This window comes from Lathyrus oleraceus, chromosome 1 (genome assembly GCF_024323335.1).
Source record: "Lathyrus oleraceus cultivar Zhongwan6 chromosome 1, CAAS_Psat_ZW6_1.0, whole genome shotgun sequence".
NCBI lineage: Eukaryota > Viridiplantae > Streptophyta > Magnoliopsida > Fabales > Fabaceae > Lathyrus > Lathyrus oleraceus.
The window spans coordinates 261,623,815-261,695,903 of NC_066579.1; the positions used below are offsets into that span (position 1 = coordinate 261,623,815).

The 72,089-nt window shown below is 39.3% G+C and overlaps 2 pseudogenes; both read right to left on the reverse strand.

The window, feature by feature from the left end:
• Positions 1–32,722: 32,722 nt before the first annotated feature.
• On the reverse strand, positions 32,723–34,895 carry LOC127102441 (brefeldin A-inhibited guanine nucleotide-exchange protein 1-like; annotated as a pseudogene).
• A 44-nt stretch (positions 34,896–34,939) lies between these two features.
• LOC127102447 (uncharacterized) lies at positions 34,940–58,922 on the reverse strand (annotated as a pseudogene).
• Between the last annotated feature and the right edge of the window lie 13,167 nt (positions 58,923–72,089).

The window sequence follows — 72,089 nt, forward strand, 5'->3', positions numbered from 1 at the left end:
ACTGAATTAACAATCGTGGTGTGTTTGACGGTATGAAATTGGTGCATTAGGGTTCATGACGGTACAAGGGTTGTGTTGTCAAAGAGTTATACGATTAGGGTTGTGACTGCGCAAGAGTTGTGCTTTAAAGTATCAAGTGTTGATGCAAAAATCAACGTCGATCTCAAATGAATTGTTCATTAAAATTTTGCGTCGGTAGTGGAACCCCTAGCTAACTCTGCGTAGTGTGATCGGTCACCAAAATTTAATTTGGTTTATTTAATTAATAGAATTTAAATTATTAATAATAATAATTTATTTATTATTGTCTTGTGGTGATCGGCTAGGGCCTTAGTTTTCCTTTATTTTGTTTTGGGATTTTAAAATACGACTTGCGTGTCGTGCCTCTTTTTTTTCAATATCTTAATATAACTTCTTTTCTCATCTCACTCCCTCGTATGTAAAACGAGTTTCTTTTACGTAATGTAATGTTATGAAGAAAGAGAAGAGTAAAATATCAAAGGAGGAAAACCTTGAAGATTTTGCTTCGAGAAGCTTAGATCGTTATTAGGTTAGCTTAGGTTCTCTCATTGGCTTGGGAGAACAATTGCGCTAGGGGCCATAACTGTTTCATTTTGTATGTTGATGCATATGAATGTATGTTGATACATGTGAGAAACAATTTGTATGATAAATAAGCCGGTGAGATCATAATAATTGCAAATTCCCTCAAATTAAATATTAAGTTTATGCTTTCCAAGTTTTAGCACTCATCAAGACTAGTATCGAATAATGTAGGTTTCGCCTACGCGAGGTGCATATTCTATATTAGTAAGGTGCGATGGGAGAATTGTAATATCCAATTGCTAAAACAACGAGTCAAACTTAACTAAACAAATTATAATAAGATTATATATGTTTAGAAGCAAGAGTTGGAAATGATCTATGTGATGGATTGGAATAAGGAGTTATTCACCTAACTAAAATATTCGAGAGTTGTATTAGATACAATTGGAAGGAGTTCCTACCTAAATAACCTAGTCTTGTGTAATCCGTATACGCGAACTTAAAACAAAGTTAAATGTGGATCTTGACCCACTAGAAAATCTTCCAACTGGATTTTTCGAATCAAATGGTGAGAGTCATTTGTTTTGAGTAAAATAGTGGGAGCATATTTAATTAAAGGCCTAATTAAATATGTTATTGATACTTATATTTTTATTATTTTCATGTAGATTACCATGACAACAAACACCTCTAACAACATTTTACGATCAATCCTTGATAAGGAAAAATTGTGTGGGACAAATTTTCTGGATTGGCACCGAAATCTGAGGATTGTCCTCAAACATGACAGAAAGTTGTATGTCTTGGAGAAACCTATTCCTGAAGAGGAACCTCCTAGTTCTGCACCTAAGGAAGAAAGAGATGCTTATAAGAAGCATGTCGATGATGCCAATGAAACTGCTTGCCTCATGCTAGCTATCATGAACTCAGAGTTGCAAAAGCAACATGAGAACATGACAGCGTTCGATATGATCGAACACCTGAAGATGCTCTATCAAGAGCAGGCAAGGCATGGAAGGTTTGAAGTTTCAAAAGCCCTTTTTCAAGGCAAGTTAGCAGAGGGAGCCCATGTAGTTCCCATGTGCTCAAGATGATTGGGTATGTGGAGAACCTTGAGAGGTTGGGTTTTACCCTCAGAAAGGAACTTGTGACTGATTTGATCTTGCAATCGTTGCTAGACAGATTCAGTCAATTTGTCCTTAATTTCAATATGAATGATATAGATAAATCTCTTCCTGGACTGCTAGCCATGTTATGAACTGCTGAGCAGAATCTGAAGTCAAAAGGGAAGTCCATTCTGATGATCAGAAATGGAAAGAGACAGAACAAAAGACCCACCAAGCAGGCTGATAAAGGCAAAGGCAAGGAAGTTGCCAAACCCACTGCTCCTGCTTTGAAGCCTAGTGGAGGCATAGCAAAGGAAGGCACCTTCTTCTATTGTGATAAGACTGGACACTAGAAGAGAAACTGCCCAAAGTACCTGGAAGATAAGAAGAATGGAGTAGAGACTTCAACTTCAGGTATTTTTGTTATTGAAATTAATTTATCTACTTCTGCATCATGGGTATTAGATACTGGATGCGGTTCTCACATTTGTACCAATGTGCATGGGCTAAAAAGGAGTAGAGATTTGGCAAAAGGTGAAGTTAACCTACGAGTTGGCAATGGAGCAAAGGTTAATGCTTTAGCCGTAGGAACTTATGTATTGACTTTACCTAGTGGTTTAATAATTCAGTTAGAGAACTGTTATTATGTACCTGCAATTAGCAGGAATATTATTTCTGTTTCTTGTTTGGACAACTTTGGTTTTTCATTTATAATAAAGAACAATTGTTGCTCAATTTATTTGAATGATATATTCTATGCTACTGCACAAATGAACAATGGGCTATATGTCTTTGATCTTGAAATGCTTATTTATAACATTAATACTAAAAGGATGAAACCTAATGAGTTAAATCCAACTTACCTTTGGCATTGTCAATTAGGCCACATAAATGAGAAACACATTTCCAAACTCCATAAAGATGGACTCTTGGACTCTTTTGATTATGAATCATATGAGACATGCATATCTTGTTTAATTGGAAAGATGACAAAGTCTCCATTCACAGGAAAATATGAAAGAGCTAATGATCTTTTGGCCCTCATACATACTGATGTATGTGGACCACTGAACATACCAGCCAGAGGAAGTTTTCAGCACTTTATCACATTTATTGATGATTTCAGTAGATATATTATGTGTATTTAATGAAACACAAATCAGTGTCCTTTAAAAAGTTCAAGGAATTCAAGAATGAAGTACAAGACCAACTAGGTAAGAATATTAAAACTCTTCGATCAGATCGAGGTGGTGAGTATTTAAGCCTAGAGTTTGATAACCATCTGAAAGAGTGTGGGATCCTATCCCAACTTACTCCTCCTAGAACACCCCGATGGAACGGTGTATCTGAGAGAAGAAATTGAACCTTGTTAGACATGGTCCGATCCATGATGAGTCACGTCGATCTTCCAAACTCCTTTTGGGGACATGCATTATTGACAACAACTTACACACTTAACTATGTTCCATCCAAAAAGGTTGAGAAGACACCATATGAGATATGGAGTGGTAAGAAACCACATATGTCTTACATGAAGATTTGGGGTTGTGAAGTTTATGTGAAACAACAAATTTCAACTAAGCTTGAGCCCAAATCTGAAAAATGCTTATTTGTGGGGTATCCTAAAGAAACAAGAGGGTATTACTTCTACAATCCTTCTGAGGGAAAAATGTTTGTCGCTCGAACTAGAGTTTTCCTAGAAAAGGATTTAATTTTCAAAGGAATCCGTGGGAGGAAAGTAGAGCTTGAAGAAATTCAAGAATCACAAAGCATTGATACACCCATGGAGGAATTAGAGCAGGAAACTCAAGTAGTTGTGGAAGAGTAACTTGCTCAAGTAGAACAAGACCAGCGTAGGTCAAGCAGGATACGTCACCTACCTGAGAGATATGGATATCTTATAACTGATCAAGGTGATGTATTACTCATGGATCAAGATGATCATGTGACCTACCAAGAGGCCATAACTAGTCCTGAGTCTGAGAAGTGGCTAGAAACCATGAAATCTGAAATGGATTCCATGTGCACAAACCAGGTTTGGACCTTGGTAGAGCCTCCTATAGGAGTTAATCCTATAGGATGCAAGTTGGTCTTCAAAAAGAAGACTGACATGGATGATAAGGTACATACCTATAAGGCAAGACTGGTTGCAAAAGGAAATAAACAAATTCATAGGGTTGACTATGATGAAACCTTTTCACCAGTTGCAATGCTTAAATCTGTTCGTATTTTACTTGCTATTGCTGCATATCATGATTATGAAATATGGCAGATGGATGTCAAAACTTCTTTCCTTAATGGGAATCTTCTTTAGGATGTGTACATGACACAACTTGAAGGATTTGACATACCAGAAGAAACCCAAAAGATATGTAAGTTACAAAGATCAATCTATGGATTGAAGCAAGCTTCCAGAAGCTGGGATCTTCATTTTGATGAAACAGTAAAACAATATGGATTCATCAAGAATGAAGATGAGCCTTGTGTCTACAAGAAGGTTAGTGGGAGCATGATCGTCTTCTTGGTATTATATGTAGATGACATATTACTCATTGGAAACGGTGTCCCTACCCTACAATAAGTAAAGTCTTGGTTGGGGAAATGCTTTTCTATGAAGGACCTGGGTGAAGCAGCCTATATATTAGGAATAAGGATCTACAGAGATAGATCATAAAAACTGCTTGGCCTAAGTCAGAATACATACATAGACAAAGTGATGAGACGCTTTAATATGCATGATTCCAAGAAAGTTTTCATACCTATGCAACATGGCTTGTGTCTATCAAAAACACAATCCCCTTCAACTAAGAAAGAAAGGGATCGCATGAATAATATTCCATTTGCATCTGCAATATGATCTATCATGTATGCCATGTTATGTACTTGACCAGATGTCTCGTATGCTTTAAGTGCAACGAGTAGGTACCAATCCGATCCTGGTGATGCTCATTGGATAACTGTCAAGAATATCCTTAAGTATTTGAGAAGGATTAAGGACTCATTCTTGATATATGGAGTTTAGGAAGAGCTTGCTGTAATTGGATACACTGATGCTAGCTTCCAGACAGATAAGGATGACTTTAGATCGCAATCTGGTTATGTGTTTTACTTAAACGGTGGCGTTGTGAGCTGGAAAAGTTCAAAGCAAGACACAATTGCTGATTCTACAACTGAGGCCGAGTATATTGCTGCCTCAAATGCAGAAAAGGGAGTTGTTTGGATCAAAAAGTTCATTAGTGAACTTGGCATAGTTCCTATCATTGTGGATCCCATTGATCTCTATTGTGATAACAATGGTGCTATCGCACAAGCTAAGGAGCCTAGATCTCACTAACGATCCAAACACATACTTAGGCGTTATCACCTCATTCAAGAGATAATAGATAAAGGAGATGTGAAAATATGTAGAGTACCTACACTTGACAATATTGTTGACCCACTGACAAAGCCTCTTGCACAACAGAAGAATGATGGCCATACTAGATCTATGGGCATTAGGGGTATGCCTGATTGGCTCTAGTGCTAGTGGGAGATCGTTGGTGTAATCCCTAGAGGCCAATACTTTTGGTACTTGTATCGAATTATTTATTAATAATAAAAGGCTTTTCCTTTATTATATTTGTTTAATAAAGTCCCTAGAATAACTAGTTCGTTTAATGTATCAAGTGTGACTTAATCATGAGATCACATTAAACATAAGGACATTATTCTTAAAGTATCCATAGTCGAGCTTTATTGTGAAGTGGGATAACATTAAAGCATTAAGACTATTATGTGTATAGACTGATGATCACATCTCATGGATCATGGATAAGGAGTTATCAAGTCTTAAACATAGATATGAATATTAAGAGTAATATTTATACTAGATTGACCCGCTATGAGAATACTATATAGAATTTTATGCAAAGTATCATAAGTTATTCTCATGGTGATAATGGTGTATACCACCCTTCAACCTGAAACCACTATGGACCCTAGATGTAGAGTTAAGTGCCTTATTGCTGATCAAACATTGTCCGTAACTAGATGACCATAAACACAGTTGATGGGTACTCCATGAAGCATGCTGAGGGACATGAGTGACCTAGATGGAATTTGCCCATCATGCGTAACAGGATAAATATCTACGGGCCCAATATTGAACTGGACAAGGATGACACGGTCTATGCCTTGTGTTTAATATAGACATAAGGGCAAAAAGGTAATTGTACACATAAGTATTATCACAAAAGGATTTGTCAAATCACATGACATTTTCGTGTCTTGGGTAGCAGTGATGTGTTGCTAGATACCGCTTACTATTTATAATGTTAAATACGTGATTTAATATAATTGTCAATACCGCAAAAACCTACAGGGTCACACACAAAAGGACATATTGATGAGAGATAGAGTAACTAAGGAACACCATAAGGTACGGTGCACTTAAGTGAATTGTAGAACATCATAAGGTACAATGTACTTAAGTAGAATACGAAATATGGTAAGGTACCACACGCTTAAGTGATTTTGGCATATTATAAGATATGGGCCACATACACTTAAGTGGACTTTTTAGCTTGCAGCCCACACAAGTGATTCTATAATTAGAACCCTTGTGCAGAAGCATGTGTGCAGTTGTAATTTCATTTCTCTCTCTCTCTCTCTCTCTCTCTCTCTCTCTCTCTCTATCTCTCTCTCTCTCTATCATTCACTCAAAGCCTTCATTCGTAGCAGTTAACACTGAGATTGAAGGAATTCATTCGTGTGGACTAAGTAGAGGCGTTGTCACCATTAAACATTCGTGATCGCTCCGTAGATATGCATCAAAGGTTTCAATCTCCACAAGAGGTAACGATTCTATCACTGATCATGCCCATTCATAAGGATCACTAAAGGAGAATTTTTTTTAATTCCGTTGTGTTTTTGGATCGCTATTCTCCTTCACAAACGACATTTTTCGTCGATGTGTCCCTGAAGAAGAGGTAGAAAACATCTTAAAACATTATCACTCCGCACCCTATGGTGGACATGCATGCACATCTAAGACATGTGCTAAAATTCTCCAAGTCGGCCTTTATTAGCCAACATTATGGCGTGATGTTCATGCTTACATTGTCAGATGTGATCGGTGCCAACGTACTGGGAACATCTCAAGGCGTGACTAAATGCCATTAAGAAATATCCAAGAAGTAGAAATCTTCTATGTTTGGTAGATTGATTTTATGGGACCTTTTCCATCATCAATGGGAAATAAATATATCTTAGTAGTTGTTGACTACATGTCTAAGTGGATCAAGGCTATAGCCTCACCTATAAATGACACACAAGTAGTGATTAAGTTATTCAAAAATAACATATTCCCTAGATTTGGAGTACCACACCTTGTTATAAGTGACGGTGGGTCACATTTCATATCCAAAAAATTTGATAAACTTTTAGATAAATATGGAGTTAAGCATAGAGTAGTAACACCATATCACCCGCAGACTAGTGGACAAGTGGAAGTATCAAATAGCGAGATTAAACAATTCTTAGAGAAAACGGTTTCAATATCTAGAAAAGATTGGTCTCAGAAGCTTAAAGAAGCATTATGGGCCCATAGAACCGCTTATAAAACCCCTACAGGAACCACCCCGTACCAATTAGTTTACGGAAAATCTTGTCACTTACCTTTTGAGCTAGAACACAAAGCCTATTGGGCCATTAAAACCCTGAATTTGGATTACCTAGCAGCTGGCCAAAAGCGCATTCTAGACATTCATAAATTAGAAGAGTTATGTCATAATGCTTATGAAAATGCCATAATATATAAAGAAAGAACCAAAGTGTGGCATGACAAGAGAATTATAAAAAAAGACTTCAACATAGGCGATCTTGTTCTCCTTTTTAACTCCAGGTTGCGACTTTTTCCTGGTAAGCTGCGCTCAAGATGAACTGGCACTTACGAAGTCTCAAAGATCCTAAAGTCTGGAGCAGTTGAAATTAAGAACCACTCTTGTAATCCCTTCATAGTAAATAGGCAAAGGATAAAGCACTACCAAGGAGGTGACATCCCTACAAATTACTCTTGCCACACTCTAATCGATCCGCCTATCCCTACTTCTCAAATATGAGTCTCTAGTCGTCAAGCTAAAGACGTTAAACAAGTGTTGCATGGGAGGCAACCCATAATTTTTCTCTATTTTCTCACTTTATTATTTTCTTGCATTGTTTTTATTCGATGTTTTATGTATTGAACTGGACTAACCTTCATAATATTTATGTTTCAGGTTTCAGGTCCCATTACTCTCCGTAGCATTCTCTACTAACCATATTTTTCAGGATGCAGAGTTTCGATAATATGCATGTTGTGTTCAGATACGAAATTTGGAGAAAGCGATATGTGATCCTATATGAGCTTCCCATGTTACCCACTAGGTACCCTGACCCTGATTTCATGGAAATCTTAGGTCTTGAGGCAAGTGTGAGGTACCTATGCAATCAACTTCAATGGGAAGATTATGCTGGTACCATGCATGTAACCTACAGGAACCTAACCCTGGAATTCTTAAGCTCCCTCAGCTATGAACCTGTAGCGGGGTTTTCGTTACCTTTAGGTTTATTGACTAAACCAAAAGTCAACATACAATTTGAGTCGCCACCGCACTTTTATTTGTCCAAAGGAAAGGCTAAAAAGCGAACAAAAGCCAAGGTAAGAAGTTTTTTCAAATCAAAAACTAATAAAAATGTCAGAGATCTAGGTAAGGGGGTTGGTTATGAAATGGGAAGGTTTTACGCACCCAAAACATCCTTAGTATTCTAAGGGAACCCTTTTTGCAAATATGTGTTGTAGGTTGGTATTTGTGAAAAGATTTGTGCAAAAGATTGGGGGTTGAGAAGAGAATATATTATATTTACAAATTTGTTGTTTGAATGGAAGAACCCATTGCATACGTACCATCACAAAGGAGGATCAAAACCTCGTAGTTCGGGGTAAAAATCACAAAGATTGGTGAATTGATTTGATCAAAAGCCTTAAGGTCTTTTGTTATCAAAGGGAGAAAACTCAACCTAAACCAATAATCCACCATGTGAGGAAGGCTTCAACATACTAGTGAGGGGTTAACCCTATAATAAGCATGGAAGACTTATAATCCAACCACTACGGATGAGGTGAGATTTACATCAACCACTATGATAACTCAAACCTATGACTAATGTTTATGAAAAGGTTTTGAACAAAGGTGGCCATTGGAACGACAAAAACAACTTGAAGTGAGTTATATTTACGAGTTATATTTATTTGTAAAATAAAGTCAAAGTTGGATTAGAATTTATTCACAATGAGTATTGATGAAAATGGTTTTCAAAAGTCAAAGGCATAAGGCCTAGGTTTCTAGTTTGAAACAAAGTCAAAGTTTGAAGAAAAGATTTTTGGCTTGGGTTAGAGTGGGGAGAAGAAGAGAAGGGCTAGTCCTAAAGCATACAAAGATAAGAGAGAAAAGATAAACCCTTGGAGTTCCTTTTCTTAAAGTCATATAGATGACTCAAGATGCTCCTTTCCTTTGGACTTAGCACACAATCAAGCAATCAAACAATTTGGATTCAAGCTCCTAGGATCTCCATTTGGCTTGTCTCTCTTAACTTGGCTACTCATGACAATGGTCCTCTTTTCACAATCTCAAAGTAAGATCCCTATCACACAAAACAAACATCAAAAAGTTTACAAACACAATAAGAGGAATGGACAAAGAATAAGTTTAGATGAGAAGTCCTTTAAAGTCAACTTTGGAATTTAGCATTCTAAAGGCATGAGTCCTAGTTGCTCTTTAACAAGTTTAGCATTCTAAAGGCATGAGGCCTAGTTGCTCTTGAACTCCTTTAAGCATAGGTATGTCCTAATTCTAAGTCCTTTTTCCTTTTTGCATTTGGTTCACACTGTAGCGGGGTATTCGTTACCTTTAGATTTATGGACTAAATCAAAAGTAAATCATACAAGTCAAGCCGCCACCGCACTTCTATTTATCCAAAGGAAAGGTTAGAAAGCGAACAAAAATCGAGAAGTTTTATCGAAATCAAAAACTAATAAAAATGTCAGAGATCTGGGTAAGGGGGTTGGTTATACAATGGGAAGGTTTTAAGCACCCAAAACATCCTAAGTACTCCTAGGGAACCCTTTTCACAATTTGTTGTAAGGTAGGTTGGTATTTGTGAAAAATATTTGTGCAAACATGATTGGGGAGATGAGAGAAGAATGTACAAATTATTTACAATTTTTGTGTTTGAATGGATAAACCCATTGCCTACGTACCATCTTTAAAAAGATTAGGATCAAAACCTCGTAGTTCGGGGTAGAAACCTCAAAACAAGTTGGTGAATTGATTGGTCCAAAAGCCTTAAGGTCTTTTGTTATCCAAGGGAGAAAACTCAACCTAAAACCACAAATCCACCATGTGAGGATAGCTTCAACATGCTAGTGAGGGGTTAACCCTATAATAAGCATGGAAGACTCATTGTCCATCACTAAGGATATAGGTGAGTATTATATCTACCTCAAGGATAACTCAAACCTAATAGCTAATGGTTATGAAAAAAAAGTTTAAGGTAAGAAGTGGCCATTGAAACCACAAAAGCATTTGAATGAGTTATATTTACCAATGAAAAGTATTTACAAAATATGGTCAAAGTTGACTTAGAATTCAATTCAAAATAAGTGTTATGAAAAGAAAGTTTGAAAATCAAAAAGCATAATGCTTAGGTTTCTAATGTTTGAAAACAAATGTTAATGTTTGCACAAAAGCTTTGGCTTGGGTTAGAGTGGAGGGAAGAAGAAGAATGGCTAAGTCCTAAACATATAAAGATGAAGGGGAAGAGACAAGACCACAAATGGAGTTCCCTTCTTGAGATCATATTGATGATCCAAGTAGCTCCCATCCTTTGGAATAAGCAAGCAAATAAGTGTATACTCAAGCAACCAATCAATCAAATAAGCTCTTAGGCATCTTCCAATGGCTCTTGTATCTCTCACTTTAGGTGCACATGACAATGGTTCTTCAATGTGGCTCAAATGGGAATTCCTAGCACAAAAGCACACACATCAAAAAGTTCCATAATGCAAACCAAGAATGGACAAGAGTGAGTTTAGAAGTTGGGTCCTTCCAATTCATCTTCAATATTAAGGCCTTTTTACTCCATTTTAGCATAGGGAATATCCTAGAATCTAAGTCCTTTTGTCCATTTGCATTTAGTTCATATCAATCAACATAAAATACAAACAAAATAGTATATACAAAATTATATGCTCAAGTGAGCAAAAGGCAAATTGCATTAACATAAACATGTGCTCAAGTGAGCAAAAGGCAAAAGCAAATGAATAATATGTACAAGAATATTAAATTGCATTAATGTAAAGTGCAAGAATTAAATGTTAATGGTTAATGGTTAGTATTAGTGTGCCATAAGGCAATTTAGCGTTATGTTAAGCAACCGTAAGTGGACTAATGTAGTAGTCACACCTATCTGAGGCCGGTCAATAAAAATGTAAGCAACAACACAAGTTAGAGATCTTGATTAGTGAATCAAGCTCCTACAACTTGCCATGCCAAAAGAAGATGAGAAATGATCTTGTATTGATCTAGGTTCTTTGCTTGATTAGGAAGCAACATATCCTTAATGCAAAGTCATTCACTTGATCTATGATCAAGATGAATTAAATTTGAATCAAGGAAGGTTAAACCTCCCATACATCAAGGCTAACCACCAATCTTTAACTCATTGATAAAAAAAAAGAAAAAGATGAAGAAGGAGATAAAGAAGAATGAACATTAATGGAAATTCAAGTGAAGTAATCAACATACATTGACCAAAGATAGATGGAATCAAAGTCAAACAATAGTAAACAGAAGCAAAATGAAACTTAGAAGTCAAGAAACAAATAAAATATTTTTGGTATTTTTCAAAATTAAAATAATACTTGAATTAAAATAAACAAATAAAGGTCAAACTTCAAATCCATTTCAAATCAACTTTGAAAAGTCCAAATGAATCATCCTAAGTTCAACAAGGTCAAACAAAGTTTGACAAAAAATTTCAGCATTTTTAGAAACCAGAAACTATTTTTAATCAATTAAAAATGCATAAAAATAACATAATTGAATTAAAATCTCAAATAAATCTCAAATCAATTAATAAATTGATGAGAATATTTTTCATGGATCCATCATCATTCAAAGAGGTTGAGAAAATATTTTTGTATTTTTTGAATATCAAAAACTATTTAAAATGAATTAAAAATAACCAGAAAAGAGAAAATTCATAAAAAATATCAAATGATAAAATAAAAAATATTAAAAATCATTTTTAGAAACTAGAAATTAGAAGAGAAATAATGCAATTGGTCTCACATTTTTTGGACCAATAATGAATGAGATATGATTTTTTGAAATGAAATGGAATAAAAGAAATAAATGGAAATTAAAATCAGAAATAAAAAATAAGGAAAAACGTGAGGCGTTGGATATAAGCTCATTAATTGAGCTGGCGCATCAGACGATTCCCAGACGCGCATCCACCAAACACACTAGTCAACTGAGCAACAGGTAGCCATTAAAAAGGTCAAAAAAAAGAAGGATCCAGATTAGATCTGGAAATGAGATCGCACAGTCATGATTTGATCTGGAGTTGGGACGGTGGTGTACACCACCGTCTTCTCCGGCGAGTTCTCCAGTTTCGGTGAGAGTTGCAGACATGGCAACCTCAGCCAAATGCCACGATCTATACTGCAATGGAAAGTTGGGGTGATGTACATTACCCCTATGCCATCTATTTTCACTCTAGATCTCCATGGTAAAAGAAATCAGAGGTTGAAAATTATGGTGTTCATCTTGAACTTAGTGGATTTTTAAAATTCAAAGCATAAATCAATTGCCTCTGATGAGAGGATTGCAGCCAACCCAATAAATGCAAGAAAATAACAATAATCAAGGTGTTTCGAAGAAGAAAAGTTTGGATATCCACCTCTGAAATGTGGATCTAGAAGGCACGAATTCTCTTAGCTATTGCTTGTAGTATGGTCTAGGGATGAAGATGAAGCAAGGTCAAGGAATTAAGAGTCTGAAAATCAACCAATGTAGTTGAAATTCAGATCTGAAAATTTGAGAAGAAAGTGAAAATTCCTTTAAGTGAGGCTATGGAGGGAGTTGTGCAGCATAACAGGCGCCTTCAGGTTGCTGAATTATGAAGCCTAGCACTCCTATTTATAGCAATTGGCAAGGCAATGCATGAACAAAGTGTGTGCATGAATGAAGAGGGCCTCCATGCATGGGCCTGTACAGGCGCATGGAGGGCCCAATTCTGATTGGAAATGGATGCTGGTATCACATTTAGGTGAAATGGACGTGCAAAAATAATGTCATGAGCTTGTGCAATGAGTTTGAATTAAGTTTCAAAAATGTACCAAAACTTTCTCCTCTTCGAAAATGCTACTTCCAAAAATAAAACATAGCCTTATGGGTAATAGTTGGAAAGCACTTGACATGAGGATCAATTGTTATATTGGTCAAAACTTCATTTAGAATTGAGAAATTGGTGAAAATTGTTCATAAAGTGCAAGGTGCAAAACATGTGTATGTGAAAATTTCCAAAATGGGCTAACTTCAATCCCTTCTGTTTCAATGATGCAAGCTTCAAATGACAAAACCTTCAACATCAAAGTTGTAGATCTTTTCAAGACAGTCAATTTGGACTTAAATTTTGCATCATTTGTGTAAGTTTAAGGAGTGCCTTAGAGGGGGGTGAATGATGCACTTGGACGATTTTCCGGATTTTCTACGGTTTATTGAATTTTACTTTCTTGAGAAGCTTATGTGATGAAATGCGGTAAAGTGCGGAAAGTAAAGAACACCACGATGTATAGTGGTTCCCTTCACAGATCGAGAGTACTCCACTCCCCTTTCAACACGAAAGAGAATTTCACTATAATGTTAGATACTTAGAACAAGCCTCTGACTAAGTAATCAAGAACAATCCTCTTGAAAACTTAACCAACAAGAAAAGAAAACAATCCTTCCTTTTCTTAACACTTATATCCAACAATCCTGGATTATAAGCAATACACCTAAAACCAAACAATCCTTGGTACTTAGGATTTTACAAAGTATTTGAATGAATATCTGAGAAATGGTATTGGATAAGACTTTAATCAATTGATTAGAGTCTTCTTCTCTTTCAATATGAAATTTCAAAGGCAAAATAATCTCTAAGTGCTCAAGAGTACTTTTTAAAGAAAATGATATGAAAATTCTTTTTCCAAAAGTATCTTAATATGAGAAATAGATGAAGATTGAATGTAGAGAGATTTTGCAAATTGTTTTGAAAAGAGGTGGAATTTTGTAATGAAAATATGAAAATTATTTATAGTATGAATGCACCCCTTCAATCATAACAAGACAATGTTTAGAAAGGAAATCAGATAATTGATCATGAAAAGATGCAAGCTTTAATCATAGAAAGTTATGATGAAATGGTGCAATGAATGATGAAATAATTTTTTAGATTTTTCAAAATATTTCCAGCATCAATTGATTGACATACTCAACCAATCGATTAACATAACTTAAAAAATGAAAAAATATGCTAATATCAATCGATTGTCATGGAGCATCAATCGATTGGTTCTGTTTGAAAAACGAAAAAATTTAAAACAGAAAGATTAAACAATCGATTGTCATCTAGCATCAATCGATTGGTTCAGTTTAAAAAATGAAAAAATTTAAAACAGAAGGTTTGATCAATCGATTGTCATGTAGCACCAATCGATTGACATGTACAAAATTTTGAAAAAATTTATAAGTTAAAAACTTTTGCACATGCAATTTTTAAACACTATTTTAAAAATAATTAACCATGATAAAAATAATTTTAGAATGATAATTTTTAATGCAGGATAAAAACTTATGAGCACTAGGAGTTTTTTGTCAAGAGTTTCATATACCTATATTAGATTCATGAAGGCTTGAGCAAAGATGAAGTAATCTTCTTTTTCCATTCTTTTGATTGTGGAGAGCTTGATATGTTGTCATGTTGTCTTCATCAAAACCTTCTAGGAGGCTTGTCTTCACATTCTCCCCCTTTTTGATGATGACAACCACATAGAGTTTGAACTCATACTCCCCCTAACGTCTTAGAGATGATTACATACAAAACTCCCCCTGCATTAAACAATCCAAGCACAACACATACAAATACATCTTCTCCCCCTTTGTCATAATCAAAAAGAAGGGAAAAGTAGACATAATAATATAGTAGTGAAAAATTAAGCATTTAAACCACACACACAAACGATGTTCAAATATTACACCACAAGTTGCTAAGATAAGTCATGCAAGTTAGAAACTAAAAGAACAGCAGAATAACAAACAGAACAAAGTGATAAGCATCATAAAATAGTAACCAACTACGGATTGTTTCCATCACTTGATCCACCACCGGGATAGCCACCACCTTGAAAACCGCCACCTTGATAGCTACTACCCTGAAAGCCAGTTTGAGATAACTCCCACCGATCCATTCTTGATGATAAATGACCAATCTCGATCATAACATCTGTGCAGAACCCTTGTAGATAATCCATAATCATTTGATTGGAGGGTTGAGCTGGTGGAGCGTCTGTAGGAGGGTTGAACTCATCATCACTGTTGGCTTCTTGCGGTTCTTCATCTTCAATATCCAGATACTTTATCTCATTAGTCCGAGGGTTAAAAATGACTCCCATCTTCCGATTGATCTGTTTGATGCTAATCATAAAGGAAGGTTTTTCCATCGAAAAGCACAACTCATTTTCCAGATTAACGTTGAAGTGTCAGAAACTTTTGGTCAAAAGGTGAGCATATGGAAGACCTTCAACATGCTCATCATAAGACATCATATGAGATAGGATGGAATGACCCCAATCGACATGGAAGTTAGTCTTGATGGAGTAGAGAAGCAAAAATTCTGGAACAGTGATGGTGCAGTGGTTTGAAAATCTTGGCACAACAACATATACCAAAAAATAATGTAACATCCTGTCATTAATAGAAAATTTTGTCGGGGACCAATAGACTCGTTTCGGGTTATCTCCTCCACTACTCTTCTTTCTCTTGTTATAAAGTTGATGTTCAGACAATCGACTTAAGCTATAGTAAAAGGCATGTTTACTATAGTTTTCCCATGGAGCAAGTGTCCCTACAAATTAATGGCCACCAGGAGGGATCTCAAAAATAACACATATATCAGATGCAGTTAAGGATATTGGGACTCTTTTCACTACAGATGTTAATTTCCCTTTCTTCCTAACCATATTTGAGTAGAACACCTTAACCAGTTCAGGGTAAAAGTCTAAATGGCAGCCAATAAGGTTACATAAGCCTAACTCCTCAAAGACACTAGGAAAGGTAAAGACTTCTTCAGAGAAAGTAACAAAGGTGCTATATTTAGGCTTCATGATTTTCTTTTGAAAGAAGAAGGTCTCATACCTTTCTTGTTGTTGTCGTGTAGTGAAGAGCCTTGATAGGTCTAGAGAGCCTCTTGAGGAAGAAGCTTTTCCTTTCCCTTTACCTTTGTGTGATAGTTGAGGTGCCATGAAAGAGTTTGAGGAAAGACAACAAAGATGAAGCAAAATCCTTTGAAGAAATGTGAAGAGGCATGAGAATGAAAATGCTGATACCAAAGTTGTTGGATAGAGGTGGATTTATGGTGGTGATGGATTAGTAATGAGAAACAAGGTAGTTGGAACAAGAAAATTAAAAATAATGAATGCACATATGAAGTAACATAAAGATAGAGAATATATTGGTAAATGATATTTACTAGGGAATAGGAAAAGGAGAAAAGGTAGGAGAAAAAGAGGGAAAGGATAAAAGACTAGTAAAAATAATAAGGCAAATGTATTAGTAAATCACATGGCCATTAAATAAATATGGAAAGAGAATATTCGCATGTTTGACCAAATAAAACAAAAAAATCAAAGGATCAATCGATTTACATCCATGACCAATCGATTGGTTGTGTAAAAAAAGTGAAAAATAACAAAGACCAATCAGTTGATGAGGGAGATACAATCGATTGGTTAAAAGCCAAAAAAATTAAAAATAAAAAAAATAGGGAACCAATCGATTGACTCAGCCATGTAATCGATTGTAAAAACTTTCTGTAAAATGAAATTTGAGAAAATAAGATGGACCAATCGATTGACACCATACCATCAATCGATTGACACCAAATTTTTTGAAAGAAATACTTAAATTAACACATAAAAAGGCATACTTATCATAACAAAACATTTTAATAGCTATAAATAATTGATTATAAGATATTAAAAGAAGGAGCGCACCTTTTAAATTTTGATGTTAATTTGATGAGTTAAATATCACACGCATCTAGAATCCTAAGTTCCCTTCGAATTTTGTAGAATGATCCTCGCGCCAGAGGTTTTGTGAAGATGTCGGTCAGTTGATTATGAGTATCTACAAAAGTGACTTCGACATCTCCTTGAAGCACATGATCACGAAGAAAGTGATGTCGAATATCAATGTGTTTAGTTCTTGAGTGAATGACAGGATTTTTTGTAATGTTTATCTCACTAGTGTTGTCACACAGGAGAGGAATGCATCCAAGATCGAGTCCGTAGTCACGAAGTTGTTGCTTAAGCCAAAGTATTTGAGAACAACAGCTACCTGCCGCGATGTATTCTGCTTCGGCCGTGCTTAGTGTCGTGCCTCGGGAAAATGAGAACATGACTTATGCGAAGCGCAATCGCACGCTCGCAATGATGGACTGAACAGAGTCGCCACCGAACTTTATTTATTCCTAAAAAGGAAAGGGGAAATATCGATAAAACCCAAGAAAGAACGACAATGATTATGGTCGTCGCAACCAAATCAGGGTTCGGGAGTCGATTACGCAAGGGGAAGGTATTAGCACCCCTCACGTCCGTTGTACTCAATGGGAACCATTAGGTCAGTTGTGCGCGTTAGTGTTAGTTGAAATCTTAGGCTTTTCAAGTTATTAAGTGGGAAAGAAAGAAAGGATGAGAGGAGAATATTTTTGGATTTTTTTAACGAAGGACTAAACCTAAGTTTTTTTATTAGTGGGCCTGACAAGATTTACAAATCCTGCTCCTACGTATCTCAACAGAGAAATCAAGGCTTACGTAGTTCTGGGTAGTGTAATACCCCAAAATTTACCCTTCATTTTTCCTGGAAGCATACGCTTTACACCTCATGCATGCATTCATTTTTAGGTCATTTAGCATTTACATTTCATCATGGCAATCGGAATCGGATCCAAGAAGCTTGAACATCATCCAGGATACTTTGTGGGCTCTATTTAGATGATCAGTCAACACAAGGGAAAGACTTGAGTTACTTCCAACAGGGGTCTATTCGTCAGTCAAAACGTTAATCTTGAAGGAGCAAAGGTTTGTTCGTGAGCTGTCATGCTCGCTAGGCGAAGCCCGCGTGTTTTGAAAAAAAAAACGAAAACAAAAAAAAACAAAAAAAATAAAATAAAATAAAATAAATAAAATAAAATAAATAAATAAAATAAATAAATAAATAAAATAAATAAATAAAAGAAAAAATCTTGGACTTGGACCTCTCTCATTTGAGCCCACAGGTCCACAAAAATCAGGTAATAAATTCAGAGTTTCAGTGAAACAAAATTTCATTCTATTCCTATTACCCTGTCTGGGAAAAAGGTAGTGAGAGAAGAACCCTGGGGAAAAAGATAGTGAGAGAAGAGCTAACAGAGTTCAGAGCAGCCTCCAAACCCTGAAGGGAACTCAACTGCACATAATCACCTCTGCCTCACATAAACCCTAAAGATTATTTTGTAAACCTCACGGATGCAACTCAATTTCAATCAAGTTCTCCAATCAGGTTTGCCCTTATTCCCATTACCTTTGAGCTTTGAATTTGAATACTCTGAATGTTTGAGGTATTATGGGTGAATTTGATACCCTTTTGATGCATGTCTTTTTTGTGAATTTTAATGGCATGATTCATGTGGTTACATTTTGATTTGGGGGCAACCCTTGATTACCCTATTTTTTTGTCTCTAACCTGTTTGTTGAGTTTTTGTGAGGACTCATATGACTCTTGCAGAGATGGTTTGCCTGGTGTTCCACTTTATTTGTGGGATACCGCCTGGAGGTTTCATTCCGATTACCTGTACTGACTCACTTTCTTTGATGGTGTTAGCTGGGAAGGATCCCTGGGTTTCCCATTCCTCTAATTGTTGTTACTTCGGATCTTTATCCGCGTGGTACTTTTATATTTTTCCTGCATTTTACCGCTTTCCTAGCTGGAAGACCTCGATAGGAGGCAATTTACCACTTTTTGTCATGAGCTCACCCTGCCCCGGGTTAAGAGCTATGAGGTCTTATCCTCATTACCCTTTTTGCATGAGCATCCCAAACCCTAACCCTTCATTGATTTTTCTTCTTCTAAACACACGTTTACTCCTTCTACTACATGTGAGTAAGTCTCCAAAGGTCGAGCATCCGGTAGATTGCGTAGTAACGTCGTTCGTCCAAAACCCAATCCATAACCCCGTTGTTAGCCGAACTACGGCTTGCTGTGATTCTCATTTCAGATGAGATACGTAGGCATAAGATGCGATGTCTTAGCGAGCACACATCCCCCAAACCCATAGGTCAGCCGAGCTACGAAGACTCTGATTCTCATATTCAGAATAGATACGTATGCAGTGGATGCGACATCCGCGCGAGTCATTTTCATTTAACCCCTTTTTAGTAAACAACACAAGATAAACTCACACTCTTTAGATAAGAACTACAAAAGTGGATCCTGTAGAGTACTACGGATGCGTAGGGGTGCTAATACCTTCCCTTCGCATAACCGACTCCCGAACCCAAGATTTGGTTGCGAGACCTTGTCTTTTCCTTTCCTCTTTTCAGGTTTACTTCGAGCGTTTCCTTTCCCTCCTTTGGGATAAATAACGCACGGTGGCGACTCTTCTGTCATTTTCTTTCGCCGGTTGTTTTTTCGCACACTGTATTTTTTTTAGGTTGCGATAGCTGGCGACTCTGCTGGGGACCCGGTTTCCCTAAGCGAGTCCCTCCTAGCTTTTGTAGTTTGTTTGTTTATTGGGTGTTCATGCTTTTGTACAGTTATTTACCTGCTTTACCTTATTGCATTGTGTACATATCATTCCCGTATCTGTTGGCTGGCTATGGCTGCTTGGTGATCTTTGTGAGATGAGTTCTATACCCGAACTCGAGTGCATTTAGGATAGGAGAATGGCATAGTCTTGTCGACTTGTGTGGAGTTATTCCTTAGCAAGTTGACTTGCAAGCCCATTCACTTGGTGGAGGTCATGTTGAGATCAATAATGTCACACAAGTAAGTTGTGGTTAGACATTACTTTTTCCAATATAGACCTTAGAAGCCGAGGATCTTAGTTTACCAAACCCATCTTGGCCTATTCGTAGGACGTAGTGCGAAAGTCGTTCAAGTGTAAGATTTGATACGATTGTTACGCGATACAACACTCATAAGAGTCTCTCTTGAGAATATTTTTGGAATATGAGTAGTCGTTCCTCCGATAATATCCGAAAGATGGGATTATGACTATGGGAACCTTTTGTAGAACATGTTTGGCAGGTTTAAACCTTAGTACACTCCTTTTGGGTGGTTCTTAACCTAAACTCCATGCTCGTGACTTGCAACAAACCCTTGATTCATGGTTGATTCGATCAGGTATCCTTAATATCAATGAAACTTGGGTGTTGGTAAGGTGTAAACCATAATCCACCAAAATGGGTGGTTGATATTAAGGATAACATGATCCATCCCATGACCTTTGTTTGGTGTGCTCTTAATTTCTCTCCAGACAGTGCAACCTGACAGATGTTCAAGCGAATACAGCGATCCTGATTCCCATGCCACTGCACTGCATTCACATCACTTTGCATCACATCATTTTGCATTCGTAATCATTCACACATGTTTATCCATTTCTGTGGGGTTTATATCTTCTACTTGATTCTAGTCGGAATTTTCTTGGTTCTCATCAACGACTTAGTTTTTTTTACATCGTTTATCTATTGAGAGACTGGAATCAAGGGGGTAGAATACCTTTGGAATTGATAAACGTGTCATTGCATTTACATATTCATTAGCATGTCTTGCATAACAGGTACCGCCACAGTGTTCTCAGTTTGTTTGGTGTTCCATCAGCAGGATAGCTGACCCAGGCATTCACCGGTACGGTACCCGCAGAAACCAACAGAGAGTAATGGAAAGCCTACAGGCAGAGTTCGCCGAGATGAAAATCCGCATGAATCAATTCATGGATGTGGTTCAAGGGGTGGCTCAGGGACAGCAAGAGCTCAGGCAGATGATACAGAGGAATCCCCCTGCTCAACCAGAGAAGGTGACTGATCCTCCAGCTGGAGAGGCTAATGGACCCAATGGACCGGGGCCTATCCCAATCCTACATGTCACCTCCGGTCAATAGCCCGTTCATGATGATCAGGACGATCAGTTCCCCCTGCTGCAGGAAGACTTTGGTATGGGTCATGGTGTGGACCCCATGTTTAGAAGATTGGAAGAGAGGTTGAAGGCAGTGGAAGGACAGAATCCTCTAGGAGTAGATGTTGCTGACTTGGGGCTGGTCCCAGGTGTGAGAGTGCCACCAAAATTCAAGGTCCCGATATTTGACAAATACAATGGCAACTCTTGCCCGAAGACCCATGTGCAAGCCTATTTCCGTAAAATGGTTGCATACTCCGATGATGAAAAGTTGCTTATGTACTTTTTCCAGGACAGCCTAGTTGGGGCATCCCTGGAATGGTATATGAGGTTGGACAGAGCCCACATCCGTTGCTGGAGGGATTTGGCTGAGGCTTTCGTGAAGCTGTATCAGTATAACGCAGACATGGCTCCGGACAGAACTCAACTTCAGAATCTGTCTCTTAAAAGCAATGAGTGCTTCAGAGAATACGCTCAACGCTAAAGAGAAATAGCTTCCCGTGTTCAACCTCCTATGTTGGAGAAGGAAATTGCTAACATGTTCATGAACACTCTGCCAGGACCTTATTTGGAGCGCCTGGTGGGTTGCAATGCCTCCAATTTTGCTAATGCAGTCTCTACCGGAGAGAGGGTGGAGAATTACCTGAGGACATACGAGACCCAGAGTGGAGGTGGATCCTCATCAGGGGTGAAGAAGTCGTTCATTCAGGGACAGAAGAGGAGAGAAGGGGATGCAAGTGCCATATCTTCTTATCAGAACATGGATAACCGGAGGAATAACTTTCAGAACTATCATCAGCAACCGTATGTTGCGACTGTGACCATTCCAGCTGCAGCACCACTACAACAACAACAACAACAACCACATCGTCAACCAGCTCAGTACCAACCACAACAACCGGGTAACAGACCCGCCTATCAACCGAGGCCAAGGACGATGGACCGGCGTTTTGACACTCTTCCAATGTCGTACGCTCAGTTGCTTTCTAGTCTTCAACAACTACAACTTGTGCAGTTGCGCACTCGGGCTCCTCCCGTTGGTAGGCTTCCGGTGGGTTATGATGCCAATGCTAGGTGTAGCTTCCACTCTGGGGCACCTGGCCACAATATTGAGAACTGCAAAGCTTTTAAGCACGTAATTCAGAACCTCATTGATTCAAAGGCCGTTAACTTTGCACCAGCTCCTAATGTCGTCAACAATCCCATGCCCCAGCATGGTGGAGCCAACGTTAACATGGTTGAAGGAGAAGTCAAATTAGTCTCTGCGATCAACAATGAAGATGGGGATAGTGATTGCGACATCGATAACTGGGTACGTCCGAGGATCCCGGGTGAAGTTCTCAACAATTGGTCTTCTGAGGAGATTGTCCAAGCCACTTGTCTGGAGGAGTAATTTTCTTTGTTTATTCATGCATATCCAAGTCTTACGTTCCGCCAGGGCGTAATGACTCATTGTAGGGCTCATCTATGTGACACTTGCACTTTTTATCATAAATAAAGGACGTCTTTTTGCATTCAAATATTTTGTTCCTTGTCTTTCTATTTTTGCAGTTTTTCAAAAAAAAATGGCAATGTTTTGTTTAGTTTCCACTTCTTTTTTCACACTCATAAGCACATACCATCACTCATGCAGATGCACATCACCGGATCCTATTGATAACGGTTCTGCTATGGCTCGCTTCGACTTTGAAAATCCAATCTTTCAAGCTGAAGAAGAGGGTGATGAAGACTGTGAACTCCCTGAAGAACTTACCAGGTTATTAAAACAAGAGGAAAGGGTCATTCAACCGCATCAAGAGTCTGTTGAAGTGATTAATCTCGGCACCGAGGACGCCAAGAGAGAAATCAAGATAGGGGTTGCTTTGGAAGATAATGTGAAGAAATGGCTGATTGAATTGCTGCAAGAATATGTTGACATCTTCGCTTGGTCTTATCAGAACATGCCAGGGCTTGACACAGACATCGTGGTACATCGCTTGCCGCTCAAAGAAGGTTGTCCTCCGGTCAAGCAGAAGCTCAGAAGAACAAGACCAGAGATGGCTGTCAAGATAAAGGAAGAAGTGCAAAAACAGTTGGATGCAGGGTTTCTAGCAGTCACAAATTATCCGCCATGGGTTGCAAATATCATTCCGGTACCTAAGAAGGATGGAAAGGTACAGATGTGTGTTGACTACCGGGATCTGAACAGGGCTAGCCCTAAAGATGATTTCCCCTTACCTCACATTGACGTTTTGGTGGATAACACGGCTCAGTTCTCGGTATTCTCCTTCATGGATGGCTTTTCTGGCTATAATCAAATTAAGATGGCACCAGAAGACATGGAGAAGACAACATTCATAACCCCATGGGGCATCTTATGCTACAAGGTGATGCCGTTTGGTCTGAAAAATGCCGGAGCAACATATCAGCGAGAGATGGTGACTCTGTTCCATGATATGATTCATCATGAAATCGAGGTTTATGTTGATGATATGATTGCCAAATCTCAGACAGAAGAAGAACATTTGGTGAATTTGCAGAAACTGTTTGAGCGTTTGAGGAAATTCAAGTTGAGGCTTAATCCGAACAAGTGTAATTTTGGGGTGAGATCTGGAAAACTATTGGGTTTTATTGTTAGCGGAAAAGGGATTGAGGTGGATCCGGCCAAAGTGAAAGCGATACAGGAAATGCCTGAGCCAAGAACAGAGAAACAAGTCTGTGGTTTCTTAGGGAGGTTGAACTACATTGCAAGGTTCATCTCTCACCTAACAGCCACGTGTGAGCCAATATTCAAATTGTTGAGAAAAGATCAGGCTATCAGGTGGAATGATGATTGTCAAAGGGCGTTCGAGAATATAAAAGAGTATTTGCAGAATCCTACTATCCTTGTGCCTCCGGTCCCAGGGAGACCGCTGATTATGTATTTGACAGTACTAGACAATTCCATGGGTTGTGTTCTCGGTCAACACGACGAGACAGGTAGGAAAGAGCATGTCATCTACTACCTGAGTAAGAAATTCACAGATTGCGAGTCGAGATACTCAATGCTTGAAAAAACATGTTGTGCACTTGCATGGGCTGCTAAGCGATTGAGACAATACATGTTGTCTCACACAACCTTACTGATCTCCAAAATGGATCCAGTCAAGTATATATTTGAGAAGCCAGCTCTCATCGGAAGAGTTGCTCGTTGGCAAATGGTACTGACAGAGTACGACATCCAGTATACTTCCCAGAAAGCCATCAAGGGGAGTATTCTATCAGACTATCTTACTCAACAGCCGGTTGAAGATTATGAGCCGATGAAGTTTGATTTTCCAGATGAAGACATCATGTTCCTCAAGATGAAAGACTGTGAAGAGCCAGTTGTTGAAGAGGGACCTGATCCAGACGAAAAGTGGACTTTAATGTTTGATGGGGCCGTCAACGCCAGAGGAAGTGGAATTGGTGTTGTCATTACAACTCCGAAAGGTGCCCACATGCCTTTCACCGCTCGTCTGACTTTCGAGTGCACCAATAATAAAGCTAAGTATGAAGCCTGTATCTTGCGTATTGAGCAAGCCATTGATTTGAGAATCAAGACTTTGGACATCTTAGGAGATTCAGCTCTGGTGATCAATCAAGTGAATGGTGATTGGAACACTCTCCAGCCCAATCTGGTCCCTTACAGAGATTACACGAGAAGACTATTGACTTTCTTCACAACAGTAAAGTTGTATCACATACCTCGTGATGAGAACCAGATGGAAGATGCTCTTGCCACTCTATCCTCCATGATCAACGTGATTCGGTGGAACCATGCTCCCAGGATCGATGTGATGCGCCTCGACAGGGCCGCGTATGTGTTTGCTGTTGAACTGGTAGTTGACAATAAGCCCTGGTATCACGACATCAAGCGCTTTCTGAAGAATCAAGAGTACCCTGCAGGGGCATCCAACAATGATAGAAAGACTTTGAGAAGATTGGCAGGCAGTTTCTTCTTGAACAAAGACGATGTGTTGTACAAGAGGAACTTCGACATGGTTTTGCTCAGATGCGTGGATAGACACGAAGCGGACATGTTAATGCAGGAAGTTCATGAAGGCTCCTTCGGTACTCATGCCGGCGGACATGCAATGGCTAAGAAATTGTTGAGAGCAGGTTATTACTGGATGACCATGGAATCTGATTGTTTCAAATATGCTCGGAAGTGCCATAAATGCCAGATTTATGCTGATAAGGTGCATGTGCCACCGAATCCTTTGAATGTGATGTCTTCGCCGTGGCCTTTCGCTATGTGGGGCATCGATATGATTGGAAAGATTGAGCCGACCGCTTCCAATGGGCACCGCTTCATCCTTGTTGCCATCGACTATTTCACCAAGTGGGTCGAAGCAGCATCGTTCGCGAATGTCACCAGACACGTGGTTGCCCGATTCATCAAGAAAGAAATCATTTGTTGCTATGGGATTCCCGAAAGAATCATTACTGATAATGGTTCTAATCTCAACAACAAAATGATGAAGGAGTTGTGCCAGAACTTCAACATTCAGCATCACAATTCTTCCCCTTACCACCCTAAGATGAACGGTGTTGTTGAGGTGGCAAATAAGAACATAAAGAAGATTGTGCAGAAGATGGTCGTTACGTACAGAGATTGGCATGAGATGTTACCCTTCGCCTTGCATGGGTACCGTACTTCAGTACGTACATCGGCCGGGGAAACCCCTTACTCCCTTGTGTATGGTATGGAAGCAGTCCTACCTGTTGAAGTGGAGATTCCTTCTCTAAGAGTCCTGTTGGATGTCAAGTTAGACGAAGCTGAATGGATTCGGACAAGGTTCAATGAGTTGAGTCTTATCGAAGAGAAGCGAATGGCAGCCATTTATCATGGGCAGTTGTATCAAAGTCGGGTGAAGAGAGCCTTTGATCAGAAAGTGCGTCCTCGATGCTTCCAGGTCGGAGATTTGGTGTTGAAAAGGATCCTTCCTCCTCAGAAAGATCACAGGGGAAAGTGGACTCCTAACTATGATGGACCGAATATTGTCACCAAGGTTTTTGATGGTGGGGCCTTAATGCTTGCAATGATGGATGGTGAAAACTTCACTTCCCCGGTGAACTCAGACGCAGTTAAAAAATACTTCGCATGAAATAGACCCGCTGGACAATAAAAAGAGTAGTCCAGGCAAAAATGGGCATCCCGGCGAACCAAGAAAATTAAAAAGGTTCGGGCAAAAATTAGGGATTAAAAGTGAAAACATTGTACACCCGGTAAGTTGAAAACCTGAAAAGGCAACTTAGGCAAAAATGGGTATCCCGGTGGATTTAAAACCCGAAAAGGGCGATCCAGGCAAAAGTTAGGGATTAAGCGAATGACTGTGTTCTGAGTAGTTATGCATCTCATCTTGTGTCAATGACTGGAAACTTTTGAAGAATAGGAAACAGTCCAATCACTCTTTCAGAAAGCTGATCACTTGGAGGATCTTGAAGACGAGCAAGTCATAGCAGAATTGGAACCCAATAGAAATCCATTTCACATTGCCATTAGATTAATGTCTGTTTTTATCTGTTGTGCGATTACCTCTTTCCAGGGATTGCTTCCTGATGTAAATGCTTATTCAGAGGCCGTTCAATCAATAAAATCATGTTATTCAATATATCTCTATTTTCATTTTCATTTTTCTGTTTTGTTTGCAAAAATGACGTCCGAATTTTTTGATAAACATTGCATCATGACACATAAGAGCTTTACAGGTACATGCTTAATAAACATTTAAAATTGCTGTAAATTTTAAGTGCTTTGGATCGTCTATTCAGAACAGGTACCCTCGGGGTATTTCCTTAAAATCCCCTGCAGATGATCGTGAATGTTTTTCGCCAACAGACGAATTCAGTATCTTATCCCTGCAGAGCTGATCAGAGCGTTGGATTCTTTAATCCCCAGCAGGTTCTCACCACTGTACCTCCCCCCAAGCGGTGGTTTCAGATTATACACTCCCCAGTAGAGTTGACAGTGTCATACTATATACCCCCAGCGGAGTTGACAGTGCCAGACTGTATCTTCCCATCAGAAGCGGCTGCTCCTCAGAGTTCGAGGCCAGATCGATAATCCCAATGCCAAATCCATGTTTCTTTCCTTGAAGCAGAACCTCGGTACCGTATCGGTGTTTGCTTCCCCTGCTGAGTCATCTCTCGCAGATCGTGGTTGCTAGAACCACTATCGCTTGCCCCAACAGCAGGTTTTCAGTGTCGTTCTCTCCCCAGTCAGAATCTCGGTATTTCGTCATTGCTAGAACACCGTGTGGCGGGTCATTTCCCCACATAGTTCTTTGCGCTGTGCATCTCCAACAGCCTTGCCAGGGTCCAGAAGATGGTGATCATTTCCCCAGCAGATCCCCTTGCCTCAGCTTGGCATTCTACCCAGCATTTCGCATCCCTGCATGTAGAATCATATTGCATTGCATCCTCACCAAATCGCGTAGCATTTCCATTTTCATGGAGCATTACGCCATTGAAAAATTCAAACATACGCATGTAAGCATAAAACATTCTCGGTATCCAAGTGATAAGCCAGAAGTTGTTTCCAGTACTCAGATTGAAGATTGTTCATGACTTGCCTTTGTTATCCCCAGCAAGTGTCATTGGCCCATGCACCGCCTCTATTATCGTTCCCTATTTCTGCCGATGCCGACAGGCATGAAGTTTCCGGTATTCAGACCGAAGTGGCGTTCAGGCCAGTTTTCCAATGTTCAGATCGAAGAAGTTTCCGACGTTCAGGTCGATGCAACTTGTGGCGTTCAGGCCAGTTTTCCGATGTTCAGATCGAAGAAGTTTCCGACGTTCAGGTCGATGCAACTTGTGGCATCCAGGCCAGTTTTCCGATGTTCAGATCGAAGAAGTTTCCGACATTCAGGTCGACGTAACTTGTGGCATTCAGGCCAGCCTCTCGGTGTTTAGACCGATATTAATAATCTCATATCTTCCGATGTTCATATCGAAGTCATTTCCAGTATTCAGACTGATGAGCGGCATTCAGGCCATGGTTATTTCTGTGTTACCATTTATTTTGGTATCCAGGTTAACATTCTTTTTCGGTATTCAGACTGACTCTCACCGTACCAGACGGATTCTTCTTTTAAGACCACCTCTTTGCCGATTCTGACAGGCATTGTTACTTCACTTCACTTCAGTGCAAATTTTCGGGCTTTTATTGTATTCAATCCCTTGATACCTTGAAAGCACGAAAGCCGCTGCTATCTTCTTTCCAGGTCTCCAGTTGATTGAATAGGGCCAGCTGTAATACCCCAAAATTTACCCTTCATTTTTCCTGGAAGCATACGCTTTACACCTCATGCATGCATTCATTTTTAGGTCATTTAGCATTTGTATTTCATCATGGCAATCAGAATCGGATCCAAGAAGCTTGAACATCATCCAGGATACTTTGTGGGCTCTATTTAGATGATCAGTCAACACAAGGGAAAGACTTGAGTTACTTCCAACAGGGGTCTATTCGTCAGTCAAAACGTTAATCTTGAAGGAGCAAAGGTTTGTTCGTGAGCTGTCATGCTCGCTAGGCGAAGCCCACGTGTTTTGAAAAAAAAACGAAAAACGAAAAAAAAAACGAAAAACGAATAAATAAATAAATAAAAGAAAAAATCTTGGACTTGGACCTCTCTCATTTGAGCCCACAGGTCCACAAAAATCAGGTTATAAATTCAGAGTTTCAGTGAAACAAAATTTCATTTTATTCCTATTACCCTGTCTGGGAAAAAGATAGTGAGAGAAGAACCCTGGGGAAAAAGATAGTGAGAGAAGAGCTAACAGAGTTCAGAGCGGCCTCCAAACCCTGAAGGGAACTCAACTGCACAGAATCACCTCTGCCTCACATAAACCCTAAAGATTGTTTTGTAAACCTCACGGGTGCAACTCAATTTCAATCAAGCTCTCCAACCAGGTTTGCCTTTATTCCCATTACCTTTGAGATTTGAATTTGAATACTCTGAATGTTTGAGGTATTATGGGTGAATTTGATACCCTTTTGATGCATGTCTTTTTTGTGAATTTTAATGGCATGATTCATGTGGTTACATTTTGATTTGGGGGCAACCCTTGATTACCCTATTTTTTTGTCTCTAACCTGTTTGTTGAGTTTTTGTGAGGGCTCATATGACTCTTGCAGAGATGGTTTGCCTGGTGTTCCACTTTATTTGTGGGATACCGCCTGGAGGTTTCATTCCGATTACCTGTACTGACTCACTTTCTTTGATGGTGTTAGCTGGGAAGGATCCCTGGGTTTCCCATTCCTCTAATTGTTGTTACTTCGGATCTTTATCCGCGTGGTACTTTTACATTTTTCCTGCATTTTACCGCTTTCCTAGCTGGAAGACCTCGATAGGAGGCAATTTACCACTTTTTGTCATGAGCTCACCCTGCCCCGGGTTAAGAGCTATGAGGTCTTATCCTCATTACCCTTTTTGCATGAGCATCCCAAACCCTAACCCTTCATTGATTTTTCTTCTCCTAAACACACGTTTACTCCTTCTACTATAGGTGAGTAAGTCTCCAAAGGTCGAGCATCCGGTAGATTGCGTAGTAACGCCGTTCGTCCAAAACCCAATCCATAACCCCGTAGTTAGCCGAACTACGGCTTGCTCTGATTCTCATTCCAGATGAGATACGTAGGCATAAGACGCGATGTCTTAGTGAGCACACATCCCCCAAACCCATAGGTCAGCCGAGCTACGAAGACTCTGATTCTCATATTCAGATGAGATACGTATGCAGTGGATGCGACATCCGCGCGAGTCATTTTCATTTAACCCCTTTTTAGTAAACTGCACAAGATAAACTCACACCCTTTAGACAAGAACTACAAAAGTGGATCCCGTAGAGTACTACGGATGCGTAGGGGTGTTAATACTTTCCCTTCGCATAACCGACTCCCGAACCCAAGATTTGGTTGCGAGACCTTGTCTTTTCCTTTCCTCTTTTCAGGTTTACTTCGAGCGTTTCCTTTCCCTCCTTTGGGATAAATAACGCACGGTGGCGACTCTTCTGTCATTTTCTTTCGCCAGTTGTTTTTTCGCACACTGTATTTTTTTCAGGTTGCGATAGGTAGAAAAATGTTTGTTTGTTGGTCGATTTTAGCGAAAGATACTTTGTGTCAAATCGACGAAAGCATTGTTGGACTATCCAAAACAGGTGGAAAAACATTGCCTTGCATTGTTTTGAAACAAAGTACCTTTCATTTGAGAAAGGGTTTAAGAGTCAATCGCACGACGGCGAGAAAAGAAATTGATTGGTTTGATGTGTTTTGAGTAATGACGAGAACTTGGATGGGTGAGATATCCATCTCGAATCCTAGTCTCAGGAGGGCGTGGTATTTACCACGTTCCATTTCCATCTTATTTGCAAAAATGTTTAATAAAAATTAAGTGTTTTGAGGTTTGATTGAGAAAGGGTTTGAAGAAACCACATTGACAATTTTTGACGATGGCGAGAGCTAAGATAGGCGAGGCATCCACCTCGAGTCTTAATCTCAGGAGTGCATGGTATTCACCATGTTCCATTTCCATCTTTATTGAAAAAAGTATTTAAATAGGAATTAAGTATTTTGAGTTTTGTTGTGAAAATGACTTGACATTGGATCAAGCATTGATGAGCGATTGAGAAAGATTTGAATGAGTGTTTGAGAGAAAAGAATAGATAAATTTGGATGATGGCGAGAGCTAGGATAAGCGAGACATCCATCTCGAACCCTAGTCTCAGGAGTGCGTGGTATCCACCACGTTCCATTTCCATCTTTATTGAAAAGGTCTTGAATATGAATTAATACTTTTTGAGTTCTTATTGTGAAAAATGGCTTGACATTGGATCAAGCATTTGATGAAGGTTCGAAAGAAATGGAATGGATAGAAATGGGCTGATAGAAATGGATGGACTTATTTATTGAGAAAAATACTCGACGTTGGATCGAGTTTTTATTTTTGATCTTTTGGAAGTGGTTGATTTTATTCTTGTGTTAGTAGCTAACTAAACAGTCAAGCAAACAAAGAAATAAAAAGCGATAAAATTATTACATGCCATGGGAGTGGGGGTACATTTTGTCGAATGGGGATTCAAAGTAATGAAATAATTAAATCGGGCCCAAACAACAAATAATGTGATGTATGAGTGTAAGTGCAAGAGAACTATCTCATTGTAAGAAGGCCCAAGAGTAAGCCATGTGAAGAAAATAACACAACAAATTATATTTACAACACACTTAAAAATTAAATCGAAAAAAGGTAAAATCGGGATTTGCACGGATGGAAATTGAGGGACACACAAAACCTAAATAATGTGCTCAAAGCTGGTTTGTGCATGTTGACAATAATTGAAATGTCATATGCGATTAATCGAAACGCGACGAAATACTATCAATATATCGATAAAGATAATCATGGATAAATAACAAGAAAATTGCCAAATCCATAAATTAAAAATCGATGTTTAAACAATAAATCAAGGACAAACATTAAAATCAACAAGTGTTTAAAAAGGAGAAAGAAAAAAATTATAAAAGTTTTAAAAATAATAAAAAAAAATGGTAATAATAATAATAACTAGTAGGAAATGAAAAGTATATTAAAAAGCAAGAAATGCTAGAATCCAGGGATTGAACCCTGAACCTGAGGTTTAGCAACCAACGTTTCTACCACTAGGTTAGGATTATTTTTGTTATCAAAATGTTGCCTGCATTACTATAAATATAACAAACAGGCGCTGAATATAATTAAATAACAAAAATAACAGTAGCAGAACTTGAACGAGTGGAAGCTTCAAGGAAGCTAAAATGGAGAAATGAAAATAGAAACTCGAAAAGGAAACTAACCGGTTGCGGCGGGATTGACCGACGGATGTAGGTAAGGTGTCTTCTGAACCGGTCTTTGATCTTCTTGTCCGTTCTTCACCATCAAGAAAAAACTATGGTTTTATTTTCTCCTTGCCGTCAACTCCTTGTTTCTCTTAGTGAACAGTAGCGGCTCCCCTCCAAAATTAGGGTTCTTTTTGTGAACAGTAGTCCCTCTTTTATATGCTACTAATCTCTTTCCTCTACTGTGTTTTCTGTTGTGTAGTGGTCGTACGGAGGATACTGGGAGGTTTTTTGTCCTCACCCCAGCTTGGTGGTCCCTCCCTCCATTCTCTTCATTTCGAAAACTTTACTGTTGGTAAGAAAAGTTTCACCACTTTCACTATTGAAGCCAATATAGACATGTCCAAATGTGCCTCTGTAATGAAGTTCCGGAAAGGTTTTTTTCAAGGAAATCAGACTACATAAACTCCATAGTGTGAACTTGTGCTTCAAGAGTAGCTGAGGAGGAGATGTTCGGGATAGGCAACTCGTGTTGGATGTCTGCAAATGCAATATCAGAAGCTTCAAGGCTTGCAGAGTTTTTGGTTCTGCAGACTGGTATGACTTCATTTGGGAAAGTATGTTACAGGAACAAAAGCGATCTTGTGTCAAATCTTGCAGCAGAGCAAGTTTTGGCGGCACACCAACAATAGCAGGATGTGATGCTCATGTTACTGCCATGTCATTGCCATGTTTTGAGAAGCATAAATTCCAAGGCATTATAACCGTGGAAGTTTCAACGAGACAAAGTACTGTCGGCGAATCCCCTGCCGAACGGTTCTCCTAAATGAATCAATCATTCTAGCATATTCAAGTGGGGCTTTTCCTCTTCCATCTCCAGTTACAACATAAGCAGCATTGTGCCAACCGGTCATCTGCATTCTACGACGAATGACATCAAGAGGGTACGGACGGTGTTCAAGTAATTCTCTTCCTTGCACATAAACAGGTGAAGACCTCTCGAATATCATAGAACTAGGATCATAGAACCCTCTATGGTTCTGCTCAAGATGATTCCTTCCCAGAAAATTTAATTGCTCATCTTGTGCCACAAGCCTCTGTTGTTGTTTGTGGATTTCTGAGACATTAAATCCAGCTGAATGACCCAGTTGATGGTTTGATGGATTTCTAACTAACTGTCCAGATTCATTAATTGGCCACGACCTACCAAAATGTCTTTCTCCATCCAGCCTCAACTGCTGTCTAAGAGCCATAGATAACTACTGAGCTTGCACCTGCCCTTCTTATTGCATACAAATCCTCCATCAGCAAGTCTGACTGCACAGAAACGAAGAAATGCAATTGTATTGAGGCTAACATCACTATTGAATCGGCTATTTGTAAATGTCAAAAGGCATCCAACACAATCAGTGAAGGTCGTTGTTTGTGTCTCAGTAATATAAGGAAAATATTCACGCACTATTTTCTCCATAGTCTCAAAGGCTAACAATACAATATTCTTCCGCTCATCAACTGCCGTAGCTGTAAAAACCATAAAACACTTTTCCAACTAGATTTCACATTACCGACACGGCTAAGGACCATCTGTGAAATACAACGAACTATTAATTCTCTAATTTTAGTTGAGTTGCTTTTCTGCATGACAATCACAAATGGTCTCATAAATTCATTCTGGAAGTTATAATTAGCCAGCTCCTCGCGCTCCAAAACTTTCATTGCAAGTTGTCGTAGTGAATCTATCGCAGAGATTGCAACTGACAGGTTTTTTGACAATCCAACTGACACAAAGAAGTTGGATAGAACATTCCATATGCGAGACCATACTAATCTAATCTGGTTCATATTATAATGCGCGATTTCTACTATTTTAGTGAGGCCAAATACACGGGGATCTGTTGGAGACTGTAACTCGGATATGGAAACTTTGCAAAGAGCTTTCACAAAGGCTACTATTGCTTCGCCATTCAACCCTTGACTATGAGCAAAGACATGGTTCAATTCAAAGTTTCCAATTTGATCCAGTAGATTCAAGTTAGAGATGAAACTATTTATCTATTCCGGTGTTACCAATGTAGAGGGTTTTCCCCTAACACTTGTACTGTCACATGGACTCCCACGAACGATAGCCACCATGGTTGGATTCTGGAGAGTTCCTTTCTTGAAAGAAGAGAAAGCTAATGTTTTTGGTGTTCTTTCCTCTGTTTCAAAATTAGATGAAGTGAAGAAGGTTGCATCACTTGGAGCGCCCTCGCCTAACAATTGCAAATGCTCAATTCGGGAGAGGCATGTTAATATGTGTTCTCATGCTTCTTGTAGATGATCACCATCTTCAATGGCAATTGATATTATTGCCTTGACAGCATCAACATTTTTCTGTTTCATATCTCCAGCACAATGCAGATAAGTAAATTTGGCAACAGATGTAACAAAAGCATCTCTTTGAGTCTGCATGCCCATCACAGCAGTAATATCCACAGCATGTCGAAATCCCTGTAAGGATTGAGAAGTAACTACCCTGTCATCATTCTGGTCAAGCGTTACACTGAATGCAGCCAGCATAGAACCCCAACATACTTCCACCATAAACCTCAGTATAGCCACGTCTGTGACAACATGATAAGCTGATTCTGATTTTCGTGAGCTTGATTTGAACTGCTCCTTCCTGGGAGTATAAGCAACAGACTCGACAGCGCAAATACCCGCATCTTCAAGCTTCTTAACATCAATTGTAACTATACCAGATGTCTGAAGTTGTTCGACGGGTAAAGGACCATGTTGAATCTCTTCGGTTTCTTGGTCCTGTTGTTGTTGTGCTGTTTCTTAAGACGCTGCTGCTCCGTTTTTTGACATAACAACGAGACCTTGGTGGAGAAGAAAACAGTGGAAAATTGGGGAGTTGAGTAAGGAGAGGGAGCTTTACAGTTTCAGCATTTGAGTTTAATTCAGGTTGTTGAGCTATAAATAATATAAATAAATCAACCATTTATTGGAGTGGCCATATTCATCTTATCATGTCCTTCCTCGACTTTCACATCAGAAGCAACTTCGCCTGATTGTAGACACTCTAATACACAACGCAGGTTGAATGCGTGATTGGTAAATTCCTGCAGTTCTCCCTCAAATTTTGCACCTTCTGGAGTGCTAAGATCCTTGCAAAGATCAGAAATGCTGGCATGGCCTAATTTATCCGCTTCATGGAGCGTATCAGCATGAGATTTCCGACCTGGTGAAACAGAACCCATCATAAGATAGGATGTTATATTGGCATCAACTATGAAGGCAACACGCATATAGGCCGAACGAGGACCATGGTTGCTTGAACCCAAAGCATCCCTTTGAATATCATTATCAATATGGATATTGTCAAAACCATGACTAGCAAGAGAAGCATCTTCATCAGTAACTGTACTTCTTGAAGACCCAGGCATACTTGTATCTTGAAGAATAGAGGATGGATCAATGACTTTTGTTGCCCATCCCAATCGACATACAAATGATGTAGCAGCCTGCAGTTGTGACAAGTTAGCCTGTAGGGTTGTTGCCAACTCCGCAACAGATGCATTTTCATTTGAAACAACAAAAACTGCATACAATAACTCTTCAATAGGATCTTCATAAGACTGCTCCCTGTTGGATACAAAACCTTCAAGCCTTGAAACTTTGAACCGATCCTCGGGATACTGTAAGACCCCAATTTTGACCCTAAGATCCCTCATGGCATCATAACATCGCATTTGCATAGCCTCAAGGATCTTTAGCATCTTGGTTCCCTTTGCCTTTGGGTGGGACTCCTTGTGATTGGTTTGAGATCCCCAAGCATGCTTGAATTATACATCATTGTTTCTCTTACTTTTGTTTACTAACCAAAAGCACAAAAATGTGTCACTAACATCTTTTGTTTGAAGCTTGAGTATCATCCAAGACACTTTGTGGGTTCTATTTAGATGATCAGTCAACACAAGGGAATGGCTTGAGATACTTCCAACAGGTTCAAATGGGGTCTATTCGTCAGTCAAAACGTTAATCTTGAAGGAGCATAAGTTTGTTCATGAGCTGTCATGCTCGCTAGGCGAAGCCCACGTGTTTAAAAAAAAACAAAAAAAAGAACGAAAAAAGAAAAAAAACGAAAAAAAAAAACGAAAAAAAAAACGAAAAAAATAAATAAATAAATAAATAAAATATAACAGAAAAATTTTGGACTTGGGCCTCTCTCATTTGAGCCCACAGGTCCACAAAAATCAAGTTATAAATTCAGAGTTTCAATGAAACAAAAGGAATTTTATTCCTATTACCCTGGCAGGAAAAAGATAGTGAGAGAAGAGCTAACAGAGTTCAGAGCAACCTCCAGAGACTGAAGGGAACTCATCGGCAAAGAACCAATTCCCTCTCATATAAACCCTAAGAGTGCTTTGCAAACCCAACCGGGCAATTCAATTTCATTCGATCTCTCCAGTCAGGTTTGCCTTATTCCCATTACTTTATGTTTTTAATTTGAATGCTCTGAATGTATGAGGTATTATGGGTGAATTTGATACCCTTTTGATGCATGTGTTTGACAAGAGGTTTAGGCCTCCTACCCTTGGTTGCTTTTTATGAGCTTTTTGTGAATTTTAATGGCATGATTCATGTGGTTACATTTTGATTTGGGGGCAACTCTTGATTACCCTATCCTGTTTGCTCTAACCTGTTTTGTGTTTGTTATGGCATTGTTTTCTCCTAATTCCGTCATATTACTCTAACCTATTTGTTGAGTTTTTGTGAGGGCTCACATACTCTTGCAGGGATAGCTTGCTTGGTGTTCCACTTTATTTGTGGGGTACCACCTGGAGGTCTATTCCGATTACCTGTACTGACTCGCTTTCTTTGATGGTGTTTAGCTTGGAAGAGTCTTTGGGTTTCTTATTTATCTAATTGTTGTTACTTCGGATCTTTATCCGTACGGTAGATCTCTCGATCCCTTTACTTTTCCCGCATGTTAACGATTTCTTAGGTTTCATATAGCCTCTCGTGGCATGTCATTTAAGGTAGCGCGGTTCCTTCATCTAGGACTTCCTTTTTGCATGAGCATCCCTAAACACCCTAAACTCATTGATTTTTCTTCTCCTAAGAACACGTTATATCCTTCTACTACAGGCGAGTAAGTCTCCAAAGGTCGAGCATCCGGTAGATTGCGTAGTAACGTCGTTCACCCCAAAACACAACCCTTACCCCATAGGTGGTCGAACTACGTTTTGCTCTGATTTTCATCCCAGATTAGATACGTAGGCATAAGACGCGATGTCTTAGCGAGCACACTCCTTTTTAACCCATAGGTAGCCGAGCTACGAAGACTCTGATTCTCAGATTCAGATGAGATACGTATGCAGTGGATGCGATGTCCGTGCAAGTCATTTTCTTTTGACCCTTCTTTTAGTAAGTAGTACATTAGATAAACATACACGCTTTTCTCATCCCTTCAATCATGTTTGCACAAATAAATTTTCAAAAAAAAAAACAACAACCTTTGCAACAAATGTGAAAAGGGCTCCCTAGGAGTACCTAGGATGCTTTTGGTGCCTAATACCTTCCCATTGCATAACCAACCCCCTTACCCAGATCTCTGACATTTTTACTAGTTTTTGATTCGATATAACTTTTAGGTTTTTGTTCGCTTTCTAACCATTCCTTTGGATAAATAGAAGTGCGGTGGCAACTCGACTTGTATGATTTACCTTGGATTTAGTCAATATCTCTAATGGTAACGAATACCCCGCTACAGAAAAATGGCGACTCTGCTGGGGACAACAATTTGTCTAGTGGGTTTTGCCTACTTTTCATACTTGTTGTATTGTATTTGTTTTGTGACATATTTTTTTGTGCAATTTGGGATTACTGTATTGTATGTAATGATTGAATTGTTTGAATAGTAATTCCTTGTATGCTTGGTGATCTTTGTGAGATGAGTTCTATACCCGGACTCGAGTGCACTTAGGATAGGAGAATGGCATAGTCTTGTCGACTTGTGTGGAGTTATTCCTTAGCAAGTTGACTTGCAAGTCCATTCACTTGGTGGAGGTTATGTTGGGATCAATAATGTCACACAAGTAAGTTGTGGTTAGACATTACTCTTTCCAATATAGACCTTAGAAGCCAAGGACCTTAGTTTACCAAGCCCATCTTGGCCTATTCTTAGGATGTAGTGCGAAAGTCGTTCAAGTGTAAGATTTGATACGATTGTTACGCGATACTACACTCATAAGAGTCTCTTTTGAGAATATTTTTGGAATACGAGTAGTCGTTTCTCCGATAATATCCAAAAGATGGGATGATGACTATGGGAACCTTTTGTAGAACATGTTTGGCAGGTTTAAACCTTAGTACACTCCCTTTGGGTGGTTCTTAACCTAAACTCCATGCTCGTGACTTGCAACAAACCCTTGATTCATGGTTGATCCGTTCAGGTATCCTTAATATCAATGGAACTTGGGTGTTGATAAGGTGTAAACCATAATCCACCAAAATGGATGATTGATATTAAGGATAACATGATCTATCCCATGACCTTTGTTTGGTGTGCTTTGCTTGATCCTTGAGTGTGATTGTTGCATTCATGCATTCATGCACCCATTTGCATTCATATCATCAAAATAATGAGAAAATTTTCAAGGAACTTAAGAGGTCTATTTGCAAAATTTTCAGACATGGAAAGACAAAGAAGGAATACAAAGAAGTATAGTTTCAGACAACCAGATTTGAAAGAGTTAAGGAATCTGACATCCTATGTATTAGATCCTTTGGGTTTCAAGGCTCGTTTTGGGAAGCTTCTTCCTCTTCTGACTACTCAGGTGGATGAAGGATTGGTGAGTGTATTGGTGTAGTTTTATGATCCCTTGTACCGTTGCTTCACGTTTCCGGATTTCCAGCTTTTGCCTACCCTTGAGGAGTATGCTTACCTTGTGGGTATACCTATTCTAGACCAGTTGTCGTTCAGTGGCTTGGAGAGTATTCCTACTTCTCAAGAGATAGCTAACATGTTACACATAGATGAATCTCTGGTTGGTGCTCATATGACTACCAAAGGAGGAATTCAAGGTCTCCCTTCTAAGTTCCTCATTGCTCAAGCTACTATATATGGGAAGGCCATGAGTGAGGATGCCTTTGAAGCCATATTTGTACTTCTCATCTATGGATTGGTATTGTTCCCCAACATCGACAAGTTTATGGATGTGAACGCTATTAGGATCTTCTCTACTCTTAATCCCGTTCCGACTCTGTTGGGCGATACCTACTTCTCTTTGCATATGAGGAATGCAAAGGGTGGTGGCGCCATTGTGTGTTGTTTGCCTCGTTGTATAAGTGGTTTATTTCTCACTTACCTCAGACGGTCGCTTTCAAGGAGAACAAGGAATGTCTACGGTGGTCCACGAGACTTATGTCTCTCACTAATGATGATATATCTTCATATAACCATGTGTATGATGGTTTGCGGATTATTGACTCTTGTGGCGAATTCTCCAATGTACCTCTTCTTGGTACATGTGGTGGGATTAACTACAATCCTGTTTTGGCACGTCGGCAGCTTGGGTTCCCCTTAAAGGATAAACCCAACAACATTCTGTTAGAGGGTGTATTCTTTCAGGATGGTAAAGATCCCCAAGGCTTGAAGGGCAGGATGGTCCGCGCTTGGCGCAAGATTCATAAGGAAAGGAAGGAAAGAGTTGGGTCCTAAGAATTGTATCGCTTTGGAGCCTTACACTATTTGGGTTAGGAAGAGGGCGTCTGAGTATCTCATGCCTTACGAGTATCCGAGACCAACACCTATGATTATGGTTGGGCCTTCAACCCTCCCTAATCAAGGAGTAGAGGAGTTGAGAGACGAAGACCGTTCACGTGCCTGGATCCGTGAACGTGAAGAGTTACTTCAGCAGATTAAGGAGAAAGATGCGTTGATTGAGTTTCTTGAGCATCAGGTTATTGATGACCCTGATGATGTATGGACATCTCTACTTCCTCAGTCTTCTAAGTTCTGGAAGAGGAAGTATGATCGACTCGCCAAAGAGAAGGCCAATATGGAGGCAGCCTACGAGAAGGAGGTGAAGAGGCTTCGCGCATCTTATCTTCCTGTGTCCCGAGCTTTAGATGATTGTTTCTAGGGATCCATAAGACGATTATTTTCCTTTTCTCTTGTGTATGATTAACGATGCTGCACTTATTTTCCCTGATATTATTTGATGAGATATTTCCATATGTGATAAAATGCTTAATATTTCCAAAATTTGCAAATAAAACTCTAAAGTTCCTTTGAAATAAAACAAATCATATGCACAAGCATTGCATGCATCATATGCATAAACAGGTTTTGTTTCCGGTCCCTTGCCCTGTGGTCTAACTCTGTGTCCTTCATTTATTTTGAAGATAAGCTGACTCACCGGTACTACACTAGAGCCAACATTTCAAGACTGATGGATCACTTAAAGCAAGAGAACCGCGAACTGTGATTGGGGAAGTTGATCTCCCAATCAAGATCGGACCAAGTGATTTCCAGATTACCTTCCAGGTTATGGACATTCACCCATCATATAGTTGTCTTTTGGGCAGACCATGGATTCACGAGGCGGGCGCCGTGACATCCACCCTACACCAGAAATTGAAATTCATGAAAAACAAGAAGCTGGTGGTGGTAGGGGGAGAAAGGGCTCTCCTGGTTAGCCATTTGTCTTCCTTCTCTGTCATACGGTGAACTGGACTTTTTTGTGGTTTTAATCGCAATGTCGCGGTTAGCAAGAGTCGCCACCGACTTTTCTTTTATCCAATAAGGAAAGGTGGAAAAGAACAGGAAAGACCTTAATTTAGATTTTGGGTTCGGGAGGTACATTATACAAAGGGAAGGTGTTAGCACCCTTTGTATCCATGGTTATCCATGGGCTCTTAATTGCTCGATCACTTATATTATTTTTGTCTGGAAAAGTGTTTGTGAATTGTTTGGAAAATTGTTTTGAAAAGAGAATTTAACTTTGTAATGATTCTTGTATGAATGTATACAAAGTGGTTATCCCGTTTTAGTTTTGAAAATTGTTTAGAAAAATATAACTCGGTAATGATTCTAGTATGAATGTATACCAAGTGGTGATTTTCTAAAGGCATTTTGAAAGGTGTGAGGTGCAAAAAAAATGTTTTAAGTTGTGAGCCAGCAATTAAGAGTTATACCGACCCAAGGTCTTTACGGGCATTTCCTATCCTTATGAGGGTAAAACTGTCCTTATTATTGAGAAATAAGTAGTTTTATCCTTTGGATGTAAAAGGGTCATCGTAGGGTCATCGATTGGTTATTGAAGGCAACAGTTACGAGGATACCTTAGCATTCGAAGGGACTATCATCTTTTAACCGTAGGCAACATCGGAGGGTCATCGAGGGACAAAGTTGTATATTCGAAGGCAACATCCGAGGGACTATAATTTATTTTATGATGATTTAACCGAAGGGTCTTTGCTAAGGGTATCCCCACGTTCGCGGGACATGACCGTAATATCGTAATCGTAAGGCAACAAAGAGAGGTCCAAGATCACTTATTCAAAGGCAAAGTTTTACAATTAATTATATAATTAGGATGAAACTCCACATTAAAATTATTAAAAATAATATATTAAAAAATTAATACATTAGAAATTAATACATTAAAAAATTAATTTAGGGTGAAACTCCACAAGGGTATCCCACAAATAAAGTGGAATACCTAGCCAATAACCTTTTCCTGGGATATGTGAACCTTTACGAAACTCAAAAAAAGAAACATGTCAGAACACCAAATCAGGGTGCAATCGAAGATTACACCGGAGAAATATCACAACAATAAATAGGATAGGATGAATAATGCATGGCTATGATAAAAACATAAAAAAAACAGACTAGAAGAATCAGGTACTGTCTCGTTCGCCTCTGCCTCGCCTAGCGAAGGCCACGGATTTTGAATTTGAAAACAGCCCCATGTTAGGAACTTTGAATTTTATGGCATTTTATCACAGGAATAACATGGTCAAACATTCAGGGTATTCAGGCATATTTAAATTCCCATACGAAAGCAAATTATATATCAACATTTAATCATGATGCATTATATATGTAGATATGGCCAATTGAAAGTATAAACAATAGAGATACGTAAACCTGTTTGCCAATTCAAGGTTGAAGGGATTGACCACTTGTAGTATCGGAATAAGTTAGGCAGCGGGAATTGGACGGCGATGGCTTCGGTGCAGATGGGTTGCCTTCAGGGTTTCTTTACTCTGAATTCTCCGGGTAGGCAGGGTTCCTATGCCAAAGTTTCTATCCGTCCTTCTCTGTTCTCTCTCTTTCTTTTTCCTCAAGGTTTTGTTCCAAGGAAACCTCAGAGTGTTTTGCTTCTCTTCCTTCTTTCTCCAGTGAATCTCCCAGTGTAAACTCCAAGTCTCACTCCCCTACTGAAACTTCAGTATTTATAGACTAATTTCGTGGGTAATGGGCTTGGAATGAGGGAGACCCAAGTCCAAAATAATTTGTTATATTTTATTTATTTATTTATTTTAATTATTTAATTAATTAATTAATTAATTTTTTTTTTTTTTTTTTTTTTCTTTTTTTTTTCGTTTTTTTTTTTCGTTTTTTTTTTTTTTTTTTTTTTTTTTTTTTTAGGAAAAATGATGGGTAATTTTGGGGTATGACAGCTGCCCCTGTTCAATATTCTTGAACCGAGAGAGTTAGGATGGCGTGTATGCCATTCGTGGTCTGGAGGTGGAAGATTATTGAACACTAGAATGCCCCAAAAATTGCACTTGAGAATCGACAGTTGGTCTTGATGGAGATGGGCTTAAAGATGCCATCCGGGAGGTTTGATGACGAAAGCTTCAGATCGCGCCGTATATTAGGCCAATTTGAAGACATGGGTGCCACACTGGGTCGTACGTTAGACCGTATAATGAGTCATCCATTAGGCTGCCGACTTCGCTGGGGAGTCGGAGTGTGTCATATGCTGTTGGGGATAAAGGATCAGAATGGACCATACGCTAGATCGTATCTGAGTTGCAGAATGAGCCGTACGTTAGGCTGAATCTGATGACGAAAGGGGTAGTCGTACGTTAGACTACACTTCAGAAATGTACCGTATGTTAGGTAGCATCTGAGGGGATGGACATCCGAACGGGTCGTACGTTAGACCGTCGCAGAATGAGTCGTCTGTTAGGCCGCATCTGATGATGAAAGCGGTAGTCGTACGCCAGACTACACTTCAGAAATGTACCGTACGTTAGGTAGCATCTGAGGGTTGTAAGATCCAAACGGGTCGTACGTTAGACCGCGTTGGGGTTGTTGAAGTTCAGAATGGATCGTACGTTAGATCGTATCCGAGTTGTAGAATGAGCCGTCCGTTAGGCTGCATCTGAAAAAGAAAGTAGTCGTACGCTAGACTACACCCCTGAATGTACCGTACGCTAGGCAGCATCTGAGGATTTGAAGGTCCAAATGGGTCGTACGTTAGACCGCATTGGAGTTGCTGAAGAAGTCATATGTTGGGCTGAATCAGAATGAACCGTACGTTAGGTTGTATCTGATAACCTGTATATGTTGTACTTGCAATAAATGTCTGGGATGGGCTTAAAGATGCCATCGTTAGGAGGATATCGAAGTGTTGTCAGAATGAATGTTCCCATGAACTGTATTTGAAATATGTATCTGAATCTTGAATGTGATTGATAAAGGTGTCTGTCTGAATGAACCTTTATTTTGACTATATCAGGAGGATAATAACCTGCAAAGAAAAGTTAGCTTCATGCTATGTCATGATGTATGAGATGTTTCGTGTTATGCTAAAATAAATGCGAATGTTGTATGCATGCGTATGCTGTGAAATGATGTAATGAATGAGTTATGCGTATGAGAAGTTCTGCTTGGGGACTCTACTGGGGAAAATAAATCCCCATCTACTGATTGGAGATATTTGTAACGATGACCCTTTCTCGGCAGGGGTTCTTGATTCTGTCTGATGGTAGAAATATTCCACAGATCTTGGCTGAGGATGGATGAGATGATCAATCTGTCTGATGATGCCGACCTCTGTTGGGGAGTAACTGGCTGTGCCTGGGATACTGCCATTTTCTTCTGAGGAAAAACAGACTTGCTGGGGAATAGAATTGGTAGCGGATTCATTGGAAGCATGGTTAGACCTTCTCCTCGATCCTGAAGTCGGGTAGTAATTGCTATTGCTATTCTACGCATATATTTTGGTAAACATTTATCATATTCAAATGCACATATTAATTCAAATTAAATCAATGGACATTTACGCAACCAAAACAGAAAAGTAAAAACAAAAGCATCTTTTTTTTGAAAGAGGGTTGTATTGATTTTGAAAGGAGGCCTATAAACAGGCAATTTGTGTACAAGGAGACAGAAATCCTAGTAAGAGGAAATTGTCGAAAACAAAGAGAAAGCTATGTGGAAGAAGTCCTATTGATTTTAAGCCTACTACTGTCATTATGTCTTCGAGCATCTCATCCCTTGCTGTCGGATAGAAGTGATTGGCTTGGTCAGTCCCTCGAACTTGGATGAAAGTTGACTGAGAACGGGACATAGTCATACGCTTTAATCCCTAATTTTTGCCTGGACCGCCTTTTCAGGTTTTCAGTCCACCAGGATACCCTTTTTTGCCCAAGCCGCCTTTTCAGGTTTTCGACTTGCCGGGTGTACATTTTTTTTTATATATCCCTAATTTTTGCCCGAACCCTTTTGGTTCGCCGGGATGCCCTTACTTTTGCCTAGATACGTCGATCTAGCGGGTCTCTTTATGCGTAGTATTTTTTAACTATGTCCGCGTTCACGGGATGTGGGAAGTCTTCACCATCCATAGTAGCGAGTATCATGGCTCCACCTGAGAATACCTTCTTAACTACAAATGGCCCTTCGTATGTGGGAGTCCATTTGCCTCTGGGGTCAGTTTGTGGTAGGATGATGCGTTTGATTACCAAGTCGCCAATTTGATACACTTGTCTCTTGACCTTTTTGTTGAATGCCCTGGTCATGCGCTTCTGATATATCTGCCCGTGACATACAGCCGCAAGTCTCTTCTCATCCATCAAATTTATCTGATCGAGTCGAGTCTGAATCCATTCGTCCTCGTCTAAGCCCGCCTCTTTCATGATCCTTAGAGAGGGAATCTGAACTTCCACTGGTAAAATGGCTTCCATTCCATAGACTAAAGAGAACGGAGTTGCCCCTGTCGTAGTGCGCACTGAAGTGCGATAACCGTAAAGAGTAAAGGGTAACATCTCATGCCAGTCTTTGTATGTTACTGTCATTTCTTGCATGACCTTCTTGATATTGTTAGCAGTCCCCACGGCGCCGTTCATCTTTGGCCGGTACGGAGAAGAGTTATGGTGTTTTATTTTGAACTGCGTGCAGAGTTCAGTAATCATCTTGTTGTTCAAATTAGTACCCTTGTCAGTGATAACTCTTTCAGGAGACAGCAGGTTTCTCAAATAGGTATTTGATAGAATCCATCTTAGAAGTCAATAAGGTGGTATGATTCAACATATACTGTCTTAGTCGGCGAGCAGCCCAGGCCAAAGCACAGCAAGCTTTCTCGGGCTGTGAGTATCTTGTTTCACAGTCGGTACCTTTTGCTAAGGCAGTATATGGCATGCTCTTTTCGACCAGACTCGTCATGTTGCCCCAACACACCTCATTGAATTTTCTAACACGGTCAAATACGTAATTAAAGGTCTTCCTTCAACTGGTGGCATCGGAACTGGAGGTTCTTGGCGATATTTCCTGATTTTGTCATAAGCTTCTTGGCATTCATCATTCCATACCATCTCTTGATTTTGTCTCAGTAATTTGAAGATGGGTTTGCAGGTAGCAGTCAAGTGTGGAATGAATCGGGCAATGTAATTCGAGTGCCCCAAGAAACCTCTGACTTCTTTCTTGTTTATTTCAGTACCCAGATTTACAATTTCAATTGATTCCTCATGCGGCTGTATAGTCTTTTCTTCTTGCAGTAGTCGGGCAAGTTCTCCAGGGACTTCACAATCTTCCTCGCTTCCATCCTCGGCTTGGTAGATCGGATTTTCAAAGTCATAATGAACAGTAGCAGAGTCATTACCAACAGGATCCAGAGTGGATATGGATCGGCAAATTGTTACGTGAGTGTGTGCAAGAAACATAGCTTGTTTGAAAAATGACAGGAAAGATAAAGAGCGCAATATTTGAATGCAAAAAGTCCATTGATCTATTGAATATGAATATGCTTATGAAAATGACAAACCCCTAACAAATTAGCCATTGTGCCTCGGGCATAGACACAATGCTTTAAGAAGTTTGATTGTAAAAGAAAATTAAAATTTGCAATTCTAGAATAAACAATAACAATTACTCCTGACTAAAGGAAATCGGGATAATGTCTTCAGTCTTCCAATTGTTGAGTCCGTCACCAATTGTTGGGAAAATCCAGCTATCCAAGTCGCAATCACTATCAGCATCTTCCATAGCATTAATCTGATTTTTGACTATCTTTCCAGAGTTAAACCCCAGGCCAGCTTTATCAGACTTGTACGGTACATTGATCAGTTGACCCCAACCAGCACGATCACCATTTTCAATCGCGGCTTGAGCATCTTTCAGAGAGATCATGACAGGGGGAGCACGAACAACCTTGGGCACAAGGGGAGTTGGCTTAAGGACAGGACTGGGTGGAGGAACCACTTCAAATGACTGAGAAGGAGTCTCAAAGAATTCACCATCCATCTCGACGTATTTGAAGGCTTGCACACTACTGACAATATACTCTTCTTCTCCACATACAGTGACAACCATGCCTGCTATTGGATACTTCAGCTTTTGATGAAGCGACGAAGCTACCGCACCTGCCCCATGGATCCAAGGGCGCCCCAACAAGCAGGAGTAGGCGGGACGAATGTCCATCACGTGAAAGGTAGTGTTGAAGACTTGAGGTCCTATCTTGATAGGGAGAACCACTTCACCATAGACAACACTCTTCGCACCATCGTAAGCACGCACCACAACATCACTAGGTTTCAGTTCAATGCCTTTGTAGTCAAATTTATCGAGTACAGCTTTCGGGAGCACATTCAAGGAAGAGCCGTTGTCGATCAACACGTGAGCCAGGGTGATCCCCTCACACTCGATGGAGATATGCAGAGCTTTATTGTGATTCTTTCCTGCTGGCGTCAGGTCAGCATCGGAAAAGCCTAGGCCATTGTCAACAGTCAAATTAGCAACATAATGTTCGAATTGATCGACGGATGTTTCTTGAGGCACATGAGCGGTCTTCAAGAATTTCATCAATGCATTGGCATGGGATTCAGAGGATAATAACAAGGACAACATTGAGATTTTAGACGGAGTATGCCCCAATTGTTCCACTACATCAAAATCGCTCTTACGGATGATTTTCAGCATCTCTTCCATTTCCTGTTTGGCAACATCTTCAGAAGTAACTTCGACCGATGTCTCTGACTGAGGAGGATTGACTGGTCTTTTTCCTCGAATTTCGGGAGCGGGAGGTGAGATTTCTGGGGAGTAGATCCTTCCACTTCGAGTAACTTTACTAGTCCCCACAATATCATTAGGATTAGCAGAACTACCAACTTGCTTTATGCCATGGATGTAAACGTCGCCTCCATAGTTCCACGGAATAGCTTTGCTGGAGGAATATGGCACGGGGCCAGGTGCGGTAATAATCAGGGGAGCCACTTTGGGCTCAGCGGTAATCTTCACAGGCACTCTAGTAGCGGTAATCTTCACTGGAGCTTTGGACCTAGCAATCACAGATACCTCTTCAATAGAGTTGTCCACCTTAGGAACCCTTTCAAATAGAATTGTACGATCATCCATCAGCCGTTGAATGCCGTTCTTCAACTTCAAACAATCATTGGGTCGGAGTACACAGAGATCGCAATCTTCAGCACAACCTGGAAATAAACCAGCTTGCAATAAATTCTTCTTAACGATCAGGAGAGGAGATGCTAAATCAGCAACGTCAGTAACGTGAGAATTGTCGTCCACAACATTAACATTCTGGTCATGATTAGGCATAGGTGCTGTGATGACATTGGGGGTCGCCGGAGGATCAAATTCAATTTCTCCAGCGTCGATCATATCCTGAATCTTGTTCTTCAACAACCAGCAATCATTCGTATCATGCCCGGGGCTATCGGAGTGATAGGCACACCTGGCGTTGGGATTATAACGAGGAGAAGTAGTGTTGGGATTTGCAGGAGGGCCTCTGAGGGTAATCAAATTGGCCTTTAACATACTCTGCAGTGCTTGGGTTAAAGTCATATTGATCTTGGTAAACTGTCTTCTCGACCTGTCTTGTCTGTGTTGGAAGTTCTGAGATGGCGGTGCGGCAATTGTAACTGCCCCAACAGTATGGTCACGATTCTTCTTGTTATGCTTCCTCTCACTGTACACAGCATTTGATTCATTCTTTCCCTGATAGGACTTTTTGGTGCTTGCAGAAGTAGCTGCCTGTATCTTTCCACTTCGAATGCCGCTTTCAACCCGTTCACCTGTCAAGATAAGTTCAGTGAAACCTGACGAGGAACTTCCCAGTAGATGGCTGTAGAATGGGCCAGTCAGTGTACCCATGAACATGTCCACTAACTCTCGATCAGTCATAGGGGGTTTGACTCTGCCAGCCAAATCTCTCCACTTTTGAGCATATTCTTTGAAACTTTCTTTAGAGCCCATAGTCATATTTTGTAGCTGTAGCCGAGTAGGCGCTAACTCAGAATTATACTGGTAGTGCTTGTAGAAAGCTGTTGCTAAATCAGTCCATGTGCGGATGTTAGAGCTCTCAAGCTGATAATACCACTCTAACTGTGTGCCAGACAGACTCTCTTGGAAGAAATGGATCCACAGTTTCTTATCAGTAGTGTGCGGCTGAATCTTTCTCACATAAGCCCTTAGATGCATCTGAGGACAAGAGGCACCATCATACTTAGTGAAAATGGGAACCTTGAATTTGCGGGGAATGACCACATCAGAGACCAGACCCAAGTTTTCGAAATCCAGACCGGGCACTTTCTGCCCCTCCATAGCTAGCATACGTTCTTCCAGCAACTTGTACTTATCATCCTTCGGAGAGTACTGTTCATGTTCATAATCTTCATCGTCGTCCTCAGAATTGACGAGATTAGGATTCTCATCTTCCGAATCATTCTCGGTCTCTTCTTCTGAATCCTTCGGAATTCTAATCTTGACTCCTGTAACCTGTCCCTTAAGCCTTCTCCCCGGGTTGATGTAACCCACAGGTTTCTGGTCCTTCTTCTTCTCCATCAAAAGAGCTTTCAGTTCTTCCTGCCCCTTAGATAAGCTCAGCATCATTTCCTGGAATTGAGCATTCTGGGCCTGGAGATCTTTGACAGTTTGTTCGAGAGCCATTGTTCAATCTGTTTGAATCTGCTGGAATCTGTTTGATAGGAAAATCGTGAGAACACTGATCCTTTAGAATACCTGTTATGCGATGCAATGCAATGTATGAAATGTTTTCAAGGACTTTCGGGATTTAACTTTGCATAAACTAACAAAAAGAGCTTTTTTTTCTTTCTCTTTTGTTTTTGCTTTTGTTTTTGTTTTTTTTTTCTGTTTTTTTTTTAGCAGAGTTAAATCCCTAAATCCTTGAAATGGTTAGTACAATGCCATGATGTTATGATGTTATGTTGTTATGATGTCATGTTGTTAGATAAATAACAAGCACAAGCAAGTCACACAACAATCATTCCTAGGTTTTAAGGCTTGCGTGAGTTCCATAGGTAAATACCCTCCCCACTGAAGTTTGGTTGGTTCAACCTGTCTTAGAATAGTAACCGGGTTCTAGAAGGATCTCAAATCATTGACCTTTCCTTAAGTCCACTTCAGTGCAACACCAAGTGGTTGACCGAAGCTTCCCTAAAGTCCAATCTCAAAGAGTGTAGTATCGAGTCTCAACCAACTCCAGTCGGAACCGAAGCCAGTTATCTCACTACTTTCTAATGGCCAGGATGAGTCAATTAGGGTTCTAAAGGTCTGGTTAATGCTTTTATGACACCACGCGAATGCCAAATATTTCCTCAACTAACATGAGGAACATCAGGACATCCAAAGTGCCACATTAACCGTAGCCATCATTTTGACCATTCCAGTATACGCCGGACAGTCGCGATGATCTCTTGCTACTTACCTAAGGTACACTAGATCCGGGTGTAGGATCTTTCACTCAAGCATAACATACCCAAGCAATCCCTTAAAAATAAATCAGACAAATTGAATAAGTGATCTTGTTTTTAAGGTAACCTCTCTTTTTAAAGGTTCCCCAGCAGAGTCGCCAGTTCTGTCATACGGTGAACTGGACTTTTTTGTGGTTTTAATCGCAATGTCGCGGTTAGCAAGAGTCGCCACCGACTTTTCTTTTATCCAATAAGGAAAGGTGGAAAAGAACAGGAAAGACCTTAATTTAGATTTTGGGTTCGGGAGGTACATTATACAAAGGGAAGGTGTTAGCACCCTTTGTATCCATGGTTATCCATGGGCTCTTAATTGCTCGATCACTTATATTATTTTTGTCTAAAAAAGTGTTTGTGAATTGTTTGGAAAATTGTTTTGAAAGAGAATTTAACTTTGTAATGATTCTTGTATGAATGTATACAAAGTGGTTATCCCGTTTAGTTTTGAAAATTGTTTAGAAAAATATAACTCGGTAATGATTCTAGTATGAATGTATACCAAGTGGTGATTTTCTAAAGGCATTTTGAAAGGTGTGAGGTGCAAAAAAATGTTTTAAGTTGTGAGCCAGCAATTAAGAGTTATACCGACCCAAGGTCTTTACGGGCATTTCCTATCCTTATGAGGGTAAAACTGTCCTTATTATTGAGAAATAAGTAGTTTTATCCTTTGGATGTAAAAGGGTCATCGTAGGGTCATCGATTGGTCATTGAAGGCAACAGTTACGAGGATACCTTAGCATTCGAAGGGACTATCATCTTTTAACCGTAGGCAACATCGGAGGGTCATCGAGGGACAAAGTTGTATATTCGAAGGCAACATCCGAGGGACTATAATTTATTTTATGATGATTTAACCGAAGGGTCTTTGCTAAGGGTATCCCCACGTTCGCGGGACATGACCGTAATATCGTAATCGTAAGGCAACAAAGAGAGGTCCAAGATCACTTATTCAAAGGCAAAGTTTTACAATTAATTATATAATTAGGATGAAACTCCACATTAAAATTATTAAAAATAATATATTAAAAAATTAATACATTAGAAATTAATACATTAAAAATTAATTTAGGGTGAAACTCCACAAGGGTATCCCACAAATAAAGTGGAATACCTAGCCAATAACCTTTTCCTGGGATATGTGAACCTTTACGAAACTCAAAAAAAAAACATGTCAGAACACCAAATCAGGGTGCAATCGAAGATTACACCGGAGAAATATCACAACAATAAATAGGATAGGATGAATAATGCATGGCTATGATAAAAACATAAAAAAAAAACAGACTAGAAGAATCAGGTACTGTCTCGTTCGCCTCTGCCTCGCCTAGCGAAGGCCACGGATTTTGAATTTGAAAACAGCCCCATGTTAGGAACTTTGAATTTTATGGCATTTTATCACAGGAATAACATGGTCAAACATTCAGGGTATTCAGGCATATTTAAATTCCCATACGAAAGCAAATTATATATCAACATTTAATCATGATGCATTATATATGTAGATATGGCCAATTGAAAGTATAAACAATAGAGATACGCAAACCTGTTTGCCAATTCAAGGTTGAAGGGATTGACCACTTGTAGTATCGGAATAAGTTAGGCAGCGGGAATTGGACGGCGATGGCTTCGGTGCAAATGGGTTGCCTTCAGGGTTTCTTTACTCTGAATTCTCCGGGTAGGCAGGGTTCCTATGCCAAAGTTTCTATCCGTCCTTCTCTGTTCTCTCTCTTTCTTTTTCCTCAAGGTTTTGTTCCAAGGAAACCTCAGAGTGTTTTGCTTCTCTTCCTTCTTTCTCCAGTGAATCTCCCAGTGTAAACTCCAAGTCTCACTCCCCTACTGAAACTTCAGTATTTATAGACTAATTTCGTGGGTAATGGGCTTGGAATGACGGAGACCCAAGTCCAAAATAATTTGTTATATTTTATTTATTTATTTATTTTAATTATTTAATTAATTAATTAATTAATTAATTAATTAATTAATTAAATTTTTTTTTTCTTTTTTTTTTCGTTTTTTTTTTTTTTTTTTTTTTTTTTTTTTTTTTTTTTTAGGAAAAATGATGGGTAATTTTTGGGGTATGACATTCTCTTATATAGATGTTGAGGTTTAAATTGGAACTCCTTTCCAAGATTTATCTATAGCTGAGCTTATTGAGAAGAGAACTCCTTCATTTGCTTCCTACAAAGATGCAAAGTTGGCCATTGAGCGTGGTGCAACCACTGGTTTAGGAAAAATGATTGAGTTAGAAGACAACGAGTCCCAGACTGGCATAGGTTTTTCTTCTGGTACTTTCAACAAGCAAGGGTTATTCAAGAGTGGAGGTTTCATCCACACTGGTCTAGATGAGGAGGTTGCTGCCGTTTTAGAAGAAGATACAAAGGATTCTGGCAATTTCATCATCCCTGGTGGGGTTTGCAACAATTGGGTCACTGTGGATATTCCAACAGTTGTCCATAAGTTAACATAATGATCACTTTGTTTAAAAACCCTTCTCCCATGCCAAAAGGAGGAGTGATAACATTGTTGGCAACATAAGTACAATGATATTTTCATTCAATAAATTCATGTTAAATGTTTGTTTTTCCCATTTATTTTCCCTTTTTGTTTTGCATGAAATTGGTGATCACATAAAACCCTAAAAAATAAAATAAAATCAATCTTCTCATCTGCATAATGATTTGCCTTGTTTGATTTCTAAAAGCTTTTCATATCCAAAAATCATTATGCAGGTTGATTTCTAAACCCATTGAACATAATGACCCAACACCATCTCCCAATTTTGAATCCCCTGTATTTGAGGCAGAGGAAGATGATGTTGAAGAGATTCCTGATGAGATCACCCGGCTACTTGAGCATGAAGAGAAGATCATTCAGCCGCATCTTGAGAATCTGGAAACAGTCAACTTGGGGTCTGAAGATTGTGTGCGAGAGGTAAAGATTAGGGCACTTCTGGAAGAATCTGTTAAGAAGGGGTTGATTGAATTACTACGAGAATATGTTGACGTCTTTGCCTCGTCATATGAAGACATGCCTGGTCTAGATACTGATATTGTGCAAAATTTCCTACCTTTAAAGCCTGAGTGCGTGCCTGTGAAGCAGAAACTCAGAAGAACTCATCCTGATATGGCAGTGAAGATCAAAGAGGAAGTTCGGAAGCAAATCGATGCGGGGTTTCTGGTGACTTCTATATATCCTCAATGGGTGGCCAATATTGTGCCCGTGCCTAAGAAAGATGGAAAAGTCCGGATGTGTGTGGACTATAGAGACTTGAATAAAGCTAGTCCGAAAGATGATTTCCCTCTACCATATATTGATATGTTGGTAGATAATACAGCTAAATTCAAAGTCTTCTCGTTTATGGATGGATTTTTCGGATATAATCAGATTAAAATGGCACCCGAGGATATGGAGAAGACAACATTCATCACACCTTGGGGAACATTCTGTTATCGAGTGATGCCTTTCGGTTTGAAGAACGTCGGAGCCACGTATCAACGAGCTATGACTACCTTGTTCCATGACATGATGCATAAGGAGATTGAGGTGTACGTTGATGATATGATCGCTAAGTCAAGATTGGAGGCTGTACTCCCTGTAGAGGTGGAGATCCCATCAATGAGAGTCTTTATGGAAGCCAAGTTGACTGATGCTGAATGGGTTCAGAGTCGTTATGACCAACTAAACTTGATTGAAGAGAAGAGATTGACTGCCATGTGCCACGGTCAGTTATATCAGCAAAGGATGAAGAAAGCTTTTGATAAGAAGGTCAAGCCTCGTGTGTTCCGAGAAGGTGACCTTGTGCTCAAGAAAGTCTTGTCTTTCGAGCCCGATTCCAGGGGCAAGTGGACTCCAAACCATGAAGGTCCATATGTTGTTAAAAGAGCCTTTTCAGGCGGTGCTTTGATACTTACAACTATGGATGGGGAGGATTTCACTCGTCCTGTGAATTCAGATGCAGTCAAGAAATACTTCGCCTAAAAAATAAAAACTGAATAGCTCTCTAAGTTGAAAACCCGAAAGGGCGGCTTAGGCAAAAATGAGCGTCTCGGTGGATTGAAAACCCGAAAGGGCGATCCAGGCAAAAGTTAGAGACATAAAAAATATATAATAATGATATATGTATCCCGCTAGATTGAGTACCTCATCCTGGGGCAATCTAGGCAAAAATTAGGGATTTGGCAAGTAACTGCATCCTGACAAGACTTTGTTCTACAACTGTCGTCCGTCAGAGATCCTTGCTCATTATCAGCCAAAGCTTCAAATACATCGGATTCAGAATTGGTGGAGAAATGGTCATTATGTTCAATGTAGCTCTTTTCCAATATATATCACCAATTTCAAATTTGTAAAGATCTATGGAGTCTTGCCATTCGCAGACTACCATTCTATCAAATAAATTTGAGCCTTTTATCCAATTATTGGCACTCTTATCTGTTTCTATTCAACAAATATTTTGCATGTTTTGATTAAGAAAATATCATTGTTTTAAACGATCAAATTTTTTATAATTTGTTTTTAAACAAAGTGAACATTCACAATGACGAAAGGATACTTAGGAGATTCTCAGTGCTCTCCCAAGGGTGGTACGATCCCCAATAGGGTAAGATTTTTGTCCATATTTCTGGCATGACTGTATCTCCTCCCTCTGGAACCCCTTGTGGTTTATCCTACCAAGTGGATTGCTTGTTGAGAGTAACCTCTCTTCCCTTCAGCAGAGTAGCAATCTTTCTTCCTCAGCAGCTTGGATCTCTTTGGGCAAGAGCGGTATTTGGTGGTTGATCCCGATAAATCCTTTATCTCCTCGGATAGATTCCCCAGTAGAGTTGTTGGTGTGGTGGACCTTGTCTGTGATAACTCTCGTCCCCAGCTGGAATGATTGATGATTCATCCCCTGCAGAGTACTTTGCTCCCTGGTATCTCTGATCCCCAGCAGATTGGATACTCCCCGGTAGTTGTAAACCCTATTTCTTCCCTTTTTGCAGAGTAACTATTTTTGCTCATCTGTAATTGGTGACAGTTATCTTCATCCAATATTCGGTGACGATATCCCCTCATCTGCTTGGATAATTGCCCTGATTACGCAATTTATCCCCAGCGGGTCATCTCTCGTCTACCTTGTTGTTGTTGGTAACGATTGTTTCTCCCCTGAATTGGTCATCATTATATACCTAGTTTCGGTATCCCGGTGCCTTTTCTTTTCGGTCGATTTATCCTTTATTAACCCAGTAACCGGTTGTGGATAATCGTCCATGCGAGTATATTATCTACGTTCTGACGGTAATAGATAGTATATCGCATGCACTCGGGTCTGAAGCCTTTTGTTCTTCCCCTATTGAGTAAGATTCGTATCCCCTTTGTGGAGTCGAATATCCATCCTATAATCGAGTTTGCTTTTAGCCCTCTTTTGGATGATGAGTCTTTTGGGAATATTCCCAAATTCACGCCTTGGTTGGTCACCTATTATATGCCTAGTAACTGGTATCCCTGGTGTTCCTTCCTCTCTGCTCCCTATTATGACTTTTGTCCCCTGTGGAGTCAGAATCCCTGAGTTGAAGTATACCTTTTAGGTTTTCCTCAGACGTTTTGAAGTTTTGATATCTCTCACCCTTATGCCAGTCTTGGATATTCATCTCTTCCTGAGCATGTTGTATCTCTCACCCTCATACCTGACGTTCAGATCACATGTCTCCTTGAGCTTATTACCTAGTAACCGGTAATACCTCGTCCCGCTGCTTCCCAGGAGTGTCCTTGTGGACATCCCCAGCGAAGTCCCTTAGTGGATTCTTTTCATCCGGATTTTATCCGAAGTATCCGTTGTGGATAGTTTTTTGCTGTATTGGCATATTCCCCAATACATGCATCTTCGAGTCAGCTTGAGTCTTTCCATTGGATCTTTTCCCTTTGGAATTCTGTTCCCCACGCTTTGAGTCGTGACCTGCTCGCGCATTTTTATCCCTTTTCTATCCCCAGGAGAGTCCCCAGGGTCTTAGTCCCATGGAGTGAATTGCTCATATGGATTAACAGTGGCTTCTGATTTCTTTGCTTTTGTGGACACATATCTCCATAGAGTGCTACCATTTTTCATACCTACATTTGCATCATGAGGTCTCTTAGGGACCAAAATTCATCTCTTTGTTATTATTTAAGCCCGTTCTACCCCGTCGAGACGAAGATTTTAACCTTCACTTCTCCGGCTAGAATGACCTTAATTAGGGGCATCTGTAAGACCCTAATTTTGACCCTAAGATCCCTCATGGCATCATAACATCGCATTTGCATAGCCTCAAGGATCTTTAGCATCTTGGTTCCCTTTGCCTTTGGGTGGGACTCCTTGTGATTGGTTTGAGATCACCAAGCATGCTTGAATTATACATCATTGTTTCTCTTACTTTTGTTTACTAACCAAAAGCACAAAAATGTGTCACTAACATCTTTTGTTTGAAGCTTGAGTATCATCCAAGACACTTTGTGGGTTCTATTTAGATGATCAGTCAACACAAGGGAATGGCTTGAGATACTTCCAACAGGTTCAAATGGGGTCTATTCGTCAGTCAAAATGTTAATCTTGAAGGAGCAAAAGTTTGTTCATGAGTTGTCATGCTCGCTAGGCGAAGCCCACGTGTTTAAAAAAAACGAAAAAATAAAAAATAAAAAATAATATAACAGAAATTTTTTGGACTTGGGTCTCTCTCATTTGAGCCCACAGGTCCACAAAAATCAAGTTATAAATTCAGAGTTTCAATGAAACAAAAGGAATTATATTCCTATTACCCTGGCAGGAAAAAGAAAGTGAGAGAAGAGCTAACAGAGTTCAGAGCAACCTCCAGAGACTGAAGGGAACTCATCGGCAAAGAACCAATTCCCTCTCATATAAACCCTAAGAGTGCTTTGCAAACCCAACCGGGAAATTCAATTTCATTCGATCTCTCCAATCAGGATTGCCTTATTCCCATTACTTTATGCTTTTAATTTGAATGCTCTGAATGTATGAGGTATTATGGGTGAATTTGATACCCTTTTGATGCATGTGTTTGATAAGAGGTTTAGGCCTCCTACCCTTGGTTGCTTTTTGTGAGCTTTTTGTGAATTTTAATGGCATGATTCATGTGGTTACATTTTGATTTGGGGGCAACTCTTGATTACCCTATCCTGTTTGCTCTAACCTGTTTTGTGTTTGTTATAGCATTGTTTTCTCCTAATTCCGTCATATTACTCTAACCTGTTTGTTGAGTTTTTGTGAGGGCTCACATACTCTTGCAGGGATAGCTTGCTTGGTGTTCCACTTTATTTGTGGGTTACCACCTGGAGGTCTATTCCGATTACCTGTACTGACTCGCTTTCTTTGATGGTGTTTAGCTTGGAAGAGTCTTTGGGTTTCTTATTTATCTAATTGTTGTTACTTCGGATCTTTATCTATACGGTAGATCTCTCGATCCCTTTACTTTTCCTGCATGTTACCGATTTCTTAGGTTTCGTATAGCCTCTCGTGGCATGTCATTTAAGGTAGCGTGATTCCTTCATCTAGGACTGCCTTTTTGCATGAGCATCCCTAAACACCATAAACTCATTTATTTTTATTCTCCTAAGAACACGTTATCTCCTTCTACTACAAGCGAGTAAGTCTCCAAAGGTCGAGCATCCGGTAGATTGCGTAGTAACGTCGTTCACCCCAAAACACAACCCTTACCCCATAGGTGGTCGAACTACGTTTTGCTCTGATTTTCATCCCAGATGAGATACGTAGGCATAAGACGCGATGTCTTAGCGAGCACACTCCTCTTTAACCCATAGGTAGCCGAGCTACGGAGACTCTGATTCTCAGATTCAGATGAGATACGTATGCAGTGGATGCGACGTCCGTGCGAGTCATTTTCTTTTGACCCTTCTTTTAGTAAGTAGTACATTACATAAACATACACGCTTTTCTCATCCCTTTAATCATGTTTGCACAAATAAATTTTCAAAAAAAAAAACAACCTTTGGAACAAATGTGAAAAGGGCTCCCTAGGAGTATCTAGGATGCTTTGGGTGCCTAATACCTTCCCATTGCATAACCAACCCCCTTACCCAGATCTCTGACATTTTTACTAGTTTTTGATTCGATAAAACTAATAGGTTTTTGTTCGCTTTCTAACCATTCCTTTGGATAAATAGAAGTGTGGTGGCGACTCGACTTGTATGATTTACCTTGGATTTAGTCAATATCTCTAATGGTAATGAATACCCCGCTACAGATACAATATTTTGTCTATAGTGGCGACTTCCTCTTCAGAGAGTTTCTTAAATTCTTCCAAAGTAAAGTTCACCAGACAAACTCCCCACCAAGATTCAATAGGAAAATCTACAGGTTGTGTAGGCAAGAGTTCTTTTGCAATTGATTTGTTTAGTTTCCACATGATTTTCTTAGATCTGCACTTTTTCATTATATCAATAAATTCATTTCTCCCAATTCCTACAAGTCTTAAAGCATATGCTGCACTAAAATTTGGGATGTTGTCATAAGGTTGCTCGTTTCTCATGACTTCAAAAATCAATATCACAATAATATCTGAAAGGAGACACCCTCATTACACGGCAAACATACTCCGCCAAATGATAAGGAAACAGCTTCGGTGTCATTCGTCTTTGGTAGCTTGAATCTGCTTCGGTAGATTCTCCCATGGACATTCTTCGTTAGTCGCTTTTTTGCAACAGTTGTTCCTCAACTGTAACTGGAGCACGCTGCATTTCTCACTTCTCAAACAACTAACTCGCAAATTTCTTCAAACAGCATGAAAGTCAACTAAAACCTCGCAACCGATCACACTGCGAAATCGAAGCCAAATGTGGAAACAGATCGGTCAGGATGAGGAACGAAGTACCGTGTTTACCAATTTCATTTATGCAAAATGGTGGAAAGCTATAGTGAAGCATAAACCGCTTTAACGGAGGTCTAACTAAAGAGTCCAGGCGTTGAGCGTCTGTACGTGCTCCATGTTGGTGTAAGCCCTAGAGGCCAATACTTTTGGTACTTGTATCGAATTATTTATTAATAATAAAAGGCTTTTTCTTTATTACGGTTGTTTAATAAAGTCCCTAGAATAGCTAGTCCGTTTAATGCATCAAGTGTGACTTTATCATGAGACCACATTAAACATAAGGACACTATTCTTAAAGTATCTGTAGTCGAGCTTTATTGTGAAGTGGGATAACATTAAAGCATTAAGACTATTATATTTGTAGACTGATGATCACATCTCATGGATCATGGATAAAGAGTTATCAAGTCTTAAACATAGGTATGAATATTAAGAGTAATATTTATACCGGATTGACCCGCTATGAGAATACTATATAGAAAGTTATGCAAAGTGTCATAAGTTATTCTCATGGTGATAATGGTGTATGCCACTCTTCGACCTGAAACCACTATGGACCCTAGATGTAGAGTCGAGTGCTTTGTTGCTGATCTAACGTTGTCCGTAACTGGATAACCATAAAGACAGTTGATGGGTACTCCACGAAGCATGCTGAGGGACATGAGTGACCTAGATGGAAATTGCTCATCCTGCGTAACAGGATAAATGTCTATGGGCCCAATATTGAACTGGACAAGGATGACACGGTCTAAGCCTTGTGTTCAATATATACATAAGGGCAAAAGGGTAATTATACACATAATTATTATCATAGGAGGTTTTGTCAGATCACATGACATTTTCGTGTCTTGGGTAGCAGTGATGTGTTGCTAGATACCGCTCACTGTTTATTATGTTAAATGCGTGATTTAATATAATTGTCAACATCGCGAAAACCTACAGGGTCACACACAAAGGACGGATTGATGAGAAATAGAGTAACTAAGGAACACCGTAAGGTACGGTACACTTAAGTGGAAGACGAAATATGGTAAGGTACCAAATACTTACGTGATTTTGGCATATTATGAGATATGGGCCAAAATACACTTAAGTGGGCTTTTTAGCTTGAAGCCCACACATGTGGTTCTATAAATAGAACCCTTGGGTAGAAGCATTGTCACTCAGACTCAACTCAAGTGGAGACTTGGAATTTCGTTTCCCTCTCTCTCTCACTCAAAGCCTTCATTCATACCAGCTAGCACTGAGATTGAAGGAGCCCGTTCGTGTGGACTGAGTAGAGACGTTGTCATCGTTCAACGTTCGTGATCGCTCCGTGGATTTGTATCCAAGGTTTAGATTGTTACAAGAAATCTGCACCAAAGGTTTGAATCGCCACAAGAGGTAACGATTCTATCACTGATCATGCCCATTCGTAAGGATCACTAAATGGAGAAATTTTTAAATTCCGTTGCGCCTTGGATGGCAATTCTCCTTCACTCCAAGTGTTACCGTACATAGGACCTGTGTTTCTCCGCGGGAAAAAATGTGCAGATCCATGCAGCATGGAAACATATCCAGCTTCACAATATAAGGGTCTTACTTCATCTAACTGTCTTCTGTCAACTCTGGATCCTTCACTAATAATTCTTTTATGGACCACCTTCTTCCTCACTGTGATGGCACAAACCTGGTAGTCCTCAAAATTTTGAAGACCCAACTTCAAATACCTGTAAAATTCTTGCATGTATTTAACAAACTCAGTGCCGGTTGCGTAAGCCAAAGCACCAATGACAAGCATTGCCTCTTCATGTGCCGTTGTACTATGAGAAGCAAATACTTTGCAAACAACCATATAGAAGGCCTTGTAATTCATTCTGCCTATCATCAGATGAGACCTTCTGATTCTCAAGAGTCTGGTGAAGCTCCATCATGATGACAGTAACCAGTTGGGCGACCATTGGAGTTGTATCATCATTAGAACACCTCACTACTTCATTCAGAGCTTCATATGCTATTGTTCTGAGGCGGGACTCTCCGGTGTCCTCTCTGTGAGTAACAGTGAGAAGAGCCTGGACAATTTCCTGAAAGAAGGGGGTCAATGGAGAGGATGCAGATCCAACATCCTCATAACCTTGAGCAAGGAAATAAATAGCACCACAGGCCTTCTCAGCAACATTTGGAACATCTTTCATGCTGTGAAGAAGGACAGTAATAATTTGTTGGTAGTTTCCCTTATTGATGATGGGAGTATCCAAAGCTGACCCATGCAAAAATTCAAACATTCGCCCAAGAGTCCATGCAGTGGTGTCCTTCGCATGATTGTTTGTGAGAATCTTCTCAATATTTCCTCTTTGATGGTCCACTACCAAGTCTTCCTTTAGCAAGCCACCATTCCAATCGTTAACATCCTTTACAGATGGGTGAATTTTATTGTCTTCATTTTGAACAAATGCCAAAACATGTTGACTCTCTGAAATTGACAGGGCATTACTAAAACTGCCGCATTATCAATTTTGTCCACCAGCACCAACTCACCTTCATTTGTAATTTTAGTGAAAAGAAACATTGGAATTGATTTTAATGTGAACAGTTCTGGAAGCCTTGATGGTAGTATTACTGCCCGTCCAGACAAATCTTTATCGAGGTCTGGAATTTGTTTATACCGCAAACTTACCACCTGGGACCGATAATGATTCCCCAAAAGTTCCAAAGAGAAGTGTTATGCGATTAATAACTCTCCATTCTTAGCATTCAATTCATACATATAAAACGTTGAAGAGCCAACAAAGGCAGCTACAAAAAAAATCACTTCAAGAGACTGAACAATATAGTTAACTTCAATGCTGGCAAGATCTTTCCTCCAGAGAATTTCACCGCATATGCTAGAAATATCATGGAGGTGCCCTTTACCATAAACAAAAATCAAATCATCTCTGTCAGCTTTCAAAAAATTTGGAATGTTTAATATTGACTTTGATTCCTTTGATCCCTGAAGGTGAGAGAACCCTAATCATTGCGACGATGGCGATTCAGCCGCACGGAAGGATTTGAAGAGTGAGTGAGTGATTGGGAAAAGTTTTTCTTTTCAGGGCCAAAATCGGGGTATGACACTTAGAGCAACACATGCTTGTTTCTTGCAAGTCCACGAAACTAATGCATTTCCAAGAATGTGGCATGTCCCACTAGTACTTTTTCTATCTGTTTTACAACCTGCATAATCCGCATCAGAATAACCAATTAACTTACAAACACTACCTTTAGGATACCATAATCAAACGTTGGTTGTTCCCTTGAGGTACTTCATGATTCTCTTGACCGCCGTGAGATGTGACTCATTTGGATTTTCTTGGAAACGAGCACATAAACACACGCTAAACATGATGTCAGGACGGCTTGCCGTCAAATATAATAACGAACCAATCATACCTCGATACTTCGTGATATCAATTGACACACCCGATTCATCCTGATCAACATAAGTTCCGGAGCCCATTGGTGTTGACATTTCTTTACAACCATCCATTTCAAATCTCTTTAGAAGCTCTTTGCAATATTTCGATTGGTTGATAAAGATTCCGTCTTCTAGTTGCTTGATTTGCAATCCAAGGAAGTAGTTCATCTTTCCCATCATGGACATTTCAAATTCACCTTGCATTATCAACGCAAATTCTTCACATAGTTCTTTGTTGGATGAGCCGAAGATTATGTCGTCTACGTAGACTTGAACAAGTAGGGTATTCCCTTTTATCTTCTTAATAAACAAAGTCTTGTCTATTTTGCCTTTTTCAAAACCTTTTTCACATAGAAAATTGCTTAGACGATCATACCACGCCCTTGGTGATTGTTTTAATCCATAGAGCGTTTTCTTCAATTTGTATACATGTGAAGGATGCTTGAAGTCTTCAAACCCCGGGGGTTGTTTGACATAGACTTCTTCGTTGATGTAGCCGTTTAAGAAGGCGTTTTTGACGTCCATTTGAAAAAGCTGAAAATTCATTGAACATGCGTAAGCAAGTAATAAAAAAATAGCTTTTAACCTTGCAACCGGAGCGAAAGTTTCCTCAAAGTCGATTCCTTCTTCTTGATTGTACCCTTGAGCGACCAATCTTGCTTTGTTTCGAACAATTATTCCATTCCCATCAAGCTTGTTCTTAAACACCTATCTTGTCCCAATGATGTGCTTACCACTTGGTCTAGGAACAAGTTCCCAAACTTGATTTCTCTCAAATTGGTTTAATTCTTCTTGTATAGCAACAATCCATTGATCATCTTCTAGAGCTTCATCAATTTTGGAAGGTTCTATTTGCGAAACGAACGCCATGTTTAAGCATGCATCCTTGAGATTCAATCTTGTAGCGACACCTTGACTAATGTCACCAATTACTTTGTCAATGGGATGATCTCTATGAGTTCTCCATTCCTTAGGTAGATCATTTTCATTTGACTCTTGTTTAATCGGTGCTTCTTGATCCTTGTTTGAAGTATCTTCTTTAGGAATTTCTACAAAATCATCATCATCATCACAAACAACAATATCCTCTTTCGAGGGGTTAGATTCGTCAAACTTAACATGCATGGATTATTCTATATTTAAAATTATTTTATTATAAATTCTGTATGCCTTACTTGTAAGAGAATAACCAAGAAAAATACCTTCATCCGATTTTTCGTCGAACTTACCAAGGTTGTCTTTGTCATTGTTTAGGACAAAGCACTTACATTCAAAGATGTGAAAGAAAGAGATATTGGGTTTCCTTCCTTTGAAGAGTTCATATGGATTCTTCTTTAGGATAGGTCTTATGTTAACTTTATTGCTTACAAAACATGTCGTGCTAACCGCATCCGCCCAAAAATACTTAGGAAGATTTGAGTCGCTAAGCATTGTTCTTGCAAGTTCCACCAATGACCTATTCTTTCTTTCAACTACTCCATTTTGTTATGGAGTCCTTGGAGCCGAGAAGTTGTGAAATATTCCTTGATCTTCGCAAAAATCTTCAAAGGAGGTATTCTGGAATTCTCCACCATGATCGCTTCTTATGGAGGCAATTGTTAATGATTTCTCATTTTGAATCTGTTTTGCATACTTCTTAAGTGCTTTGAATGCATCACTTTTCTGCACTAAAAAGAAGGTCCAAGTATATCTAGAATAATCATCAACAATAAATAAAGCATATAAGTTACCTCCGAATCTTCTTGTTCTTGATAGACCAAATAAGTCCATGTGCAACAGTTGCAGTGGCCTAGATGTGGACACCACATTTTTGGATGTGAAAGTTGACTTGGTTTGCTTCCCCTTTTGACATGCATCGCAAAGCCTATCTTTGATGAATCTTATCTTTGGCAATCCAATGACAAGGTCATGTTTTACTAACTTATTCAGGTGCTCCATGTGAATGTGAGCAAATCTCTTATGCCATAACCATGAGTCGTTGTTATTTGCCACAAGACACTTAACCTTCAAAGAAACATCGTCAAGGGAAATCACGAAAATATTATTAATTCGCTTACATATAAGCATTACCTCTTGTGTGACTTCGTCTTTGATTAAGCATTCATCTTTTGTGAACCTTATTTTGAATCCTTTGTCACAAAGTTGGTTGATGCTTAAGAGATTGTGCTTTAGTCCTTCGACATATAACACATCTTCGATGGATATGAAATTTGGTGCACCTACTTTGCCTATGCCAAGAATTATTCCTTTGTTGTTATCTCCATAAGTAACATAACCCTTGGCCTTAAGCTTTAAATCTGAAAATTTGTACACATCACCGGTCATATGCTTGGAGCATCCACTATCCAAATACCAAAGATTTGTTGTGGCCTTCAAGCATACCTACAAAACAAAGTTAAGTTTTGTTAGGTACCCAAATTGCTTTGGATCCTTTATAATTAGTACCTTTCTCAACCCAAACATAATGCCATTTTGCTACACTAAAATTTCTAATGTAGCAAGCATTAGGTGTATGGCCAATAATACCACAATAAAAACAGGTTGGTTCAAAATTGCTTTTGTATCTAGGAATGAAAGGCTTTTTCTTGATAAACTTTTTCTTTTTAGGATGTTGATGCACAACTTTTGGTGTGTTGACTCTTTCTTTTGTAGGTTGATCCTTAGGCCTTACAAAGATAGTTTTACTTGTACTTGGTTTAGAAAATTTGGAGTGACCAAGTCCACTTTTGTCATTTGAGTACCTTTGTTGGCTAAGAACCCCTTCCAAACTAATTTGTCCTTTTTCATATCTTTGAAGGACTCTTTTAAGTTGGACAATTTTGAACGAGAGAGACTCACACTCTAGACATACAAAATTCTTCTTTTCACTAATCATCTCTTGTTTCTTATGTTCAAAAACTTCAATCTTTTCTTCCAAGGAAGAAATTTGTTTCTTTTGAGATGATATAGTTTTATAAAGAATTTTGCACTCATTTAACAATTCATTAATTGCATCTTGTGCATCATCATCAAAAATAGAAAAGTCATTACTAACCTCTTCTTCATCATCGGAATGATATAAAGCCATTAGCGCCAAGTTTGCACATTCCTCGCTATCCGATCCGGATGAAGAACTAATTTCATTGTCCTCCCATGCAAGATATGCCTTTTTATTCTTGAAGTCCTTCTTGCTCTTGAATCCTCCTTTCTTTGAGAGTTTAGGACATTCCGACTTTATGTAGCCTTGCTTTCCACATTCGTAACATGTTACATCTTACGTAGATGTGGTGGCCTCCTTTTTCCTGAAATGTCTATTCTTTTTAGCGTTAAGGATTTATCATTTTTGTTGAAGAACTTACCGAGCCTTTTAACAAGGAGCATGGAATTCTCATCTTCCTCCAATGCATCATCATCTTTATCTTCTTTTGAGTCTACCTTCAAGGCAATCCTTTTAGATTTCTTTTCTTGGCTTTCATGTTTCTCAAGCCTACCAAGTTCTAACTCATGTTCTTGAAGTTTGCCAAAGAGTGATGCGAACGTCATTGTTGAAAGACTTTTCTTTTCGGAGATAGCCGTCACCTTTGGTTGCCATTCTCGAGTCAATGATCTTAGTACTTTAAGATTGAGATCGTCATTTGTAAATGTTTTTCCGAGAGCAATCAAGGGGTTTGTTAAGTGAACAAATCTCTTTTGTAGCGCCACGATGGATTCTCCGGGCAGCATTCTAAACATTTCATATTCTTGACTTAATGTATTCAACCTTGATCTCTTTACTTCGACGGTGCCTTCATCTGTCTCTACTAAGGTGTCCCATATTTCTTTCGCCGACTTGCATTGAGATATACGGAAGAACTCATCCATGCTTAAAGCACTTTGAAGAATGTTTATTGCTTTCTCTTTGTTTAAGATTTTTTTTCTTATCATCTTCATCGTACGAACTCTTTATCTTTGGAGTACCAACGCCATTAATCACACTCGTAGGATTATGTGGACCATTTTCAACGGCTTCCCATATGCCTTCTCCTTGGGCTTCTAGATGTGCCTTCATACGGATCTTCCAGAAATCAAAATATTCTCCAGAGAATAGTGGTGGTTTGTTACTACTTCCACCGTCTTTAAAAACCGGATTCGTGCTAGCGGAAGCCATGCGGATCTTTTAGGAACAGGTTACCTATAACCTGCTCTAATGCCAAATGTAAGTTTAAGGAGTGCCTTAGAGGGGGGTGAATGAGGCACTTGGACGATTTTCCGGATTTTCTACGGTTTATTGAATTTTACTTTCTTGAGAAGCTTATGTGATGAAATGCGGTAAAGTGCGGAAAGTAAAGAACACCACGATGTATAGTGGTTCCCCTCACAGATCGAGAGTACTCCACTCCCCTTTCAACACGAAAGAGAATTTCACTATAATGTTAGATACTTAGAACAAGCCTCTAACTAAGTAATCAAGAACAATCCTCTTGAAAACTTAACCAACAAGAAAAGAAAACAATCCTTCCTTTTCTTAACACTTATATCCAACAATCCTGGATTATAAGCAATACACCTAAAACCAAACAATCCTTGATACTTAAGATTTTACAAAGTATTTGAATGAATATCTGAGAAATGGTATTGGATAAGACTTTAATCAATTGATTAGAGTCTTCTTCTCTTTCAATATGAAATTTCAAAGGCAAAATAATCTCTAAGTGCTCAAGAGTACTTTTTGAAGAAAATGATATGAAAATTCTTTTTCCAAAAGTATCTTAATATGAGAAATAGATGAAGATTGAATGTATAGAGATTTTGAAAATTGTTTAGAAAAGAGGTGGAATTTTGTAATGAAAATATGAAAATTATTTATAGTATGAATGCATCCCTTCAATCATAACAAGACAATGTTTAGAAAGGAAATCAGATAATTGATCATGAAAAGATGCAAGCTTTAATCATGGAAAGTTATGATGAAATGGTGCAATGAATGATGAAATAATTTTTCAGATTTTTCAAAATATTTCCAGCATCAATCGATTGACATACTCAACCAATCGATTGACATAACTTAAAAAATGAAAAAATATGCTAAGATCAATCGATTGTCATGGAGCATCAATCGATTGGTTCTATTTGAAAAATGAAAAAATTTAAAACAGAAAGATTGAACAATCGATTGTCATCTAGCATCAATCGATTGGTTCAGTTTTAAAAAATGAAAAAATTTAAAACAGAAGGTTTGATCAATCGATTGTCATGTAGCACCAATCGATTGACATGTACAAAATTTTGAAAAAATTTCTAAGTTAAAAACTTTTGCACATGCAATTTTTAAACACTATTTTAAAAATAATTAACCATGATAAAAATAATTTTAGAATGATAATTTTTAATGCAGGATAAAAACTTATGAGCACTAGGAGTTTTTTGAGCAAAGATGAAGTAATCTTCTTTTTCCATTCTTTTGATTGTGGAGAGCTTGATATGTTGTCATGTTGTCTTCATCAAAACCTTGTAGGAGGCTTGTCTTCACAATTTGGATCTTTGATGAGAAAGTTATGGACACTTGAAGTTGAAGTTTTTCACATTTCAATGCCTTTGGTCCAAAGTGACCTATAATCTTTTGCATTATCACATGTATTTATTTTAGGATTATGAAAATTTATCCAACATGATAAATGAATTAGACATCTTAAACTTTCCAATTCATTTGATACCACCTCGAAATCTTGAAAAATGAATGAGTTATGTTCTTGGGAAGTTGACCCAAAATTAGGGTTTCAATCAAAATGACCTATAATGTTTTGAAATGGATGATGACCTTCCAAGATTCAAATAAAATTTTGATGAACATGAACATTGTTCATGTGGTTCTTAAGAACATTTTTTCTCTTGGGGCCATCTCCATTTGACAAACACATTAAAAGTTAGGTCTCAGTGTACTTCAAAGTAGTCAGATGACTTGACTGATCAACTTCTCAAGTCCATGCCTCAAATCTTGATGAATTAATGATTGAGGACACTCAAATAAGCTCAAATATGCATGAAATGATGAATTAAAGAACTTCCCTTGATTTTATTTGACCATGGGCTGAGGTTGCTTCATGAGCAAGGCACAGTTGATGCACAGATGAATTAGGGTTTCCTTGGGAAACAAGCCTCAAGCCCTTTGGTTTGCTTTGATCAAAATGATGATTTGAGATAATTGGGAGGCATATATGATGAATGAGAGCTTTGGGAATCATTGTCATGTTTGCTTTCAACTTCATCTGGCCACTTCAATGAGCATAGGGGCCTTCTAGGAGCCTTGGATCTTATGATTGCTCAAGCTACAAAACAAGAGATATTAGTGACATATTTTTGTGCTTTTGGTTAGTAAACAAAATAAGAAAAGTAATAATATACAATTCAAGCATGCTTGGTGGTCTCAAACCAACTCACAAATGTTCCCACCCAGAGGTTAGGAGCCAAGATGCTATGATCCTTGAAGCAAGATGCAATGAGTAATGATATGATGCCATGAGGGATCTTAGGGTCAAAATTAGGGTCTTACAGATGCCCCTATTTAAGGTCATTCTAGCCGGAGATATGAAGGTTAAAATCTCCGTCTCGACGAGGTAGAATGGGCTTAAATAAATAACAAAGAGACGAATTTTGGTCCCTAAGAGACCTCATGATGCAGATGTATGTATGCAAAAGCTAATGCTCTGTGGGGATATGCCCACAAAGGAAAAAGAAATCAGGAGAAACTGAAAATCCATATGAGTAATACACTCATAAATGGGACAGAGACTTTACTGGGGAATAAAGAGGAATAAAATGCGTGAGCAGGTCACGACTTGAAACTTGTTGGGAGACACGAAGGGATTCCAAGAAAATAAATCAATGGAAAGACTCGATCCGATGCAACGATGCATGTATTGGGGAATATGCAAATACAGAGAAACTATCCACAAAGGATACTTCGGATAGAAATCCGGACTTAGATGGGGAAAACCCATCAAGGGACTCAAGTTGGGAACATCCACAAAGGACTCAGCTGAGGAAACAAATGAGGTATTACCGGTTACTGGGTAATAAGCTCAAGGAGACATGTGATCAAAACACCGGTATAAGGGTGAGAAAACAACACGTTCGGGGAGAACGAATATATAGGACCGGTATAAGGGTGAGAGATATCAATCATTCAAAACATCTGAGGAAAACCTAAAAAGGTATATTTCAACTCAGGAAAATCTGACTCCACAAGGGACAAAAAGTCATAATAGAGAGCAGAAGAAAGGAACACCAGGGATGTCGGTTACTGGGCATATAACAGGTGACCAAACAGGTGTGAATTGGGGAATATTTCCCAAAACACTCATCATCCTAAAGGAGGGCTGAAACAGCAAACTCGATTACAGGATGGGTATTCGATTTCATAAGGAAATACGAATCTTACTCGACTAGGGAAGGAGAAGACTTCGACTGAAGAGCGCATGAGATATATCATCTATTACCATTAGAACGTAGATAACATACTCGCATGGAAGATTATCCACAACTGGTTACTGGGTTAATAAAGGATAAGTCAACCGAAAAGAAAGGACATCGGGATACCGAATACTGGGTACAAAATTATGACCAATCGGGGAAAGAAACAATCGTTACCAAACAAGGGTAAATGAAAGATGACTCGCTGGGGATAAATTGCTTGATCAGGGCAATTATCCAAGAGATATATCACTGGTTACTGGGTGATACACTCAAAAGGTGAAGGAATGTCGATAACGAATATTGGATAACAATAACCGTCAAAGAGGGGATTACATCTACTGGTTACTGGGTAGAAAACCGCAGAAGAGTAACCGGTTGTGGTTAAGATGAACAAAACCAAAGGTTAACTCTGCAAGGGGATAAAATTGGGGTTTACGACTATAGGTATGAGAGTAGAAAACCACAGACATAGGGCTTACAACTACCGGTTACTGGGTAGAAGGCCACAAACATAGGACTTACAACTACCGGTTACTGGGTAGAAGGCCACGGACTCCGCCGGGGAAAAGATGGACAATTACTGGTTACTGAGCAATCATTCATCTAAACTACGGGGAAGCGCAAAGGGAAATAACAAGAGCAGTCAATCTAGGATCGAACTAGAGAGACACTTCGAACGAGACTCAACCCAGTGAGGACATAACTCAGGGGAGTAACTCCATCACAATACATATTTTGGGAGGAAACAGAAATAATAATCATCCACGGGGACATAACTCAGTGGGGAACATGGAAGAAAGGGTAGACACTTTCTACCTATGGGGCTGACTCTATGCAGAGAGATCAGACACAAACATCTGCTTGGGGAAATATATATCACCAAATAGCAGGAGACAACAAATAAAGATATATGGCAAAGAATGCAACATGAATATCTGAATGTTATAATTATGTATGTATATGTGTGGTTTATGTATGATGAATGCTGACAAACAGACATATCTAACACAACCAGGTCCAGGGATCAAAATGGACAAACATTCGGTACTGCCTCTCAAAAGAGAAAGCCAGACCCACTGGGGAGACTCCCAATCTGATTGGGCAACAGATACCAGGAAACAAAGATCTCTGCAGGGGAAGGAGAACCAGTCCCTCCGCTGGGAAGGAATCAACACATCTTCCTCAGAAGTTCCAACGCTAATCTAAAATCAAGCAAAGTCTTGGCTGGGGGACATGGATATGATCCGTAGTAGAAGCAACTCTACTGGGGAAATTATCCAGAGAAGGATGAAACTCTGTGGGGAACAAGCGCCGATCAAAAAGTTTCAAAACCAACACATTTCCTTGCACTGTTGGATAAATCATCTCTGCCGAGGAGAAGAGAAACACTACTCCACTGGGGATGGAAAGATAAACATTTACATCACCCACTCTGCTCAGGAGGAATCAACAAACAGGCTCTGATCAGACAATTCCACTGGGGAAACACTGTTGATGACTGAACCGGGAACTACCTGTAGGTGATCAACTGGAGATATCCTGCTGGTGACCATACTGGGGAGTAAAAATGGGATCAACCCTGTTGAGGATGAGTAATATGCATACTGTTGGAGATTAATGTAGATGAGTCCACAGGGGATAAGCCACAAACCAAATGTTGAGAATTCCACTCATATTGGGGATTTCCCGTTCATTCTACGGGAGAGTTCCAATCTGAATGAGGGAATACCAACTTCCTCGAAAAGATGGCATATCAAATTATCAATCTATAAGGGATTTTAGGTCAATCCACACAAGGGATGACAACCATATAATTGATAACACAAATGCTAAATCCAACCTCCACTGGGAGCTAGAAGACTGAGCCCAAACTCCAGACTTTATGGGGATTTGGTGATTCACAAATTTTCCTCTACGCTTGCGAAGGAGACAATCTGAAAGATAATGAAGAGGGTAAAAGTATGCAAAGAATATGAACAACATGTCTTACCCTTTGGAGATCATACTATCCTTGGGAGAGCACTGAAGGCGTCCCAACTATCCTTTTCCATTGTGAATGTTCACTTTGTTCAGAAATAATTTTATGAAGATTTTATTTATTTAAAACAATGATATTTATCAATTAAAAACATGCAAAATATTTGTTGAACAGAACAAATAAGAGTGCAAAGA